Source organism: Haliotis asinina, chromosome 11 (genome assembly GCF_037392515.1).
Source record: "Haliotis asinina isolate JCU_RB_2024 chromosome 11, JCU_Hal_asi_v2, whole genome shotgun sequence".
Lineage (NCBI taxonomy): Eukaryota > Metazoa > Mollusca > Gastropoda > Lepetellida > Haliotidae > Haliotis > Haliotis asinina.
In genome coordinates, this window is record NC_090290.1 from 40,422,555 (window position 1) to 40,494,643 (window position 72,089).

Genomic DNA, 72,089 nt, shown 5'->3' on the forward strand with positions numbered 1-72,089 from the left:
AAATTGGTGTCTAAAATCGAAGACGAAGTTTCGTGTCGGCTGTTTTAATATTGATTAGCAGTTGTTGAAAATATCCATTGTGGGACGTTAAGGTTAAAATCGCCTGCATCTATTTGCAGTGGCTTAATGGTGTTCGATATGAGTAATCTAGCGTATTCTGTTTCATCAACCCTCCAGCTGTTTTGACACCTCTGGACATCTGGGTCCACAGACTGCGCTGAATCTTCGACAGCAACACATTGGGAAGAAGGTCTAGACTAGCGTCGAGTCCCTGTAAACATATTGTACAGAAACACGATGTCAAATTATCTTTACATGTTCTAATAAACAGGAGCTCTGTGAATCCCAATATTCGGAAAGTCCAGTCGTCTGCTGTGTATTTCGTTACAGTTGTTACAGACAGTTCCAAGGCTGTACTGAACGCTAAGCCCATGAGCAAAAGTTATTCCAGGCTCTATAGTACAAATCTACATCATCCTCGTAATCTCCAGGGTATACGTTATTCGCCACTATACCCTGGGTGCTCTGCCCGATGAATTTATTACCTACGTTCTCTGGCTTTTTATCCAGTCAGGTGTCTACGCTGGGACGTTGAGCGGAACAATCACTATTCACTTTCGCCTCTTGAATTACCAAACCGATTAAACTTGGCAACACATATGGTGCAGAGCAACTCTGAAAGAGGTGAAAGGAGTTCTTGGATATATTTTTTTTAAAGTTTTGGACCTATCAGTTTTTCTGAATGATTTCCCAACAATATCTGAGTCGCACTGCGAACAAACGTTCGCGGCTGCGACCGGTATCTTTGCAATTGGTGGCACTGGCAAGCTCGGTTGTAAAGGCGGCTTAACTGATTGGCTACTGTGAGAATGCGGAGCGAACAAAGGGAGGTAATGAAAAACATCATTGAGCCGAGTCCTCGATGCATACAGGTTATAGTGGAGAGTTATTGGAACGTGCACCCTGGAGATATCGAGAATGAATCTAGATAAGCTGATATTTAAACTAATACCTTGTACCTTTGACTGACTGAGTGTGTTTGGTTTCACGCCGTTTTACATCCAACATTACCAACATTCCGGGCAACATCACGGCGGGGAACACCAGAAATTGACTTCACACCCTGTACCCACTTGGGGATTTGAACCCGGGTCCACAGCGTGACGTACCAAAGCTTTAACCTCTAGGCTACGCTACCGCCCCATTTGCACCTTTGAGAATTGTTGAATTTGTTTGAGTCTAATTACAGGGCTGCAGTGGATGTATTTGTTATCTGTTATTTTTCCTTTGTGGTCATAATGATATTTCTCATCACCAGTCCTCACCAAATATTTGTTTTATGGTTTAATGTAACAAATCTTTATTTTTACATGTTTCGTCTACCTGATTCACACTAAGACTTACATCTAGTCTCTAAAATGAACATATTTTACAGCGAAAACGGTTTGTAAGTTGTGTTAATAAAATATACAAAGGCGCCCAGAGACTTTGTACATTTTCATAAACTAGACACACTGTAGAGTGAGTTTAGGTTTATACCACACTCAAAAATATTCCAGCTATATGGCGGCGATCTCATCCTATTCAATGTAGGAAAGATAGCCCGTCCCAACGTCCGAGATCATCTGGGAAAGTGGAATCATGACAAGTGTCCGCGAGCCTGACCACCCGATCCCGTTAGTCGCCTCTTACGACAAGCTAAGTCGCCTTTGTGGCAAACACGGGTTGCTGAAGACCTATTTTATCCCAGATATTCGCGGAAAACATTATAGACTTACGTGAGATGTATTGGGTATAGTACGTATGGATATATTTGCAAAATTTTGCAGCTAGGGAAATGAACACCCCACGACCTTCACCTTCATATTTCGAACGGCAGTGAACGTTTCAAAAGGAGAGACAAATAACGTTCAAGGAGGCATTGTATGTCGTATGCGTTGACAAAAGGCACTTAACACGAGACGTTATCGCGTCGCGTTATCACGAGAGAGATTCTATTTTCTACTGAATTCTGCCTCACACTAAGCCTGACAACGATAATCCGACGGAGGAATGACCCGCGGTAAGGGGACATGTTCAGTCGAGGAAGTTGCAGTACTTCACAAGATTTTACTTGTGCTTCATATAGTTTGATCGTCGTATACAGCCGGGTCAGCTCGGCTTTTACTGTTAGGTACTTGATGTCTTTATTCGTCACTACTCGCCCCTTTCCGTAACCTCTGGGCTTTTCCCTGATAACACGAGTTGGCCTAAATGAGCTGGCGCAAGTTAAGATTGATACTGGTTTATAGTGCTAGCTCTAAACTGCAGTAAATTCAAGGCACTATATGACACGACACTTCTCCATCAATAAATAGTGCATTTCTCTTAATAATACTATCAGCCCTCATACTAACTATGAGCTGCTATATACTTTATTAAACATAAGCTATGTGTATTTAGATCACAACATTAAATAAACAAATTCATAGAGTTATGTCTCCTTGAGCCTGAACAACAAACACCGACGACACCACGTGCAACAGTATTCGATGTACGGAGCAATGACGTAGATTCCATATATGGCAAGTTTTGTCTGTTTGGAAGCTGTTCGTCTCGAAGTTTCAATTTTCGATTACAAGCAGGTCGTAAGGGATAATAAGCATGGTATTACGTCAACAGGGAGCTAGAGTGAGTGCGTGTGTCCCGATATATATAATGCAGGCCAAAATATTGTCGAATATGTGTGACGTCGTGCCTTTGATGGATACCTCAGTCAGAACATACTTTGTTGATTCCGATACGGTTGTATCGGCCCCATGTAGATCCGAGTTCGTGGTTGGTCTTCATCACACCGTGCTTCGCAAAAGCGACTAACGAGAGCAAGTGGTCAAGCTCGTGCATGTCATCGTGCCGACCACTCGAGTATTTGATCCAGAGTTGATTTTTGTTCAGTTGCTGTCATACAGATGAAATATTGCTGACTGATAAATTCAACTACAAAGAAATCGGCGGCGGTGGGAGAGCGCAGTGGTTAAAGCGTTCGTTTGGCACGCCAACAGACCCGAGTTCGACGCCCCACATGGTTTATATGCATTAAGCCCATTTCTGGTATCCTCCGCCGTGACATAGCTGGAATATTGCTATAAGGGGCGTAAAATCACACTGTCTCACATGTGCAGTGACATTGTAGGCCCCACACATGAACAATACAACTGTGTATACCTACACGCGTTGATTGAGAATGTACATATATGCACGTGCATAGTGACACTGTATACATCCACACGTGCAAAATACGACTGTATACATCTACAAGTGTTGAGCGAGAATGTATACATAAACATGTGCAGAATACAAATGTATACACCTACACGTGTTGAATGAGAATGTATGTAAAACACGTGGATAGTAACGATGCAAATACCCACACGTGCAGAATTAAACTGTACACATATACACGTGTTGAGTGCATGAGAATGTATACACATGCGACGCCCACACGTGCACAGCATAACTATGTAGACCTATACGTGTTAACTGGGAATATATCTACACATCTATGTGCAGAGTGACATTGCATATCCCCGCGCGTGCAGAATATAACTGTATATACCTTCACGTGTTGAGTGAGAATATATGCACATGTATCGGGAAACAGATGTTATGCAAAGCCAGAATATTTCAACGATAAACATGTTTAGGAACATAGTGAGTGAATGAGTTTAGCTTTACGCCACACTCAGCAATATTCCAGCTGTATGGCGGCGGTCTGTAAATAATCGAGTCTGGACCAGAAAATCCAGTGATCAACAACATGAGCATCGATCTGCACAACTGGGAACCGATGACAAGTGTCAAGCAAGTCATCGAGTCTGGCCACCCGACCCCGTTAGTCTCTTCTTGCGACAAGCATAGTCGCCTTTTATGGCAAGCATGGGTTGCTGAAGGCCTATTCTACCCCGGGACCTTCACGGGTCTCAGGAACACAATGAAAAATAATAAATAGATAAATCTTAACGATAAGAGCTGTGTGCACGTGGATCCTGTGCTCAGCTAGGAGTATATCGAAATTTCGGGCATGTGTATAATCCACACATGTTATGCACATAGACAATGTGTACATCTTTGATCGAGATAATGGATGTGGACGTCACAAGTCTATACTTTAACGTGTGTTAACGATACCGTACCCACGCCTCTGTGTGTGTGAACATTTTTTAAACCTGCGCATGTGTGAGCGACATAATTTACACCTGCACACATGTGAGTGATTCAGTGTGCGCCCCACGCAGTCTACACTTCCACAAGTGTGAGCGACAAAGTCTTCATCTCCACGAGTATAAACTAGTAACTGCCGGATGATTGGTATGAAATCGTATACAACAAATTGGTTAAGCATTTGCAACCATAGGTCTCTTTGTTTCATGGTTCAGTTGTAACATGAAGGGGCGATGGGGTTGCATAGTTCAAAAATGTACTTTTCTCACGTTGAAAGGCCGTGTTCGATTCACATGGATACAATGTGTGAAGCCCATTTATGGTGTTGCCAGTCGTGATATTTCTGGAATATTGATAAAAGTGGCGTAAAACACACCTCACTCACAGTTGCATGAATATGCGGAAAACAAACAAACAAAAAAAACCCAAAAAAACCCCAACGTGCATTTATACATGCCTCACGAATGTCCTTACTTTCTAGTGCATCACTTGTGAAAAGGCGAGATCGACACAAACACAATCACTTGGAATTAGGTGAAGAGATTCCACGACCTTGGAACAAGTGAGTCAAGATGTAATCTATCAGATCTATCAAGATAATACGCTGATACAATAGCTAATAAATTACTGTGGACACTAGACTTTGCGCCATGGAATTTACGAAATCGAGGTCTGTGGACAGACTGGGCTCCTGTCTACCGGTAACAGCGCGCTGACGCATGGTAGCAAAATGTCCAACACTGATTGGCTGGGAGAGCTGTAATTCTTGAGTTTCCGGGATATGTTCCTATTACACGCCCCATAACATGTCTGTCACGTTTTGCAGCGTCAGGTTTTCCATAACTAAAGATGACGTACTATGAATCGCAAAAGCGTTTCGGGGACCAAGCACCTAGACAAGGAACCCGTTTAATTTATTCGGGCGGTATAAATACGACGTGTGAACGCCCAATACCACATCCCTGATCAGTGATCGACTCACATCGCCAACAGCATGAAATACGTTGCAGTCGTTCTTGCCTTGGCCATTTGCGTATGTGACGGTAAGATTGTCCTTAGTACACAGAATTAGTACTAGCTAAAATAGTTATATACTGGACAAAAATAATTAGGGATATTTGTAAAGTTTAATACAACAGATGTATTTATTCATTGACATACTGAATGAAATACCAGTCATAAAAATACCAATATCCCTAACTTATTTGGTCAAAATAGATTGTTTCAGAAAGAGGTGATTTGAGGTGAAAAGGGTTTACCGTCGCACTTAAGAATATATGGTTCATATGACGACGTGCATGCGTCTCTGTGTGTGGTTGCTTGTAATAGCCAAGACTTAAGCTTGTTTTATAGTGCAAGTTCACTATGATCAGGCAGTCACCAACAAGTACCAAATTGTAACGTCTTTGGGTAAGACGGGGATAGAACCCGCGATTTTCCGCGAACGCTGCAACCACTACACCACGGAGGCAGTGTCGTTGCAGAGAGAACCCACAATCGTGCTTACAGCTTTAGTAATTCCGATCATCTCATCCTAGCAGACTCGTGCAACATTGACGTGAAATCAATTGTCACATAGGGGATTTTGGTCACTCTGCCTTTAGAATGGAGAGGAAGATAAACCCCCCTCGACGGACATTCGTAGTGCGGCGTAAAACAAGAAAGTGAAAATACAGCTAGTAACTCTGAGTCAAGTCTGTTAACTCAGGTATTACAGTGGGTGAGTGAGTTGGGTTTTTAGCAATATACCAACAATTTCACGAAAGGGGGGCAATGGAAATGGGCTTCGCACATTGTGGAGAAGAAAACAACCAAGCTACAGAGCGAAAGGGTGCGGGTTCGAAACCAGTTATACCACAACATATTGGAAGTTTTCATTAATGTGTTATTATACGATCAGTGATGGGAAGACAAGGTCGTATCAAGTACATATAATGGTTATTTCAAAACCTCATATCAGGTTAAACAGCGACCATTTCAAAACGTGTTTTGAAATTATCGAAAATTACATGCTATGAAGTTTCGAAACGTGTCCTTCAAAACCTAGGTTTAGAAATGATCAGTGTAAAGTCACAACAGAGGTCTTCCTGATTCTAGAAGGAACCTAATTTTCTACTTTACTACGGGCAAACGCGGAGATAGGGAAAGGCGCGTCTTAGCGACATGATCGCTTTTTTGCCAGCGGGACCAGGTACAATCATGTACTCCTTTCTTAATGCACGGGAGTTAAGATCATCTCAGTGTTTAGAGTGCCTGCTGAAACAGGATCTTGACTCATCGAGATGTAAGGCAATAAGGCGATAGATGCACTGAACAGCAAAAGAAACGCAATTTTCGAAAAAAATGAAATCTCATGAAAGCGAGCGTTTTTGTTTTCTTTTAAATTAGTTCACAAACAACCACAATACAACGTTGTATGTAGTGTTTGTTCAACATGTACACATCGTCTGTGACTTGGAAGTCACACTCGAGCCTCTTAAAAGTATATATTGTGTTGTTTTGTTTTGTTTTTCAAAAAGTATTCCACAAACACAAAGCGTGTACTTTCTGTTCTGCGTGTACATATGGGCCTTTCCCATAAATGTGTAAAATATTTATTGTCTTGCAGAAAAAAATCAGGGGGGTTGTCAACCACGCACGTGTGCATGCGCGTTGTTGTATAAGATATCGCTTCCTCGTCTCGTGCTATCGGTTTCTCGTCTCGCGATATCGCTTTCTCGCTTTCTGGCCTCCAATATTTAAGGCATGAAAGTGATGGCCCTAATCAGCCACCATATACAAGAGCAATAATCGTAAGTTCGACAAAACAACCGTCTCGTACCCGTGAAAATAAGGGCTTGAATTGTCTTTTGCATCCAATGGCTGTATCCTCCGTTGGGATTTGGGAAGAGCAAACGAACAAACACGCAATTTTCACCTCACCACGATGAATCTACTTTTAACAGCGTGTCTTTTATTTCCTTGGACGCATTACAGCCACGTCCAACACCTGGGGCAGGTATGAGGCAGCCATACGTGTTTTGGCAAACAACACGTTGTTCCGGCCGACGATGGAGTCGCACATGAAGGCGTACAGAGAGGCGGAGAGAACAAGTCCGGTGAGTGAGTGAGTGAGTGGGTGAGTTAGTGAGGGGCTGAGTAAGTGAGTTGGTGAGTTAGCGAGGGTGGGTGAATGGATGGGTGAGTGGGTGTTTGGGTGGTTGAGTGAGTGAGTGAGCGAGAGTGGGTGGGTGAGTTAGTGAGTAAGTGGTGAGTGGGTTAGTGAGTGAGTGAGTGAGAGAGAGTAGGTGAGTGAGTGAGTAAGTGGTGAGTGAGTAAAATAAATGTCCCTAACAAAAATGCAGAATAAAAAACAAATCTTTCCTAGAGGAATCATCTTGTTTCAACGTTCGTCTTCAGACGAGTCATCATCGTCTCCATCAAGATCTGAAAAGTCAGATGTGTTCTTAAAGCAAATCTCATCGATTTCGTTTGCGATAATTTTATCTGTTTCATTGTTCCAGTATCCTTTGGCAATATTCAAAAAGGTTATAATCATTATGTATATGTCATTTATTTGTTAAAACTGACCCGACGTAAGGACGGACTAGATTTTTTTTAACCCGTCCTTCACAAAATTCACCCGTCTCGGACTTTGGGACGGACCATCTTTCCTACACTGAATAGGATGAGTAGTGTGGAGTTGATCCACTCAATAGGGAAATAAGGCCTCACCATCACATCATCTGCCGACCTGTAAGGATCTCCTTTGTGCTGCGAATAGGCCTTCATGCTTGCCATGAAAGGCGACTATGCTTGTCGTAAGAGGCGACTACTGGGATCGGGTGGTCAGGCCCTTCTGACTTGCTTGACACATGTCATCGGTTCCCAAATGGCGCAGATCGATGCTAATGTTGTTGATTTTCTGGACCACACTCGATTATTTACAGATCGCCGCCATATAGCTGGAATATTGCTGAGTGTGGCGTAAAACTAAACCCACTCACTCACTTCTGTGTGTTGCAGCTGCGAAGCTTGGATCAAGCAGGCAGGAACTTTGCATGCCCAGGCGGACCATCTCCAACTGTACCTACATCAGGTACAGTAGACAGGGCGGTAGGGGATGTTGGTGGGATGGGGTTTTGAGTGTGGGTACGGTGCGTGGGATGAGATTAAAATGCATGGCTGGGGTTGGGGTTGTGGGTGTGTGATGTGGTGGTGGTTACAGACAAACCACGTGCCGGACGGCTAGTTGTGGTCAAGGTTCAGAGTTGGGGTGGTAGAGAAGGGATGGGGAGGATGTGGGTTACGGACTTAGTGCCCTTGGAATATGATCGCAGTGCAGCGGTGAGCGACCTCAGTGTAAATGTGGTTGAAGAGGGTTGCGGTGCAGCGGTGGCTGATCAGAGTTACAATACATCGATGTAGGTGACGAGGGTCACAGTGAAGAGGTAGGTGACGAGGGTCACAGTGTAGCGGTGGGTGACGAGGGTTACAGTGTGGATGTCGGTGCCGAGCGTCACTGTGAGGAGCTGGGGTAACGAGGGTCACGGTACTTGTAGAAGTGGCTGACGAGAGGCACAGTGTAAAGGTGAGTGGCGAGGGCCGCATTGTAGAGGTGGTTGACGAGTGTCACAGTGTACATGTGGGTGACGACGGCCATATTGTTGAGGTATGACGACGAAGGTGGCTGATCAGATGGAGTAATGAGGATCAACGTACATGTAAAGGTGGATGACCAGGGTCATGTTATAGATGGGGTGATGGAGTGACGAAGGTCACAGTCTAGAAATAGGTGGCGAGGGTCACAGTGTAGAGGTAGGTGACGAGGGTCGCGGTGTTGTGGAGGGTGGCTGGGGTCGCGGTGTAGAGGTGGGAGACGAGGGTTACAGTATAGAAGTGGGAGACGAGGGTCGCGGTGTACAGGTGGGTGACGAGGGTCACAGTGTAGAGGTGGGTGACGAGGGTTATAGTGTAGAGGTGGGTGACGAGGGTGGCGGTGTGGTGGTAGGTGACGAGTGTCACAGTGTGGAGGTGGGTGACGAGGGGTACAGTGCACAGGTGGGTGACGAGGGTCATAGTATAGAGGCTAATAACGAGGGTCATAGTGTAGAGGTGGATGACGAGAGGCTTAGTGTGAAGGTGAGTGACGAGGGTCACTTTGTAGTGGTTTGGTGACGAGGATCACAGTGTAGAGTTAGATGACGAGGGTCACAATGTAGAGGTGGGTGACGAGGATCACAGTGTAGAGGTAGGGTGATGGGTGACGAGAATCACAGTGTAGATGTTGGTGACGAGGGTCACAGTATAGTGGTAGGGTGGCGACAGGCTTAGTGTAAAGGTAGGGTGACGAGAGGCTTAGTGTAAAGGTGTGTGACGAGGGACACGGTGTAAAAGTGGGTGACGAGGGTCGCGGTGCAGTGGTGGGTGAGGAGGATCACAGTGTAGGGGTAGGGTGACGAGGGTCACTGTTTAGATGGGGTAACGAGGGTCATGGTACATGTAGAGGTGGCTGACGAGGGGCACAGGGTAGAGGTGAGTGACGAGGGTCACAGTGTAGAGATAGGTGACGAGTGTCACAGTTTTGCGGTGGGTGACGAGGGTCAATGTGTAGAGGTGAGTGACGAGGTCATGGTACTTGTAGAGGTGGCTGACGACAGGCACAGTGTAGAGGGTGAGTGATGAGGGCCACAGTGTAGAGGTGGGAGGGTTACGGTGTGGAGGTGGGTAACGAGGGCCACAGTGTAAAGCTGAGGGGCGAGAGTCACAGTTTAAAGGTGAGTGAAGAGGGTCACAGTGTAGTGGTGGCTGACGAGGGTTACAGTGTGGATTTGGGAGATGAGGGTCATGTTGTGGATGAGGTGATGGAGTGACGAGGGTCACAGTGTAGAGATAGGTGGCAAATGTCGCCATGTAGATGGGGGTGACGACTGTGGCTGAGTAGAGGTGAGTGACGAGGATCACGGTGTAGAGTTGGTCGACGAGCGTCATAGTGTGGAGATGGGTGACAAGGTATACTCATGCCGTTGTAGATATGGTGTAGTTTTAAACACACACACACAGACACACACACACAGACAGACAGACAGACACACACACACACATATATACACACGCACACATACACACACACATATATATATACACACACACATACACACACGCACACACACATACAATTTCATTTTGGTGCGTCAGTTATACTCACCATGTCACCTTAGTTTAAATTATATTTTACTTTTTTTTTATTAGTGCACGAGCTGAGAGCAGGCGACATCAAGGTAGTTGCAGCCATGGGGGATTCTCTCACAGTAAGTACCCATCCCACCGGAAGAAGCCGACAGTTACTTCCCTTGTTGGGTCTTCGTTCTGGCGATTAACATGCGAACGCGGAATAACACAGTTCTAGAAATGATGTCCCTGGAATACATATTAACAGGACTAATCTAAACTGTTCATGAAAGTCACATTTGTAATTTCTAATATGATTTTTGTGGGTACAGCACCGAGCGTTTTCTCTGATCACATGACTAATCACGTGGCTGGTCACATGTTACAGGCAGCCAATGGCGCCGACGCTTGGACAATTCTGGGATGTCTCACGGAATACAGAGGGACGTCCTGGAGGTATGGATTGTTGCGACTAGTATAATTACAGCGATAATATATACTGAGTCAAAAAAGAAACTTCACATTCTTTCTTCAGGGCTCTATAAAAGAACAAGAGATGGTAAGATGGTTAAATTGTTATTATTTCATTGCTGATATCTGTGTGATGTACTCGATACACTGACAGTACCACAAACAGTTCCATTAGGCTACATCGCCGTTCCAAAACATGGGGATACAGAATGTCAAGTCACAAGAATAGAAATTCGAAATTTCTCAGTTCATTGTTGTGTATGGCCACCCCGAGCATTCACCACTGCCAAACACCGTGTCTTCATCGACTGCCTGATGCTTGTGAACACGTGGTTGGGGATTCTGCGCCATTGCTCTTGCAAGGCAGCGCCAAGTTCCTGCGAATGCTGAGTTTGGTTCCTACGACTACGAAGCCATTCTCCCAAGTGCAACCCAAACGTGCTCTATTGGATGATGGTCAGGGGACCATGGTGGCCAGTCCATCATGTTGATTCCAGCGTTTTGATGGAAATTTCGTGTCAACATCACGGTATGCATCGGAGCATTATCATACTGAAACTGTAGACCTGTGCCATGAGCCACCAAGAAAGGAGCGAGTTCAGGTGTGAGAATCTGGTCGCGGTTAGCAGCAACTGTGAGGTTTCCACGGATGACCAGAAGTCGGGAAAGTTTTTTTCCACAGAAAGCACCCCACATCATGCTACTTCCGCTCCCAAATCTGTCGACTTCCTGTACACAACATTGGGCATACCTTTCACGACGTCCTCTCCAGACTCTATGCCTGCCGTCCGCGAATCTGAGGGTAAACGTGGATTCATCGCTGAAGACGACTCGATTCCAGTCTCTCTGGGTCCATGGGAGGTGACATTGGTCCCACAGCAGACGTTGACGTTGACGTTGACGTTGATGAAACGGCGTGAACATTGGTCCACGATATGGACGTCGAGAATGGAGATTGGCAACCCGCAACCAATTTCGAATGGTCTGTGACGACAGTCGACCTCTAGACATCTCAGCCCTGGTTCGTTTAGCCGGCAGAACTCTGTCACGTAGGTGACATAGGACAATTAGACGGTGTTCTGATCATGACGTCACACGTAGACGACCCGACCTTGGTCGATCAGAAGTGGTGCCAGTTCGTTGTAGACGACCTCGCAAGTCATACTCAGTACGACGGCTGCATTGCTCTTGCGACGTCAGTAACTGATCTTCCCGCTTGCAACATGCCAACGGCACGTTCACGTTGCACATTTGACAATCGTGGCATTTAAAGTACCGTCAGAACTGTGGTAGTGTCTTTTCCATCCTTGAGGCCAATGTAAACACGTGCAAATGAAGAAAACTTCGATGCGAAGATCACGTGATCGACTGCACGTGCTAAACCTGATTTGACACTAACGTCATTTACACGACGAATGGATGGGTTTCAGTGGGTTTTGCTAACGTTTTTCTAGAGTTGAAAGATAGGGATCCCATTTCGGATACATAGATGCATCATCACAGAAAAATTATTCATTAGTTTCAAAAATTACATTTTGTGAAGTTTCTTTGTTGAAATGACAACAAATTAACATCAAACTACCATCAGTTATGAAACAATAAAAGTGTCGCTGGATGTTCTATTAGAGTGTGTTTTTGGTAAAAGCAAATAACTTCTCCCCTCTTCCACATGCCTTGGAACACTCCCCTGAAAACACCTGTCATTTCACAAATTCAAAGAAACTAATAAGTTCAATTTATAACCGAAGATCGATAAAAGCAGTTCGACTGAAAGTAAGGAATGTCAAGATAATGCTCGTTACATTCGTCAGTTCTTATAAGCCTGTTGAACGTTGAATGTCGAATAGTTGAACGTAACAAGGACGCTTTGTATTTTCAGTATCGGTGGAGACAGGAGCATTTCAAATGATGGTATTACTATTCCAAGTAAGTCACTCTGTTTGAACTTATTTAGTTTGTTAGAAGCTGTTGCTATAATTTCGGGAACCACGGGAATGGTTTTGAATGATCATGATTTGGTCAAATGCTGGATTCGAACCCACCGCTACAACTTAGACGAACACCTCCATGGGATGACTGATTGATTGACTTTAGTGTTACGCCGCTTTTAGCTACAGTCAATCAATACCATGACGGGAGACCATAAATGGGCTCCACACATTGTGCCCATGTGGGGAATCGAACTCGTGTCTTTGGCGTGACGAGCGAACATAATAATCACTGGGCTACCCAACCTCCCTCAATGGGATGAGTGATGTGTGCCTTTGAGGCAGCGTATTCTTCCACACCTGAATAAGTAAATGTTCCACCAATGGGTGCACACGTCTGACTTCCTGTGGAACGTGCGTGCATGAGGGAATATGCTTCTAAACTACACATCATTACCATTATGGGGGTACACCGGAACAGAAAGCTTCCTACGTTGTACCCATGTGGGGGATCAGTCCCGACCTTTTCCACACTCTAACCATCGCACTCACTGCGCCATAACCTAATCTGTATATCGATATATTCACACAAAAATAGTTAGAGTTATTGAGTGAATTTAGTTTTATGTCACACTGAGCGGTACCCCAGCTTTATGTCGGCGGTCTGTAAATGATCGAGATTGGACTAGACAATTCAGTGATCAACAGCATCTGCATCGATCTAAGCGATTGGGATACGATGACATGTGTTTTAAAGCAAGTCAACGAGCCTGACCACATGATCCTGTTAGTCGCCTCCAACGACAACCATGAGCTACTGAAGATCATTTCTAGCCCGGGCCAGTTAGAAATTATCCGTCCACACAATGGCCTGTGATTAGGGCTAGCTATCTGTTCAGATCAATACGGGGGCGGTGGGGTAGCCTAGTGGTTAAAACGTTCGCTCGTCACGCCGAAGACCCGGGTTCGATTCCTCACATGGGTACAATGTGTGAGGCCCATTTTCTGGTGTCCCCCGCCGTGATATCGCTGGAATATTGCTAAAAGCGGCATAAAACCAAACTCACTCACTCACTCAGTCACTCAGATCAATACGACCGATAGTCGTAAACTTAGCCAGCCTTTTAGCCAGCCCTTTTGTGAATGGTCAAATCTGGTCAAGGCAAACCGCACGCATGAATTTTATTGGCTATGCTGTTCTTTTGGAGATAGTATATTAGGAACCAAAGGATGTTTGCTCTTGTTAATAGTATTTTAAACAAATATCAAAACCATACTTGACATACTTCTTTAAGACTCTTGGACCTACGTTTACAAAGCACTAAGGTCATCGTAAGTCACTAAGGTAACCATAGTGCAATGTTAAAGGATGGGAGTTAAGGGTAAACGTTGCTTCGAGAAAGGAGCCCTTGCCCTCAATGTCTGTTATTTTGCTTTCGTCAGATATACTGCGCTATTTCAACCCTAACGTGTACGGCTTTTCCAACGGCCAAGGTGACCGAGACTCTGCCAACAAGCGCTTCAACGTAGCTAAGTCGGGCGACAAGAGCATGTACGTAGTAACTTTAAAGACAATCATCGAACGTTCTTTATGATTGCTGCTTAATCGAAAAAAAGAGTTATTTCAATGTCATGCTATCATACTCTTTATAACAATGCCTAGCAAATAACCAAAGGCGTCCCTGGTGAATTCATGGTGTCCAAGGTGCATGGACTCTGAAGACGCCATTGTGTACAACCAATTCCCTTATTAGTTATTAGGGGTGACTATTGAGGAGACAACAACTAAATTGCGATAGCAATAGTCTGTTGCAACACACTTTTGCGAAGGCGACAGCCTATTGCGACCAGCTATATGTTTCTCATTTGAAGTCATTTCCTAAAATAATGTATAGTTTATCTGAAATGAAAACAAGTCGAAAGAGTTGAGTTTTAAGTCTCATTTAAAAGCTGACCAGAAACCTGAAACTCAGATCAAGTAAACAGTTAAAACATAAGCTCTTTGAAACAGCAGTTCGTGCTCCTAATAAAACAAGTGCCCGAATATGTTTGTTTGAGAGGTAACACGGACGGATTACGCTAAATCAAACTGAACGAATCTGGTACACATAGTCCCTCATACTATCGATGAATCGAGAGGTTTTCATTACTTCTATCAATTAACTGATATCGGAGACCGAACAATCTCAAATCATCGATAGTTCGATGCTTCGTTACGTATCCCCGCAGGCACATGCCAGAGCAGGCGGACTTGTTGGTACAACGGCTCAGAAGCGACCCCAACATCAATTTCCACAACGACTGGAAACTCATCACCATCTTCATCGGGGGCAACGATTTGTGTCAGTTCTGTTCAAATGAGGTAAGACGTTGACAGACAAACTGATGACTGTCAGTTTGCCATTCTGGGTTCCGGGTTCCAGCCTATCGTTTCGCAACCTCTGTCGGAGGTCAACTGCTTGGTGGTCAGGCCCGATGTGTGTCAGGGCTCAGTGTGTGTAATTGGAGGCCGACGATGTCAGATATTGTTCATGATATCGACCATTGGTGTGTTTCAGCTATCAGTCCGAAATGTAATGATTACTCACAATCTACAGAAAAACAATGTCTGAGTCTGATACTTATTTATTTACCTGAGAAGGTGACGGTTAGAACTGAATTTGCTCAGCGCAACTCTTTTGCTTTACTCATAGGCAGCTAACGGGTCGAGTGGTCCACACTTCTCCGCAAAAAATTAAATTCAGTCACTCACCCACTCACTCCACAGACCGTACACACCGCTGTGAAGTACGCCAGCCGTATCGAGGAGGCATTACAGATCCTTTACGACAACGTACCCCGAGCCCTCGTGCAGGTCGTCAACATCTTCGACATCGGTCCTCTTACAGAAATGGGTGGACTCATTTGCTCCACTGTTCACGTGTAAGTCAATACTTGTTCAAGATTCTCTATTTACGGATGGGTCCACGCTAGAACATTGTGTTGCATGAGGCGACTAAACAATAACTACGGTTATTGCAACTCATCTTTCACAAATGTCTTTTAAAGATTTGATTATTGAAATTATACAGATGGTAGGTAGGTCATGACATTTCGAGAGACCTTTGTACTTCCGGTGACAAACAACGTTTCATATATTTAGAATGGTCTCATATATGGTTGGCAGCTGACAGTAAGGAACTGGTAATCCTTGCAGAAAATATGGAATTTATTTTCCCCCTAATTCACCAACTATTAGGACTGTCAACATCTGTGACAGCAAAGGATGTTTGTACACTTGGTCCGGTCTAGTAAAGTCATATTTGCGATCGCGAAATTTGGAACTAGAACTGGGTCTTGAACATACGCTTGTCACAGAAGATCTGGTACTAGAAGTAAGCTGGGTCCCGTCTCGCACATCGCCCATTGGTGCGCTCAAAGGGAGCCGGGGACCAGCTTAGTACCTCTTTAGTAGCGCCTCCAAGACGTAAAGGGCCTATAGGTTACTATGAACAGCATGTAGGACTGAACAACATACACTCATTGGAAATTTACTCAGGGAAATGGTTTGTCCCCGTCATACCAATGCTGATGCATGTCATCAAAGATTGGGTGTAAATGTGAAAGAAGCCGATTGATGGAGTTAGGAGAATATGAAAGAATTGGGATAGAAACGGACTGTTGCGCATATTTGCGGCCGTGGGCAAATCGGGAGCGTGTGATCGTTCTGCGTACTCTTCTTGGGGTAGTCAAAAGAATATAAGATGTTGTCATCAATACAAAAGTATATTCTCAATACCTGTCATTGATTTCCTTGTAGTGGTTAAAGCTGTGACCTGTGTCAGTCAAACTATTTAAATCGGAGTTTAACTCACTCACTCACTCACTCACACAGGATGGTGGTCAACTTAATCACTTCTAACGTTGCTTCGCCAACACGTGAGGGTGTTTTAGTGAATTTGGTTTAAAGATGTTACGAAAGTACAGCGAAAAAAAAACTTATCAAATACCTCATTTTAGAAAAGATAGGACGTTGCTTGTCCAAGCACCAAAAGGTGTAACTTACGCATGGAAACATTCGCCCATATGAAACTTTTCCATACATAACGATTATAAAAAATTTTTTAATACTTATCTAATACCTCATTTGAAAAATACAGGACATTGCTTGTCCATGCATCCGAGTGGAAGCAAACGCCCAAATGAATCAGAACGGGAACAGAATTTGGCATTCCAAAAATGTTTTAAAAATCTGGAATCAGACCGTAGTTTATGGTCAATGAGTAACGAGAGCGAGGAGTGATATATTTAATAGGACATTTACATGGCTCCGACCTCCACGCCACACATGGAATGCTCTATGTGCAAAATTAAAGATAAGCAATTGTTAGGAAACAAGTTGATCTTTAGGTTGGTCCATAGCACAGCAGCAGTGAGCTTGAAGGATCTGGCACCAAAGCACCAATTTGTAGGGAGGTACAAAAAGCAGAATTTGTCAGCTGAACGAATGTCAGTGAAGTTGACGTTGCTGTGAGAGTCTGAAGAAATGGAGTGGGGTGGGGTGGGGTGGGGGGTGGGTGGGGGGTGGGGGTCTTGTGGCCTGGTTGGTAGGCAAGACATGTTTTCTTTCATGGAACTGTAGCCAATAAAGTGATATGGGTAGAACCTTTACGGCAACCTTCTTGTTTCAAGCAAGGCCTTGCTATCGATATAGATAATAGATATCGATGATCGGTAACTGAATATCGATCGATTATTTATAAAATATCGGGGACGTTTATAAAAAATGTCTGAAAGAAGCGAATATGTGTCACTGGTGAGTCCTGAAACAGCGTCCTAAAATATGATTTAGAAACAGGACATGACGGAAGTCCTAAATATGTATATCATGAGAGAAGATAAAATTTTCTTTCTATCACAAACCTTCATATACGATATAATCAATAACACAATTTTCATATCGATAACCATCAATAACGACGATATTTCCGATATACAGCGGTATTAACTCGCATTCTTTCATATACATGTAGCCAATGAAATTATATGAGTACAGTCCTTAATGCGACCTTCATACAAGCTTTGTTCAAGCTACACGTTCACACATTGCCATACCCAGATTCGCCTGTGACTGCCTGCTAAACCAGGAGGGACTGGACAAGGCGAGTCAACTGACCCTTGACTACCAGCGAGAGACCGCGAGTGTGGTTAGCAGTTCAAAGTTCCACAACCACGAAGACTTCACTGTTGTGCTGCAGCCATTCCTTGAGGAGGCGGACCCACCCAGAAAGGTCAGGGTCACTTGGCGTGTCACGTGAGACAAAATGGCTGCCACGTTCATTGCGTTGCCTTCATCTATCGCCTTTGTTTAAATTTATATCATAATATTATCAAATAAGGAAACCTAGACTGTAGTAAAATACAAAAAGTTTCATGGTGAGTACATGGACAGGGTCAGTCGGCGTGTCACGTGAGACAAAATGGCAGCCAAGTTAGTTGCGTTGACTTCATCTGTTGACTTTGTTTGAATTTATATAATCATTTTATCAAAAAAATACACCTAGACTGATCAGTGTTAATAAATTACAAAAAGGTCGATAATGAACGTATGCCTTGCGCAAAGGAGCATGAGCAGGCTTGTTCGAGCTTTACAGAACGCAGCCGCATAGCTGGAATGCTACTGAATGGTAACGTTAAACAATAGCGATACATTGTACAGTGCTGATTTCACGCACCAGACCATGCTGAAGACGCTATAGATTTGTTACAATCTGAGTATTATTATTATTACCTGGACAACCCAAGCTGCTATGTTGTACTCACATGACATCCCACCGCGTACCCCTTATTCTGCTGGGTAAACTGAGGCAATTTTGAACAAACTCACTTGTCCAAGGTGAGACCTCATGTATCACATGTGTTTCGTTGTAGGGCAGGACTGATTTACTTAAAAACAACAAACACAGGCAAGATATAAGTAGAAGATATTCTTGATGTTTAATGACAGTTAACTGAATTCAAGAAAGTTGAAGTGGTATTCTGCAATTATGATACGTTATGATCTGTCACTACACTATTAAATGGTGTGATATCTATTATTTGTTGATATCAAAATGTATCACAATGGTATTTCTTCGAACCTGGTGAATTTAAATTTCATAAAAGGAAGAATATATTCCCCAAAATACAATTCAATGTTTCATATTCATCTTATTTACAATTCACAACATCAATGAAAAATGTCATAAATATTGAAGAGATTGTCCTCCAAACATCGAAGGGATTTGTGCCCTATCTGTGCAGAACATAAATTGTTCTTCAACAGCCAATCAGAAACGAGTATATTCGTGCTCGGATTTTCCCGTATTTGAGCCCACTCACAATGGTCTTAATAACGGGATATTTTGCCGTTATTGAGCTCGTGGGCCTAAGGTAAGATTTCAAATCTTAGCGTGTTAGAGTGACGTCCCTTTGTAACAGCACATGGCAAACTTTGGCGTATCTATAACAGTTTTGGTGCATGTGTGTAGTTCAGTTGATGTGCAGAGGTTTTCATGTTTACATGGAGTTCAGGACGTCAGGTACTCTCTACCCATACACAGACAATCCCAACCCACATCACTCAAACGCATTCACCATTCCCAAGAACAGTTAAGTGCATAAATGTAAAAGAAAGGGTGTCATTCAAGTTCATGTTTATGACAGTTCTTGAATGATTGTGTAAGGGTTTTAATTATTCAGTTTATCTTCAAGTTCATTCCGTGGTATCTTGTCTTAGAATAATTTTCTTCAGTTACAAGCATTTGCCGAAATCCGGGGCTTAATCATTGGTTGTTTTATCAGTGAACGAGAAGGGTCATTTTCTGTTATTAATTAGCCCGAGGCTTAGATACGGGAAATATCGTTAAGCTGACAGTTGTCTGACCATATCCATTGTTTTGCAGTCGGACGGCAAATTGGACACCGCGTTCTTCGCCCCAGACTGCTTTCACTTCAGCCGTTTGGGACACCAGATGGTGGCCAAGAACCTGTGGAACGCCATGGTAAGTGTCACAGCGGTTTGATAGCCTTGTGATTGAAGCGTTCGTTCGTCACGCCTATGACCCGGGTTTGATTCCCCACATCTTTACATTCTGTACTTCTCATTTGGTGGTCCAATTTGATATTGGGATATTAAGCACCTTAGTGATCCCATATACTCTAGTGGGGTACAGATGCATACATCATTTATTGACAGCGTTATAAATGAAACAACGCCATTAAAACTACTCATTTCGACAGTTACTTCCCTTAAATCGACCTTTTTGACAACAGTGTACAATTCTCACCCGCGAACGAAATTTCAACCAATCAGAGGGGCGCGCCTCCGTGACGTCATACCAGGTATACCTCCGTGGGTTGCTGTAGGATTCATGTATATTTCGGGGGTATATTATCTTGTTTATAAGCTTGACTAAACATGAATCATACCAACTTGTTTGGAAAATGAAAGCTCTATGTTTTCACAATCTACCACCATTTAATCTTGTTAACTACTTTGCTTATTTTCCGAGATACAACTTATTTTCATAGACAATTCTGTCAAAATCGCTTGTCGTAACGGTAATATTTTTTTTTTTTAGTTTTGTTACAATCAGTGTCATACTAAATCATTTTGATTCAAAAACACATTTAACTACCAGTAGGAAGTCGTTTTTATCTTTTAACTCGATGAAAACAAACCTTAGTCAAACTGATTCTCAAAATGACGCCCAGTCGCTAACATCAGGTTGTCTGAGAATAAATATTAATGCTATTTAGGATTGTTTTCACCGAGTTACAAAATCTAAACTACTGACTCGGTAGCAAAATATGTATTTGTTTAATGCACAACAGGATATTGCATAACAATGCTTATACCATAACAATTTCACACTTGGAAACGTGGGTGTCAGTATGATACTACCTTCTTGTCACTTCGACCACAACCTCGCTTCCGCGGAAGAAATCATTATATTACAAATGTTTCTTGTAAAATCTTTTTGGTCATGAATCATTTACTGCAACTAAAGTAAGTACATGCAGTTTTGATTGTTTTTAACAAGATGAAAACAAATGTAAATAGCATCTTCTATCTTGGAAGTGAGCTAGGTACCGAACCATCCTATTTAATACCAGGGAGTATTTATACAGTAGATTATCAGTGTTAATACGTTCAGGCTTCCACAACACTCACTTCGGACTCACAACAACATATTTAGCACGAACTGAGGGATCCGGTGGAAATCTGTCCATGGTGACACCAGTACCATCACCCGACACCTGGGAACATTTTACGGCAACACAACGATTCAGCATGTCTTTGTTGACGTCGGAAAATCCGCAAATTGACGAGCTTGTTACATATTTCATATACAACTAACTGGAAATCCTTCCTCACATGACGTCACTGTGCACAGGGATCTGGGTACAGAGTTACGTAACTTGTCTGCTGTTTCGTTGGCAGACGATTTTTTGGCAGCTTATATAAACCTAAAGTGTGCTTCTCACTATATATTAGGTCATTTCTTGTTTTTCCAGAAGAACCGCATTTGAAGTTTTTGTTTTGGAGGGACAGGTTTTACCTTTCGCTAGAAGAACCCTCTTCCCAGGTTTTACTTTTCGTTAGTAAGACCGCTTCCCAGGTTTTACTTTTCTTAGGTTTATATGAATATTAACATTCAAATGCTACATGAGTGTTTGTGTTATGTATTATGAGTGTTATGTAGCTTCATTAAATGATCATCCACACTGTAATTACCCATCACTGACGGTGTATATGTTAGAGAAAACACTTCTCGGTTTTTGGGATTTCTCACCCCTCCGGTTTGACATCGCTCGATATTAATTAACCACACGTTTTTGAAGAATGCATTTGGTGTTCCGCTTAAGACTAACCATAAGTCTTTCATATGTAATGGTTAAAAAGAGAACAAAAATGTGTGTTTATTACATCCTTATAAACATAATTACTCATAATTACTCAACGCTTTTACAAATAAGCGACCCATGAAGATCCGGATTAGAACTAGTCTTCAGCGGCGTCTTCATCGTAGCCCGGTTGCAGATATCGATGCTCATGCTGTTGATCACTGGATTTTTTTGTCTGCACTCGATTATCATGTACATACCGCTGTCAAGTAACTGGAATATTGCGTTTAACGACAAACATGCAACAAGTGATGTCCTTTTGCAGTTTCAGCCGGTGGGTTTGAAAGATCGAGACTGGGACATGAATGCCGGCATATACTGCCCCGGTCAGGTGAGAACACGTTGGCTTACACATGGATAGTAGTGACGGCCGGAAATAAGGGAACCTATCAAGGTTTTCAATAGATAAAAATATATTAAAACCTGAAAATCTGTCCTGAAAACGTTAAGGTCATCAATATTATATATGGAACTTTATTATGTCCACTTTTGACTGTCATCGGTTCCCATTTGTGCAGATCGATGCTCATGTTGTTGATCACTGGATTGTCTGGTCCTGATGCCATTATATATACAGACCGCCGCCATATATGTAGCTGGAATATCGCTGAGTGTGGTTTGATTTTCTCCTCTGTTTACTGTCATCGGTTCCCTATTGCATAGATCGATGCTCATGTTGTTGATCACTGGAGTCGCTGGTCCAGGCTCGGTTATATACAGGCCGCCGCCATATAGCTTGAATATTGCTGAGTGCGGCGTGAACCCACATTCACTCACTGTTGACAATATATATATATTCATTTGAAATTTAAAACAATTTATTAGAGACATTTTTAAAGATCTTCATTTCACATTATTTAACTGTTATACGAAACATTTGTATAGCGGCGATATCCATTTCAACTGTTTTGTTTCCCCCCAACCATTGGATGTCCATCACAATGGATCATCGTATTTCAATTTCAACTCCCTGGGGATTACACAACCTTTGCAGACAGAAGTTAAGGTGGCTTGTCCATTCTTGCGAGGTACCCATTGACAGCTTTGAGGACTGCATGTGTCTGTACCCGCAGTAAGGTGTTTGCATGTATTCATGTGGCCATCTGGTCACATATAAAGGATTCAGTGAATCCGTGGGTTCTTTTACGTGCACGGGATGGTGTACTGTACACTAGGATTTGTAACAACTGAAGAAGAGTCTGCACATAATGTTGAACCCAAGTTTTACAACCTGACACGGGTGGGCTCGATCCCGTCATGTCCAAGTTCGCTGGATTACCAACCTGGCACCTAAGGCAGCTCGTCCCCCACGCTCACAGCCCAGTCCCAGTCACATATGTGTCTATGTTGGTCAAATGTGAAAATGAGGAAGCTCATATTTGTTTTCAGAATGAGTTTATAGCAACGGAAAAGAACAACAGGCAGTGATGGAGAAACATGGAGTCATGTCAGCAATAAATACCAACAATAAATCCATATAAGACTTAAATACTGTTTGTGATTTGTCGCTTCGTTTTCCAGATTGTTTACCTTGTTCACCTATATAACTGTGTAGAGGACTTGAAGATCCTTTTCACACTTTGGGTCTTAAATCAGGTGAAGGAATGTTGGTGGATTTTCTAATCCCATCCCAACTGCGTCATCAGTACACTTGATGTCAATCCGACCCATGATGGTTCGGGGTAGAATAGGCCTTCGGGAACCCACGCTTGCCAAAAGGACGACTATACGCAAGACTAACGGGATTGGGAAGTCAGGCTTGCTGACTTGGTTGACACATGTCATCGGTTCCCAATGTCTCGGATCGATGTTCATGCTGTTGATCACTGCTATGCCAGGTTCATATGCGATTATTTACAGACTGCTGCCATATAGCTGGAATATTGCTGAGTACGGCGTAAAGCTCAACTCACTCAATAACTTGATGTCAATCCCTGCATCGTCGCCATTATTCATTAATGTTGTTGAAGTATGGCATTAAACTACAAACACTGAATATGGCACAGGTAGGAAACTCGGGAATCCATGACAGCTTTTGTATATAGCCTTGTCCGTTATTGCCACTTGAATGGATTTATCCTCTGGTGATGTTCATTGCGCAGGGGTAGGGACACGGATGCGTCTTAGTAAAAACTCTCTGATGACTTGGGGTTCAAAATTTCTTTTCAAGAATGACCATGCATTTTGAGTGAGGTTTTACGATAGTATATTGTAGTTATATCGCTCGTGGTGATCCAGGAATGGAACTTAAACATTATACCCATGTAGGGACCCAAACCCGGACTTATGGATTGGCTAGCGAACGTCTTCCCACAAGACGACCTCACTGCCCAGTATGTACATTGTGAGCTTGATATGTCCTTGTATTAAATACTAGTAATTAAGTCAAACGCTCTTACTAAACGTCAATAATTTTAAATGTGTACTTCGTTAAAATTAGGAAGGACAGTGGGGTAGCCAGATGGTTAAAGCGTTCGGGCGAAGACCCGGGTTCGATTCCCCACTAGCTTACAGTGTGTGAAATCCCGTGCTAAGATATGCTGGAATATTGCTAAAAGCAGCGCAAAACTCACTCACTCACTCACTCGGATTCGAATTGAGGGTTCGAACTGGTTCCCAGTAAACATCGCTTGTCATAAGAGGCCAGTAGATTTGATCTAAGGCTACCTGACTGAGTTTTGTACGAATAAATGATCGATAATGCATGGTCATACGGTCAGTTATTTCACAATCAAACACGAGATTCAATAACATGTATTTGCTAACATAATAATACATTACGATGTTCAATATACAATATACCAGTACACAATGGAGTTGACCTTATGTAAAGACAAAGTAAACAGAACAAATGGTGTAAACAGCCCCTTGTGGCAACAGGAAGACGTGTGGAAAAGCTCGACACGAGTAATACTGAATAACAGCTCAGATGATTCCGTTCTCCCCGTAAAAGCCCCCCCCCCCCCCCCCCCCCCCCCCCCACACACACACACACACACGTCTCCTACTTCCCTTGCCTCGTCTTAAGAGGAGTTTAATGGATTATTTTGTCGTGTGTTCGTCGTATAATATGCTTAATGGATCAGTTAGGCTCATGGTCGTCTGAAAAGGTGCTTAAATAATCAGTTGGTCCAATGCTCATCTTAAGAGTCGCTTCATGGATCAGCTGGTCCTATTCTTGTTTTAAGAGGTGCCTCATGCATCAGTTGGTTCCATGTTCGTCGTAAGAGGTGCGTCATGTGCCAGTGGTTCTCGTCTTAAGAGATGGTTAGTGAATCAGGGATCAGGCTCCCTGACTTCGTTGGACGATGTCATCGTACTTCAACTGGTCATGGTGTCCGTCACTGGGCGGTGGCCATTATTCACAGCCTGTACCCATACGCCTGGTATTTTGCTGATTGTGACAATAAATTACAAACACATAAATTTACGAACAACCATGGCATGAAACGAGGAAGACGATTGTTATAATGCATGGAAGAAGTAGAACAGATTGTGCCATATCTGAAACAGAAAAGGAAATTGAAAATTTACAGCAACTATATAAGTATTTAGCGTGAACAATAACTGTTTATAAAGCCGATATTAATATAAATAAGTAACATATATTACAACTTGGTATTCATGTAATGACTAATTCTATATACGTGTGTATGACGCTTAAAACTGAAACTGAATTATTAATTCGATATTCATGTAGTGACGGCGTTTATTCATAATTACACGCTGTCATTTAAAATGATTCCTTCTATTTAGTACTTACTACGGCCATCGACCATAATACAGTGAAGCAGTTTATAGAGAAACAACAGGTAATAATATGCATGATTGCAAAGCTGACTAAAACTCGCATATATACCACCTGAGGCGTTATATGTTACTAGTGACGAAGAAACAGATATGCTATGCTTTGCAGTGTCTAGATCTCAGGCATGTGGCAATCTCCATAAATACTGACGTGCAAAAGAAAGTATACACCCTTGTTTGATGATGACAAAAAAATGATTTTAATGCAAGTAAAATGTCCCGGAAACTTTTTCCGTCTAATTTATGTAATTTATTTATTTTCTCTGCTTAATTTTCTAAATGTTCAAATCTTAATTTATTTTCTCACATATACTTTGATTTGCCCGACAGTTAAGGTGCGTATATTCTGTCCTTACCGTGGAGTTATACAGGGAAATATTGGCTGAAGCCAACATTTCCGGAATGAATATGGTTATTGTGATATGATGTTCGGATCATCAACACGAGGATGAGGATAGGGACATGGAATGTCAAATGTCAAGGCGAAATGGTCATTGTTATGAAGACAAAATGTGAATGCTGAAAAATGCTGAAAATGAAACATGTCAAATAAGTACAAATAGCAAAAGGTAAATTAAATGCAGTATTACAGTATATGTATAACAGAAAAACCGTGGGTTGATAGAATGAGCAACAATCTTTGACGTACGGTCAGATCAACAATCATGACCATTAAACATATTCTAACTACAGACTCTCGTTTATCTCGTTTCAAGGCCAAATAGTTTATTATGGCATTTTCGTGACACTTGGGTGGCCGGAATTAACTCAGATGCGTTTTCCATATTCAAGTTTGATGACTTGTGACTTGTGACGAACACAAGCGGCATGTTACTTACATTGTTAAACCTATTAACGCTTGTTGGTATACTGTAAAACTGCTTAAGTGTTCTTCCGTTCATAACTCTGGGTGCATTACATATTTGGTGCTCACTATGTCAACCACCGGGTTATCTGGTCCAACAGGATTATTTACAGACCACCGTCATACATCTGGTATGGTGGCGAATTTGTTGTTAAAGAATACACAAACAAATAAATACATTGAGAGCCGGCCTTAGATAAATTTATGCTTCGTACCGGCTGTATGGAGCCTCATAGAACATAGAGAAAGTCCTACCTGTGACTCTGGGCCCTTGCGATGAGCACGGGGGAGTGGACGGATGCCCCAAGCACGCGGCCACAGGATCATCTGGAATGACGTCCCGTGTCAATACCTTTAACTTCGACAGTGGACAAGACGAACCGCATCCTGAAACGAAAGAGGGGACATGGTAAATTTACTCTTTCGTTGAACTACATTTCTGATATACAAGTATTTCGGCTGGTCTAAAATGTGTACCACCTTTGTTGAAACGCACGCATACTATGTGGACGAAAATAGAAACGAGCATAAAATGTTTCATTACAACACGGCCTTGATTTTCGTCTATAACATTTCAGTTTGATGTGTGAGGGTGACCAAACTTCTTAGTGTGCAATAAGACCCCTGATCCTGTTTGTTTGTTCTTGATTAACGCCGAAGTCAGCAGTAATCCAGCAGTCTGTAAATGTGGACTGGACACCATAGGGATCAAAAGCATGAACATCGATCTACACAGTTGTGGCACGAAGATATGAGTAAATCAAGTCACAGTGAATGAGGGAGGGAAGGTTAACCCGGCTTGAACATTGTTTGATGTATGTTGACACGTTGTAACCAGAGGTCTTGAGTCTGAACGTCGGCCACTTTTGAGACGTCGTCAACACCTTGCAAATAGACTCAAATAATAGGTACGACCAACAGATAAACCTTGACAAACAATAGGTTTGTTCATTAATAAGATGCATGTAACTTCGCTCAAACCAGTGATCATGACGCTGATAAACCGTGAAAAATAATTCGCGCTAACACCATCATGGGTGTCTGGCGGGACTAAGGGACGCAACTCTACAGCGCCTTTCTCGTTCCAATCATATATAATATCAGTATACAAACCTGGTACTGTTAGTAAGTACGGTTGCACGGTCGTGTCATTTCTGTAGTAGAACTCCACAGTGTAACCCTCCGTGTCGTAGTGATGGAGCTCCACAAGCACCGCTCCAGCATACATGATGTGGATTTGGTTGAACATTCCCATCACTGACAATAGAGCGTTGATGTTTGTGTCGTGCTGGCAGACAGAACGTGTGGCCATGGTTACAGTAAAACGCACTTACAGTATTACTTATCAGAGACAACAAGGTTGATAGCGTTCTCTGAAAATAATTGAACATTTACTCAGTTCGTGTTCAAGTGAATGACAAGGAGACTTCGCTCAGTTCAGTTATTGCAGTTTGAGCTGTCATTTTGTTTATTTGCTCGTTGTTTATCGTTTCTCTCAAAACAGTTTCTTTTTCAAAGATTATTGCTTACGTAACTACTTGATTGCGGGATTTGATTGAGCCTTTTTACCCACAATGTCAGGATAATCATAAGGGAACATCTACAAAAAAGGCGTTTTCACACGAATGATAAGAATTTGTCCTTGTGAATTATTGCGACACATTACTTTATCAGTGAAAACAACTCTCTTTGGTTGGATTTTATCCTGAACCTTGTTACTGAAATATTCTCCAAAGAAAAAAACAGTCAGCGATTTGATAAAAACGGATACTAGCATCATGTGGCTAGTAACAATCCCGACGGACCAGTTAATCTCCACAGACACTGGCCTGACTGGCTTGTGGATTTTCATTTGGCATTTGTGTACATATATCAATCTCCGACTTGTTAAGTTATAAGATATATATATACTATATAAATATAATACACTTATAAATCATGCAATAGTTTTGCCATATAAATATGTTATCCTATTGCCAGCTTAAAGGTCACATGCAACGAAAAACACAACATTGCAGATTCTGGTACTTTTCGGTATGCACTTACCGAAACAAATCATAAAAAAACGCCAATTCAACCTATAAAGTTGGAAAAAAAACGGCGGTGACACAAAAGGCCGCGAAATCGTGGTTCCAAAGTGGTTTCAACAGCTGTGGTGCGCTGCGCCCATAACGCATGCCCAGTGAATAAGTTCGTGGAGCTTGAAACAGTATGCATGCCCGGAGTATGAGGTCGTAAGCAGTAGTCTAATCTTGGTTGTGTACACGAACAAGTAAATAATATACTCGTTACATAAAAAGAAACCATGTTGATTGTGATAAGCAGACTCTGTCACAGAGAAAACCCAATGTCTGTTTTTTTTGACACCTATATGTCTGCCTGCCTGTCTGCTGAAGACAGTCCTGTCCCTGCTACATTACGTAATTAGGCAGGTGTGATACTTGTACACATGACAAGTTTTTAAGTCTGTGGGTTGCAAACAAAGTACATCCATTTTTCTCGGATGACTGAATCTGACTGAAACTGGGGCAAACTCTTGTCAGTTTCAAGTCTTGCTTTGTATATACTTGGACCAATGACAGTTTCCAGCCACGCAGTAGTTCACCATCTCTGCTGAGGCGAATGTTGATTGGATCGGACGCAAATTCAGAGACCATGTATTTACAAAACCCAACATCTCTATATTCATTCTTTATGGATAACAACATCTTCTAGTGTATATGATTTTCGTCGACAAAGGTATATGAACCCATGCTGAAAAGACGCATCAAGTACAATAAAAGAAGTATTTATCCATAAAGAATGTTTCTTTATTGTGACTCGAAATACTTCTAAAATGAACATCAAACAGATCATCTTTCTGTGCACACAATGAGCCCTCAGCAAATAAGCAAAGGAACCGGCCAGTCGAAAGCCGTCGTTACACTTGAGTGCACACCCACCCGCTATGACTGGGTTCGGTCTCCCGAGGGCTTCGTTTAGAGGGAAGTAAACCCAAGTACAAAATATTGCACTTTAGAATCGCGATTGTACGCTTATAGTTTTGTTTATTTGGGTTTTTAACAAGCAGCAATGTATATTATATGTCATGAATAAGTGATAAGTGTGTTTCAATTATGTTTGATTTTTTAGTTGCATGTAACCTTTAACGATGACACCCGTGTCATGCCAACAATTCCTTATTTCTTCCATTTTTGTAACCTTTTGCTTAGTTTCTACATTCATAAAATAAATAAATAAATAAATAAATAAATAAATAAATAAATAAATAAATAAATAAATTGCACATTCCTGACCAACTCTGGAAGGATTTCATGTTAGCGTTCGTCACCACTCGCCCCTTTCAGTAACCTCCGCTATTCTGCTTGTATCGGAATAACACGAGTTGGTCACGCATGACTCTTGTCTACTTTTTGCATCTTTCTGCTTAGTTTGTGCACTCACATTTCGGGTTAATGAATTATTTTGTTGCCTAGTAACCTTCGGGCATTTCAGGCACGTAGATAGCTCGACTGGATGGCAAAATGTGGAAACTATTTCGCACATTGGGTTTTGATCATCATTTCAAAACAGGATAATATACCGACCATCAAAAGCATGTTTTTCGTGTTTATTTTAATGTAATTAAAAACTGAGACTAACGTTCTTAAATGTGCTTATTTATGTCTTTGCAAAACGTCATTCATTCCCGGACGATTTCTGTAAACAGTAATATGTGACTGTTAATTATTATGAAACGAACCCATTGGTTCAACGATTGGAAAACATGGGTCATCAGCCATATTTGAAATATTGTACATAGGTGCAGTTATAATGTAAGAGTAAGTTTTAGATACCTACCACGAGCTTTGTATTAAGTCTTCATTTCGAATATAAACGTTAAACAAAAAACAACAAAAAACAACATATGACATAACAATACCATATCCCCAGACTCTTCGCTCACGTAAACCACTATTTAAAGTAAGTAAACACATGGTGAAATACACTCAATGTAAATAATAATCATTAATTGACTATATAATTAAAAATCAATTTCATCTGTTTACTCTGTAGTGTATTGTAAATGCGCCACCTTTCATGCAGACCCGTAAACATTCGGGATAAAACTGATCATCAGTAACCCAATGTCGAAAGAGGCCACAAACGAGATCGTGTGGTCAGGCTTGCTGACTTGGATGACACATGTCATTGGTTCCCAACTGTGCAGATCGATGCTCAAGTTGCTGATCACTGGATTGTCTGGTCCAGACTCGATTATTTACAAACCGCAGCCATATAGCTGGAATACTGCTGAGTGCGGCGTAAAACTCAACTCACGCACTCTTGAGTCACATGATTCAGTCTTCTCAACATACTTACGCCTGAAAAGAAGTCTATCTTTTGTGTGATGTTGTTAAAGTTGACAACGTCATCCATGTTCTTTATGAATGTCCCGAGCAGGGGACCTGGAAAATGAGAGTGAGTATGTGTAGTGTTTGAGGTTTGGTAAGTCAGTGCCAGAGATACTAGCATTATAATATTCTGGCTCTACCGCATGATGCAAATACAGTGAAAAATATCATTTTGAAAGCTAGTGTCAGAGAAGTTTTTGAGCCCATGCTCAGCAGCGGACCCTGCTGCATGTAATGGGGGTAATCCAACAACAAATATATTACAGTACGAGACATAATCTACATTGTACAGCATCTTGGTTAAGTCTACCCCCTCGTATCTTGGCCATGGCTTTATCGTGGAACTTCAGCTGTGCCTTGACGTCTTTGAGCGCCAGGAACCTCTTGTAGACGTCGTTCTGTCTGAGCCACAGCGGGAAGGTTAGATTGTGGGCGTTCTGTAGCAGTACAAAGGAGTAAAATCCTTCAGTTGACTTTGTTATAAGAAAACCAGATTTACAATTGGGAAGCAGTGTAATGGTTCTAATGGATTTCTGTGCAACTCTGTGCAGCGTAATCCTATTCACTTTCTGTCTCTCCTCATCTCACTGATCACTAACTAGTGAAGTGTTGTATGGGGGCTCGAATAGTCCAAAATTCCGCCATGTTGGTTCTGACGTCATCAAACACGTGCGTCACCTCGCGAAATGAGGTCACGCAGGTGTTTGATGATGTCAGAACCAACATGGCGGAATTTTGGACTATTCGAGCCCCATACAACCGTGAAGTTTCGTGTGAGAATTGATCTCCAGCAAACCATGGTAGGAGTACTACTCCTCTCCTTTCTCGTTCAAGCTCCCTTACACTGAACACTTACTTCCACATCATACTGGAAAGTCCTCGCGTTCGAAAAAGTCTACTCACCTCAACAAATATGGGGTCAACCATGTCCATCAAACTATCAAAGGAGGCCGGATATCCCGAATAGTTTGCCAGAAGGTCCACCAGATCCTGACACAACGACAAAGCATTGCGAAAATAACCATATTTTTGCTCTGGTCATGAGTGAAGTGAAACAAAGCCGATGGCGGAGTGTAGGTGGATGGGTAACTGTGGTTGGCCTGACAGATTGTACTTTCTGAAGCATCTGTCCTCCCAGGTATAACACAAATCATGAATGAATGCGTGTAACCGAGTGAGGAAGTGAAATTGATTGCAGTACTTCTATCAACCTCATTCGAAATTAAAGCAGCGAGTAATGCGAGTCTCAGGCGACTGTAAACCATTTTTCTCAGTGAGCATTTGTACACTGGGTTATGAGTGTTAACAAAACTTCATTACGTCCCGACGATTGATCATTTTGTACTTACATTTTGCATTTCATTCTCTGCTCTCTCGATAATGCATACGACAACAGCTCCACAATGTCTGTTCAGAACTCAAAATTACTTAAAAATGAAAGAAAAAGCAACAATTACCAGATATTGTGCCCCAAGATTTTTCGCATAATCCGATTTTGCGAGTTTATGCTTCAATGCATCATATGTCGGACAATCCATTTCCAAAATCTGAAGGGAAAATATATTTACATTAAAATCGATTATTAAAGGTTCTGCTGATAAGTCAGAGGGGGTTTCAAACGTGGTCGAATGGCACAGAATCAAACAGGCCTTTTAGGTTTGAGAACCCAACGCTTTAGCTACTCGGCTACTTCATCTGTATTATGTCCAGGTATGTGGTTTTCAAAGGAGTTTGATACAACGGGTAAGTGCAATTTAACCACAGAGCTTAATTATTTAGTTGCGTGATTGACCTCAGCGCCAATTGAGCGGTGAGTGAGTTTGATTGTACAGCGCCAGCTACTAGTATATCATGAGGCGGGAAACAAGCACTATCACAACTGAAGTGGGCTGAGTGAATACATTTGTCGTCAAGAAACATTTCAAATAATCAAAAACGCAAGGTTCGAAAAAAATCAGGCGTGCGTTCATGTTTATGTCTTCTATTTAAAAACGTCACAAAAAGTGTTGCGTTTCTTTCGCTTCTCAGTATATGAAATTGCACGGATCCTTGATCTCGACACCTGAGTCTTCGGCATAGTGAAGAAACTTCGCAGCAAAATAAACATGACGATACACACAAACTCTTACAAAATCATCCTCTTTCGGCAGCGTGTGTACAGGGATCGGCTGCCACGGTATAGCGGGGTTCCAAATCTGATCACCTGCCGGGGGAAACAGGCCAGCCAGCATACTGTAAGCGCTCATTATAGCGCGGTCCTTATAAGTGGCAAGAACATGAATCTGTAATGATAAAGATATATAATCAGTCAAGAAAAGTTTTCGATTATTTTAGATATAATGAAATTGATCAAATCACGATTAAAAAACTGAAATATATATGCGAGTGAACGTTTATAATAATTAGTTTCTACACTACTGTAACACTGTACAAAAACGGGCGTCGAATATGGGGAATCGAACCCAATCTTTTGGCGTAACAAACAACGCATTTGATATACTAAAAAACGCAAGCAAAACATCAGAAAAGCTCGAAACGGGAATTATTACGACTTAAAACTATTGCCACAAATGAAAAAAAGTAATAATAAGAACATAAACCGGATTTATCTATTACGCCTTTTCGGTGAATTAAATGAATTAACTAAAATTAAAAGTTTACCTCATCTGCCGTGTAGTTTCCGTGTATGAAGCCGCTGTCGACATAGCGTTGTCGTAAGTACTGGCCAAGTTCATACTCCTGCCTCATTCCCTCCTGTGATAAACATGGCGATTGAATTCAAAATACTGCTTAAAGGTAGGTATCGATCGATAATATAATGCTATACGACGTAACGTAAAACGTCACAATTGAATGTTTGGTGAAATCAAAGCCAACGATATAATTAGAACCCTTGAAGGGAACAACCCTAATACGTGGTACAGGGCCCCGTTTCACAAAACTCTCGTGAGCCTAAGATCTCGTAAGTTTGTGCCTCCATTGTACCTCCTATACTGAAACACAGGAGCTATGGATGCTACGAGAAAAGTTACGAGATCTTAGGCTTACGAGAGTTTTGTGAAACGGGGCCCTGGGGCCCGTTTCACAAAACTCTCGTAAGCCTAAGATCTCGGAACTTTTCTCGTAGCATTTGCACCTCCTATGTTACAGTATGCCAGGTACAAGAGCTACGAGAAAAGTTACGAGATCTTAGGCTTGCGAGAGTTTTGTGAAACTGGCCCCTGATCAGTATATCGGCCCTGGAAGTATCGTTGTGGGAAAAGCAGCGAAAGGACTGAACGGTCGATGGTAGCCGAAGATAGCTTAGGAAGAAATCAATATGAAGTGTTAAGGTGGATGGGAATTTATGAAATTTGTAATAACAACACCGCAAACTTGAGTGAGTGAGTTTAGTTTTACCCCGCTTTCAGCAATATTCCAACAATATCACGCGGAGAACAGCAGAAATGGGCTTCACAGATTGTACCCTTGACGGGAATCGAACCCGGGTCCTCGGCGAGACAAGTGAACGCTTTAACAACTAGGCTACCCCACCGACCCGTGTAAGGCACCAAACAAAAAGAAACCAAACAACAACAACAACAACAACAACAAAAGAAATAAAAACTCCAGCCCCCCCCCCCCCCCCCCCACACACACACACACCAGAAAGAAAAGAAAAAGAAAAAAGAAGAAAAAAAAACAATAAATAAAAAATAAAATAAAATAAAAACAAAAACAAACGAAAAACAAAAAAAACCCCTAAACAGTTTCTTCTTTGCTTCATTATCAGCCCGATCAGACATGCATACACATGGAGAAAGGTATAGCAATACTCAGCTGTTTTAATAGTAACAATATTTTTACCATTGTATCCTTCCAGAGGATCGTGTTAAACCAACAGTGTAACTTACCGTCTGGTTAAACTGGTCGTCAATGAATAATTAAAATGGACATCTAAGCGCAGTAAGATGTGAACATGGTACATTCTTTAGGGAAGTCAAGATGGCTAAAATGGACTTACTTTTTAGTAATGACAAGACAGGTCGTACCACAAAGATATCAATAACCTAACACAATGTCAAGATCTGAATTAACCTTCTGCAAATGCATCTACCATACCAGAACGGTCTCCTCAGTGTCTGTCTATGGCGTTGAATGTGACTTTGAAGGATGTCTCTGATGTATTTTCCGACCATCATATGACGTGAGAAATCACCAACGTCACGTGCACGAGACGGCCTTGTGTACAGAGGATGGTCGCTGAAACCACTTCAATGCCCTCATCGATTTCGTTCAAATTTGAAATACATGTTAATCATAGCATGCAAAGCAATCTAAGATTGCAAAATTCTAGAATTTTATTTTTAAAAATTGCTGCCGAAACTGATTCGAACCCATATGATCGGAATAATGTATTACAACCATGTCCTTAATGTCAATGGTGTCCATTCATAGTTTTGTCGTCACAAGGTCAAGCACACCACACAAACAATGGACTTCCACCAAACGGTACGTGCTCCAAAACTTGTTCCCCTGTGCATATGCATGTTTCTGTGTCGCCAAATAAGGCCTCTGCCATCAGTCGTGAACAATAGAATTCGACATTCGTCAAACTAGTAGACCCTTCGCCATGACGTCAAATTAGCGTGACGTCATTCGTGACCCGAAGCTAGTGCTGCTTTGCGCTCTGGGGAAAACAACGACCATCTGATAGCCTGGCTGTATATCTGACCACTCTGTTTCTAAAACCTCACTTGATACGTACAGATAAAGTTTTGTGATTTGAAAGGGACGTATCTTCTCTAGGAGACCTGGACGCCGAGTGACGTTAACGTCATTAGTTTCCAGATGTTTTCGAGCCAATCGGCTGAAGTTCGATGGATGACAGCCAACATCTCTTGCAAGAGACTTCAATGACGTACCAGCACACCACGAGATTGCTCACTTTGAGGCTACGTCAGCAGTTGTGGAAGCCCCATATTTGCTTATTAACATCGAAAACATTTGATTATCCCAGTCACAGAAAGTAAGAACTTAAGGGAACTCACATACGTAACATGATGTTCGCTCTTGAACAAACCATTTAATTTATGGTGTTGCAAAAGGTTCAACACATTCATACAACAAACATTATTATGGTATGAATAAAAATGTCTATACGTCAGTTAAACAAACATATGTTGCGATACTTTTCTCTATGTGTTTATATCAGTTAATGTACAACTTAGCTTTACTTGGACATATATCTCTCTTGTTTAGTTTTACGCTGCTTTTAGTTATATTCCAGCGATAACACGGCGGTGGACACCAGAAATGGGCATCACACTTTATCTTAACTCACCTCTTACCTTACCTTACCTCACATGAATGTCGCTTTCCGATTAGCTAAGCACGCTGTTCTATTACTTTCAATGTACCCCGCGATATATTATCAATGTACACCGCTGGGAATTGCTAAGTCTTCTGGTGCTTCATGGTAGTAATTTTGTTATCTCGAATAACATTGAATCACGCATCAAGCACGGAAATTACCGATGTTTTGCGATTGAAAATCGATGGAAGGGCGATAACTCTAAATCGGTTTACCTTGTGTCGTCTGCAAAATGGCGATTTGCCTCGCATTCAACAGAAGTGCTTCCAACAGTTCAAAATTAAAATTCAGGTGTTCGGTAAGATAAATACGTTATTCACTGGTCCCTCGGGGCCCATGGGCTCATGTCCCTATCGTGACTAGTGAACAACATATATCGCACCCATTCGACGTTTCTCTTTGGTGGTAGCGCATTCAGCATCCCCTCCCCTCAGGTTCTTACCTGTGTGAGCTGACCCCACCCCTGTGGCCACGTGTCTTTTTGATAGGGATCATTGGGATAGGCGTGTGTGGGTGTCCGATCTCCGTGGCGAAACAGCTATAAGAGAAATTGAGTGAGTACAGTTTTACGCCGTTTCGTTCAGTCCAGTAACATCATGTTGGTAGGGGACATTATTAACATAAAGATGAAATCAAAATTGTGAATGAAACTGAAACGGACAGAGTCTTTTAAAATGTACTGGATAAGCTAAGGATATAAGTTTAGTTAAAACAGCAGTTGAAAAAGTGTAAATGATTTAACTTCAGGTTCAAATTATATGAAATGAAAAAAAATCCCTTCAATCAAATATACGTACATTGTCAGAGTTTCACGATAGCCGTAAATAGATCTATAGCATAAGGATATATGGATGACAATATGTTGATGCATGCAAGATGCATGATACAAACTGGGTTTCATAAAATAATTATCTTCATTGATATTGTGTTAAAAACAATTAAAAAAACAGGCGTGCCACTCAAGATATAGACACGACCTCGAATTGCACATATGTGCACATACACGATCGTGTGCACTAACGCTAGCATCAGTGAACATCCTAACGTGGTCATGTGTGAATCACATGTCGTGTATACTGTGACATCTTATCTCTCTGAGTCCTTAGTGAGGTCACAGTGAAATTAGACCCATACTGTAGATAGCCGAGGATACTGAACATACTTAGCCTTGTAACCACACAACGCAGCCCCTTCTGTGCTGGGCGTAGTCTGTCTCACAGTCCCTGAACCACAATATTTTCCCTACATCCTAGCTCTCCCTGGAATGCTGAAACCCTAAATGATGCACATCTAGATTCCGCCAGGTTTTGGGAATTTCTGGTCTTCCTGGCGCTCCGTATCAATTTAAATGAGTTCATATGTTGCAGTTTGATTATATATACAAAGATTAAGCGCTAGTCTATGTTGGTAGGTATATGATCTTTTACATTCAAGACATTTGACCCACGATGCGTTAAGTAAGACTTCTAACGTAGACAGGGACGTTTGACAGAATAAATGGACAATATATTTTCCTGCCGTAATTCACGATAGATATTGAACTAGTTTGCATAAATGATTTTAACTTTTGAATCGTTCAATTTTGCCTTATGATGTGTCGAATAAGATTTGTACTGAAGTGAAAGATGACATTAACATAATATATGACTGATTCATGCATATTCGTAATATGCATGCTGGAATGTATTTTACATGTGATAAATGTTACTCTATATTGTAACTCACCACTTGTACGTATCTCAAACTTCCATCCAAGGATGGGACAGCGCTCAGGAGAATACATAGAAGAAAGCAACGTACCGCCATGATGCCAGGATGTGTGCTGTCGGCTGTTTTCGGTAATTTCCGTGACGGTAAGGGCCCGAGATCGCGGCGTTGCTGATTGTTTTCATTTTGGTCTTGATTGCTTAATACTGAGGTCGCCACGTAGAATAAGACGATTAACATGCGATACAGTGCAAACGTGGTCCACAGCAGTGCTGTTGGTAGGTAGGGAATCAAACGATAGCTCACGGCTTGAATAAGACACGGCGTATAGTATTGCAAGGGCCATAAGCGAAAACGGAAATAATCTAGCAGTGGCATACATAATATGAACTTTGTAAATTTAGCGACAGCAGCTGCGTTTCGCTAAAATTCGAATGACTTCCTAATACTATAATATATGACATTTGTATTTATGTTTAAGTTTATTGAACGGATATGTATATCGCAACATGTCTCCTTCATTTCACAAATAGAGATTTAGACAAAGAGATTTCAGGATAGTGGTGGCCTCTTGCTTAAAGTGTCCAGTTCGACTCCGCTCACGAGTGGCCATGCTTGTCGTAAGAGGTGACTAAAGGGATCGGGTCAGGCTCGCTGACTTAGTCGATACATGACATCGGTTCCCAGTTTCGCAGACCGATATTCATGCTGGTGATCACTGGATCGCCTGGTCCAGACTCGATTATTTACAGATCGCTGTCATATAGCTGGAATATTACTGTGGCGTGGTGTAAAACTAAACTCACTCACTCATGTGTGAAAACAATATTTGGTGTTCCCGCCGTGATGTTGCTTGAATACTGAAGCTTAATACCACTCACTCAATCACTCACGCACTCACCCACTCACTCACTCACACATCGCGAACAAACCACGTACTTCCTCGCCTCTATTGTGGAGAATAATTAACTCTTCCATGGACTGGTTCACGAGAGAGTTCGTCATGCTGAAGACCGGGGTCTTCTCCCTACAAAGGTAAAATGTGTGAGGCATATTGTTAAAGTGGTGTAAAACTAAACTCATTCACCCACTGTTTCACGGTCTGACTACATAATTGGCGTCATTACCGTAGAACTTTTAGATCCTATTCAGTCTCTAGTCTTTAATCAAGTGAAGGTGATCGACGTCAGCTGTTGAATGGACAACCGTTTTCAGCAAGTCTCTTGCAGTTTCTATAGTTTCTGTCCTCCCTGACAGTACAAGTTATTTATTGTGTGTTGTCGCCCAGGAAACCCGACATTTTCTAACTGTCGTATGTTTACTCAGCTGGGAATTGGTACCTGGTCGGACAGACTCGAACTGTCTGTTTCAGATGCCGAACTGAAATATGATACATAAACAACAGTTTTGTATGGAAGCCTATTGGTGACGCAATCCAAGAAAACCATCTGTGTAGGGGATAAGTTCATTTACGCAAATCATGTTTACGTCTGGGTAGAAGATACTTTCATTGGCGTAGATCATGGTTATGTTCTGACAAAAAATACTTTTACTTACGTAGATCATGCTTATGGTCTGGGTAGACGTACTTTCATTGGCGTAGATCATGCTTACGGTGCTGGTAGAAGATACTTTAACTTACGTAGATCATGCTTACAGTGTGGGTATACGATACTGTCACTAGCATAGATCATAGACGTTTGGTGGTGCTGAAGTTGTAACTCGTGGTAACTCATCTTTGGCGTTGAGAACTGTCCAACATCGAGTCATCTCTGGATCTGATGCTGCTGTATCGTAGTCCCCTCTGTTGTGGATGTGAGAGTTGCTGAAGTGACTGGGGCTGTGGGTTACGCTGTGAACCCGTCTGCCAGGGCATCCCACAGGTGTCGGGTTTAAGTGGTCTGGAACAACAGGACAACAAATTGATGTTTCGTTTCTGGAGAAAGTCTCTCGTGACATGCGCTGTATGTGGTTTGGCATTGTCCTGAAGGAACAGCTTCTCCATCTAACGGTTGAGAAGAGAAAAAATGTGTGGACGAGGTTTGATCACAGTAGCGTTATGCTTTCAGGTTACCGTGGATCAACACCAAGTCAATTCTTCCAGCGAAAGCAATGACTCCCCACATCGTCACGCAATCTTCGTACCGTCTGTCCATCTGCGGAACGCAGACGTCGGCAAAACCTTCATTACGGCGGCTGTATACCCACCCTCCTCCATCGCCTCATTCCAACAGAACACTCATCGCTGAATTCGACGACAAATTACCAGGGTCCAGGCCTGAACACAGGCGCACCAATAATCATGACGTTGTCGATGTTGCGGACGCAGCATGTGGTCTTCTAGCTCTTGAACCTGACGGTCTGCACAGATACTCTTCTCAATCCGGGTATCTGCCTGTAGCTGTTAGATGACGCTGATGGTGCACTCGGATGTACCGATCTTGTGGTAACTCGATGTCGTCCAGTTCTAGGTCCATCTTCCATCGAGTTCTGGTGAGATGAGAAATCGTGCTCTGGTGGACATTCACACGAAGAGCAGCTATATGATGAGGCTGTCCTACTTCCGGGAAACCTTGTACAAAAATGTCGACTGAGGTGCTCAGACGTGGCATTTTGCATTCCCTTAAAACTTCCAAATGCAGTGAATAAACCAAAGACAGTGATCGATGTGATGCTTTAAGACGAAAACACCACAGGAATGAAAAAAAAAATGTTTTTGAAAGAAACTGTCCGTACCAAATAAGCAACTGCATTGAAATGCCATTTTCGTTATGCCTTTCTTTTTTTCAGAGACTGTTGATACCAGAATCAACTACCAAGATGAGGAACTGTGCTAGACTAGTATTAACAAGCGTTCATAATTTTGGAATGCCACCAAGAGAGTTCAAACCAGTGGATACATCCTTGGCGATGACAGTCACTGTGTAGGGAGAGGAATGAGCCTTACATGTTGCACCAAAGTGGAGAATCAAACCCAGACATAAGGTGTGACGAACAAACACTTGACCATTAACCTACGTCTCAGCATACATGACGATGCACGAAAGAAAGTACACCCATGGCACTTTAGGGTTGTGTTTTTCTTTAAAAAATAACCGTAAACATTTGGAAAAGGTCTTAAAATGTGACTTGAGGCAAACACTGAGTACTTGATGCTAAATCACCATAGTTATCGTACTCAAATGAGACGTTTCAGCACCTCACGTTCCTTACCCGATGTAAGACTGAAAAACACAAGGGTTCGAATCACTCTTTGGACAATAATTTAAAAACATAATCTAGACTTTGGCAATTAAAACTTACATATGCTTCAAATTTGAAGGAACTCGTTGAAGAAAAACAGATTTCAGAAAATACTATCCCATTTTATGTATTGAGTGTAGTGGCAAAATTTTCTAAAATCTTTTTGTTTCTACCGATTTCGTTCAAAGTTGAAAATATTTTTAATCGTAAGATATAAGACCTCTCTATATGATTGCAAAAATCTAGATTTGTCTTTCGAAAACTTATTGTCTAAACAGTTATTCGAACGTCTGTGCCATAAAGCCAGATGTTTCATTTGTCCGATGATCGGCTTGCTTGAACGGCTAAACGTTCTAAAACGGCTGCTCGAAACCACAGACTGCGTCATTCCAATGGCTCGCTCTGACAGTCTTGGTATTATGACGTGTGCCTTTAAAAGGTAACGTTACCTCTGAGTTTCGTTCTGTTCGTTCCTGTAATATTCGTGCAGTTCAACAAAATCACGATAACCATTTCATATCATCACACATGATTGGCAAGGATATCTGGGGTGCATAGAAACACGTAAACAATGTTTACGGCTTGTATCCCAAAATCAAAAGACTTAGACTAACATCTAGTCTCTGAAATGAACATATTTTACTGAAAAAAAAAAACGTTCATAGTGAAAAAAATAATGTAATGAAATGGAGCCCTGAGACTTTCTTAAATCTAGACTTGCCACATTTTTAGACTTGCGTGGGCTTTTTTTGGATATATATACTTTAGGGTCTGTAGGACAGATTACAAAAGACTTTAAAAATACATTTATATGTTTGTGTTTCTAAACATAATTCCAGAAAACGCTCTCTTTTTATGCCTTTTACATTGTCTGTTTGATTAATAAAATATGCTCTTGTCACTGCCAGTGACCCAAATTATTATCTTAAAGTGATCTATGCACTGAAATCATGAGTGTTTCCTGGGTGGAATTGTGACGAATGCTTGTTATAAGATGCAACAAGGTTTCATATTTTGGTAAGGCTGAACGACTTTTTTGTTACTAATGTTGCACGATCGTGTTTACACACGATGCACCAAGTTCAATCCATATATCCGTAGGCGTGTGGACATTATATTTTTGGTTAACACCGCTCTCAGCAATATCGAATGATCCAGTGATCAAAAGCATGAACATCGATCTACACAACTGGGATACGATGACGTCTGTCAACCAAGTCAGCGAGCATGACCACCCGATCCTGTTAGTCGACAAGCTTAGCTTCCTGAAACATGTGTACAAACGACAAACACAACGTATGATTCTTTTTGCCTTAGAACATGTTGAGTCGCAAAATAATACATTACTAACTTTTAATCCAATATTACACTATACTGCAAGTTAAACATCGCTGTGTCGAAGCTGACTAGACACACGTAAGTACTTCGAGTTGTTCGAGGTTGGACATGGCCAAAAATATCACTAAAGATATAATACGCTTGACAAAATGTTTGTGAAGGGACAACCGAAAATTCGGCATATCCAAAGTCGACATAACGAGTTTGATCTCAGTCACATAAACACTGAGGTGATTCCAGGTTGCAGTTGGTCCCATGCTTGTTGTAAGAAGGTACTTAATGGAGGGTAGACTGTGTCACATCTGAAATAGTAAAGAAATTGGATTTTAACAGAATGGTACTGATTTCAACCATAGGTATATGCCGTGATAAGTAACTAATTTAAAAGCTGATATCGATATTAAAAGGTGACACATCGTAGTAATTACATGTATATAACAGTCAGTTCATTAGACGTGTGTGGATTAAGAGTAACAACGATGTTTGACACAGTTCAATAACACGCTTCTTAATTTGATATTGACGTGCATTAGACAAAAATATTCACAAACACGCGCAGTCATTACAAAATATTTCAACAAGTTAGTTCGTGGTGCGACCGTCGAAAATTACAATGCTGTGCGTAGTGATATCGAAAGAGGTAAACAAATATATAAAAAGCTCTCGATATATGTTCCTGGGCAAGCCAAACTAAAACAACGATCAGAAGTTCGGACGATCAGAAGATAAACAAACAAACAAACAAACAAACAATATAACAAAGAAACAGTTACTCGATAGCTATGTATTTGATGCTAAAGACGATTTTGTTTTCGACTTGAACAATGTAGGGTTTTCAGCCTGGTAACGCTTTCGGTCAGTAAAGTGCATACTTGTACTTTATTTTACTTCATTTGCAAATATTTTCATTGCTACACGATGTTCATTTTACCAGCAACAGGATTCAGACGATGATGTGCGTCAGGGTTAAACGTTAATGTTTATAAGTGTGGCGGTCGGGTAGCCTAGTGGTTAAAGCGTCCGCTTGTCACGACGAAGACCCGGGTTCGATTCCCCACATGGGTACAACATGTGAAGCCAATGTCTGGTTTTCCCCGCCGTGATATTGGTGGAATATAGTTAAAAGCGCCGTAAAACTAATAACTCACTCACTCAGTCATGCTTATTTGAAATATCACAAAATATTGAGCAGTGCTGAAATTTCAAACACACATGCATGTTTCACATTTCAAATGAACAGTAGAAAAACTACAGGTATATTATGATTCAAAGTTACAGCTACATTATTGCGTCTTTAAACAACATGGAACAGATAAACCAGAGGCTGATAGTATGAATGAACATCTTTGCCGTCAAATCAACCACTGTGATCACCCAGTACAGACAATGTTTGAACTGTCGACTGTAATATACTGAAATATACTGAAAGGCAAAAGAAACACAAATCTGGCTTTTGTCAAGTTTTTAAAACTGAAGACATAAACATGAACGCATACTTTGTGGGAGTTCATTTTTCCGAAACGTTTCTTTTGTTGTTCAGTATAGATTGATCACCATAGACTTAACAGTTTGGACCTTGTGTAAATCTGTTTTCTAAAACAGTAAACATAGAAGGCCAAATCTCATTTGCAATAACAATGCGATGTTACCTTTCAATACACTGTATACAGTAGTGAAGCTCGAAGATCAGAGTCCTTAAGATTTGCACGGACACCTCGATTGTGGATGCACGAGTAAGGTGTCGTTTGAGGGACATGCTTACAATACCCACGAACATCTCGCCGTGCTCTGATACCGGTAGTGAGTGATGAGTATGTGTTGACACCACTTTTAGCAACATTCCAGAATTCACGGCGGCGGTCACCGGAAATGAACTTCATAGAGTGAACCCATGCGAGGAACCGAGCCCGGGTCTTCGGCGTGACGAGCCAACGGTTCAACCACTAGGCTACCCTACAGCCTCCTGAGCATGCCCCGAACGGGTCTTACCTGTGACGCTGGGCCCTTGTGATGAGCACGGAGATGTGGACGGATGCCCCAAGCATGTGGTCACAGGGTCATCTGGAATGACGTCACGTGTCAGTATCTTTAACTTCGACAGTGGACAAGACGGACCGCATCCTGAAACAAAAAGGAGGAAATAACAAGTTTACTTTATCGACGCTTTGAGTCTCCTTTCTGGTAAATCACAGTGTGTGAGCATGTCATGTGAGTCTCAGATGTGTTCGACTTTGTTGAAATCCATGCACAGTAGTACGGCGGAGACAAGGAGTGTAACGATGCATCGATCGAATTAACAATGGATTGCAACTGTTGAATCTCCGATAGCAATTAATCGATAGCAGACACGAAAAACTGTTCACGCACACAGTATGTGTGACTATCGATAATTTAGCAAATTGCTTCCGTCGATAAATGCGCCAGCGCAAAATAGAGCAAGCGCCAGATTTGGTCACTTTGATTCAGAGTTATCCGCCTCTGCTATGTTTTAGTTGTTTATCTGGGTTTTAAGTTTTTGTCATTTATTAAAAGAGACTGAAGCTACATCTGCTTGTTTTTAATTCATATGACCTATGGATTTATTCGGGAGATTCAAGGGACAAAATCCCTATTGCAATAGCTTTTCAATAGTTGTTCGCAATAGACTATAGCTATCGCAATAGATTTTTCCAGTCAGTTGTATCCCTCCGCGCACACACACCTAGAAGCATGACTTATGTACAAAGTGAATGAGGCTTCGGTATAGCAGTGCCGTGAGCAACTTTCCCTTTATATGTCATGTCTGCTTAATATGGAAAGAGGACCAAAGCCAAACAGATTGTTAACAAGATTTTATAAAGAATATCCAGAACGGGCGTGGTGCTAGCAAACCACTGAAACACAGTCAAGGCCAACCGATTTCGAGCTCACAATCACGGGTTTCTGGTTGACCCAAGGGACGCAACTCTGCATGGCTGACTATCTAAAACTGTAAAACCAACCTTACCCTCGATTCGCTCACCCATCAACCATACTGACGGTGCTGGTGTTTCGGCCGTGATATTACAGGGATATTGCTAAAAGTGGCGTAAAACCAAACTCACTAACTCACTGACGGTGACATACCTGGTACTGTTAGTAAGTACGGCTGCACGGTAGTGTCATTTCTGTAGTGGAACTCAACTGTGTATCCCTCCGTGTCATAGTGATGGAGCTCCACAAGCACCGCGGTAGCATACGGGATGTGGACTTGGTTGAACATTCCCATTGCCGACAAAAGAGCGTTGATGTTTGTTTCGTGCTGACAGACAGAATGTGTTGCCATGGTTACAGGAAACGTTGACTAATACCTTATCACAGACAAGGTCTGATGGCGTTCTTTGAAAATAAACACTTACAGGAAATGTGTTAAGGTAAATGAAGAGGAGTCTTCGCTCATTTCTCTAATTGAAATTAGTTCTGTTATTTTATGTTTTTGTTCGTCTTACGTTTCACCCAACAAAAGCGCCAGTACAGGTCCTTAACGAAAGAGTGCCGCTAACGTAACCGAAACATGATGGTAAATTCAACAGAATGTTAATATAACCCCCGCTTTTATCCCTTGACTCGATACTGTCCTTTGCATACGCCTCTCTTGCGACCAATGCTTGTCGTTCAGAGGCGATTCAAGGGATCGAGTGGTCTGGCTCGATGACGTGTCATCGTATCCCAACTACATATATGTATGCTCATGCAGTTCATAAGGATTGTCTGGTCCAGGCTCGATTATTTATTTCATATAGCCTGGGTAGAGCGGAGTGCGTCGTTAAGCAGCAAACAAAACCTCACATGTGTCACATGATTCAGCCGTCTACTTACACCGGAGAAGAAGTTAATCTTTTGTGTGATGTTGTTAAAGTTGACAACGTCATCAATGTTCTTTATGAACTTCCCTAGAAGAGGGCCTGGAATATCAGAGAGCGAGTGAGTGAATGGATGGATGACCGGGGTTAATGTTTGACGGAGTCCGGGAGAGTGTCACTTAATAATTTCATTATGCCATGGCCTGTTAACTCGAAGACAAGAAACCTTTTGAAACCTACGAGTCCAATAGTTGTGATCAGCGGATCCTGGTACATTTGATGGAAGTAACTCTATATACAGGGAAATATGCGTCAGATAATTGTGTGTACATCGTTTGCTTAAGTCTACCTCCTCGTATCCTGGCCATTGCTTTAGTGTGGAACTTGAGATCAGCTACCATGTTCTTTAGTGCCCGGAATCTTTTGTACACGTCATTTTGTCGGAGCCACAGGGGAAACGTCATGTTGTTGTCGCTCTGTGTGAATATGAGGGAGTTATAACACGACATGTCATTGTATTTGCTATATCAGGGCAGCTTAATGTGGCTGGAGAGACCAAGTACAGGCAAACTGTAGCGCAAGTGCTGTTGCGCAGCGTAGAGAATATGACTAGTCTTCATATGTGCGAACGAAGCGAGCAAAGGTTGGCAACATACTTCCCTCGCTTCGGTTCAAAAAGTATTTTTCGCGTCAAAATAAACTGTTGTTTCCTCTCATTTGCCCCTCTTGTCCCTTTCAGGGTCCTCTCCCTATTGGACGTTACCTCTGTCTCACTCTACCTTGTTCTCCCTCATTTGTCCCTCTAACTTCCCTCAGCCTAATCTCCCTACTGCTTGTTACCTCTGTCTCGCTCTGCCTTGTTCTCCCTCATTTGCCCCTCGTATTCCTATCAGCTTCCTCTCCCTATTGCTTGTTACCTCTGCCTCTCTCTACCTCGTTCTTCTTTGCTCCTTCTCCAATTCTTTGTCTTCCTAGCCTTCTCTCAAGCCTTAACTATACTGCACGTTCTACTCACCTCAACATATATGGGGTCAAACATGTCCACCAAACTTTCAAAGGTAGGTGGATATCCCGAATGCTTCCCGAGGAGGTCGATCAGATCCTGAAACAAAGACAAAGTCGGGAGGCGTACTCACAGCACTGTGGGTGACTGATTGAGTGCCTCAACGATGACAGTAATTCAGTCACCTCACTACTCACTATATGCATGCATGCACACACACACACACACACAGAGAGAGAGAGAGAGAGAGAGAGAGAGAGAGAGAGAGAGAAAGGGGGGCTATTTCTCTGTCCCCGTCGTACTATTGCTGGAATATTACTAAAATCACCACAAGAATTAAACTCACTCACCCACTCATACATAAAAACCGTCTTTGCTCTCCCTTGATGACGGATCACGGCGCAGATGAATTTCATTCTCAGCTTCTTTGGGAGTATACGACAACAAAAACAGAATGCTGAGTTGGATACTCGCACCACATTTACTCATGCATTATAATAACGTGACAGATGAAAAAATACCTGATTCTGATTTTCAAGATTTTTCACATAATTCGTTTTCCACAGATTATTTTTCAAGGCATCATAGGTCGGACAATCCATTTCCAATATCTGAAAAAAACGACACATCAAAGTACATATTATAATCAAAACTTCCGTTGCTACGTTACTGCGAGCTTGAGACATGGTACATCGCATTGAACAGGACATTTCGGGTTGAAAAGCCAACACGTTAACCACTTGGCCACTTATCACTTGTCAGGAGGTTGTTATGACGGGCGAGTTTAAATATATCAAGGCGACTACACCAACTTACAATTGTATGCTGCGTTTCTGTTACTGATCCTAGCACCTGTTATCTGGCAAAACTGTAGCGCAAATAGGGTTGCGAAACAGAGAGAAAATGATCAGTCTACCTTTAGTCGCGCGGAAGGCGCAATGGTTGACGACGTGCTTCCCTCACTTCAGTTCGAAAAATGTTTTAGTATCAACATAAAATATCGCCACTATCAAAGATAGACAAATCAGACAAACAACAGTGTCGTTCAAGTACCATCGAACACTATCAAGTAATACTATCTTCACAAAGATCAAACAGGATATACTGGATTTGTTAGTTCTTTAACGCCGCAGTTGGCAAAACATTCCAGTTATGTGGACCAGACAATCTAGTGACCAACAGAATGATCGTCGATCTAAACAGGATCTTCATGGGTGGGTTACAGTGCTGGTGGCGTCTGACGGTCTTCCTAATCTATACTGGACAAAAATAGTGAGGGATATATCTAAATTTTGAAATTAGGAATAATGATGTATTATTCATTGACATACTGATAAAATATCAGTGCTAAAAATAACAATATCGCTAACTTATTTTGTCCAGTATACCAATCAGCGTTGACATCCCAATGAGATTTATTCTGACAGAATATATATGATTTCCCCTGAAAGCGAACTCAAATGACCAGGTCCGAATGTAAATTGTTAATACCGAACAATTATATTGTTGGTATCTTAAACTCGATGTCGCTTCGGATCGCCATTGTTTACATCTCACGGTTATAAACGTGTTTCACGATCACTTAACGACGTTTAGTCTTGAACCCAGGCCTTTGACACTTTGAGCGAACGCTATGACAACGGCGCTATCCAACTATAACCAGATATATAAACTCTTACAAAATCATCCTTTTTTGGCAACGTGTGTACAGGGATCGGCTGCCACGGTATAGCGGGGTTCCAAATCTGATCACCTGCCGGAGGGAACAGGCCAGACAGCATACTGTAAGCGCTCATTATAGCGCGGTCCTTATAAGTTGCAAGAACGTGAATCTGTAACAAAAATACGTAATCAGCCAGGAATAGCGTTCGAGATTTTTAAAGAACCATTCAAATTAAATGTTATAACGTTATAACGCGGATTATCGTTATGTTTTTTTTATTTCTTTACAAAAGAAGCGATAAAACCTTTTCCACATCCATAAGAGATGTCCGCTTTTTGAGTCGATTGTACAACTGCTAATTTATTATGAGTACAGTAGGAGCTCCCGAAACCGGCATCTGTCCAATCCGGCAAGCTGTCAACAGCAGCGTAAAATCTCAGTCCTGTCTGTGGCTTGTACATTTATCATCAACGCTACAATCTGGTGCGTTCTCTAAACTGGACTATTTCTTCAGTCCCGACGAGTTCCGGTTTAGACAGCTTCCACTGTATATATCATTTCAGTAGTATTAGAGCCACACAATGTTGTTTTTAAACAAATCGGATTTGGAGCAGACAGTTCCGTGATTGTCACCGTGCGATACGATGACTAGGAATTGTTTGATTAAAATTCGTTTGATTTCTTTCACTTTTAGCTTACTTCATCTGCCGTGTAGTTTCCGTGTATGAAGCCGCTGTCCACGTAGCGTTGTCGTAAATACCGGCCCAGCTCATACTCCTGCCTCATACCCTCCTGTGATAAACGTGGCGATTGAATTGACTTGATTGTTTAAAGGTAGACATCGAGCGATATTCTAAGGCTGGAGCAACAACGTAGTATGTTACCATGCGATTAGAACTTATGGCCATAAATCACGTGGCAGTAATCTTGTAGTGGGAAAAGCAGCGTTTGTATTGGGCGATCGATGATAACCTCTACCGAAAGAGCACATCTAATGAAAGTAGTAGAGAGTAAATGTTGTTTTAAGCCGCATCATCCATTTTGCGGCCATTCGCGACAAGGTTAGAGTACATGTTGCATGTTCCCTTACTCCACAAATCCCTACCTGTGTGAGTTCTCCCCACCCCTGGGGCCACGTGTCTTTTTGATAGGGGTCATTCGGATAAGTGTGTTCGGGTGATCGATCTCCATGGCGAAACAGCTGCAACAGAAAATGAGTAAATACTGTTTTATGCCGCTCCAACGTCAACCGTGATCAAGGTGTATAATGACGGCAAGGAACCCAGATTACACAATACATTTTAGAAAGTGGTTAAATGCAACGTATAGCATATTTGGGATTACGCTTTCAAAGTAAACTGGTTAATCCAGGATTGTCGTAAGAGGCGACTAACCGGAGGGGTTGGTCAGGCTGGCTGATTTGGTTGGCACCAAATTGTCATTGTATCCCAACTGCGTAGATCGATGCTCATGATGTTGATCACTGCACTGTCTGATCCAGACCAGATCATTTACAGACCACCCCACATAGATGGAATATTGCTGAATGTGCCGTAAAACTAAAGTCAGTCGCATACTTTACTGAGAAAGCGCAATCTCCAAAAATAAAATATCTTGAACACAGAACATAGGTCAAATAGATCACAGGACGGTTAAAACACACAACACATATGTTGCTCAAAGAACATAAGTAAAACAGACCATATGACGAAACCCCTAAAATATATATATCGCTCAAAGAACTTAGGCCAAATAGAGCATGGGACCCAGATCTTCAAGACATAAGTCACTCAAAGAACATAGGCCAAATAGAGCACAGGACGTGAATCTTCAAAACATATGTCATTCAAAGAACACAGGACAAATAGAGGATAGGACGCAAATCTTCAAAACATATGTCATTCAAAGAACACGGGACATAGAGAGCACAGGACGTGAATCTTCAAAAGATATGTCGTTCAAAGAACACAGGACAAATAGAGCACAGAACGCAAATCTTCAAAAGATAAGTTTGGCTCGAAGAACATTGGTCAAACACAGACAAATAGAGCACAGAACGCAAATCTTCAAAAGATAAGTTTGACTCGAAGAACATAGGTCAAATAGAGCACAGGACGCAAATAGAGCATAGGACGCAATTTTTAAAAATATATGTCGCTCAAAGAACATAGGACAAATAGAGCACAGGACGAAACCCTTTAAACTGAAAGGGTAACTGAAAGATAAGTATCCGTTTACTTCGGGCCATCTTAAAATCTTCGGCATTGTGTTTAACTGGACTACTTTTGAAACGTACCCTCAGATGATTTGTGTTTCAGGTTCAATGCTGTTTGAAAAAGAAGCAGAAAGTTTTAATCGTGTGTACATATGTTGCCAGCTCCCCGTAGCAGACAAATGCATTAAATGATAAAAATACATATTTATGTGTTCTGCAGGATTCATGAAACAAAACTCTAGTTTAAAAACGACTCATTATCAAATCAAAACCGATTTGAAACATAGATGACTATCAAGAAAAATCTAGACCAACGTCCTCTCAGCTATGTGCCGGTGTCACATGGTATGTGATGCAAGATAAAACAAGGAAACGCAAAGTCAGCCCATACGTAGATCGCATGCCACGATTACACTGAATCTTATCTGTCACTAGGTCACTGTCTAGTCACACAGAACGTCACAGAACATGCGCTTAAGTTTCCATGTTTCTCTTCTTCCGTTTATGTCATGGGACGCATTTAATTGTAAACTGTTTGTTTGTTGCTTACATCGCACTTAGTTGCTTACATTGCACTCCATTTATGCAGCGTCTGTGTAACGATCGAATATGATCCAGAAATTCATGTGATCAACGGCATGAGCATCGATCTATTCACAGTTTTGTTTGTTATGTTATATCACTCCACACTCAGCAAACATTCCAGTTATATGGTAGCCTTGTGTAAATCATCAAGTCTGAGCCCGACAATCCAGTGATCAACAACATGAGCATCGATCAACGCAATTGCGATATGATGACATGATACTGTGGCAACCAAAACCTTTGTGCAAAATGGCTTCCATGTTTGCTAACCAGCTAGCTATGCCTGAAAGTTACTTGCCCACAAAATAATTCACAGAAATAAAAATAAATAAATAAATAAATAAATAAATAAATAAATAAATAAATAAATAAATAAATAAATAAATAAATAAATAAATAAATAAATAAATAAATAGAAGAAAGAAGATATTTTCGGTTTCATCATTAAACAACTAATATGATGACTATTTTAATCATGCCATAATCTTGCATCATTGGAATTAGTGATATATTTACAGAATGAATCAATGAAAATTCACTAGCCAGGAGATTTACTGGCCCGACTGGAATTTTGCTAGCCACTGGCTGGCGGACAAGTAGATTTTTCGAACATTGAATCGTAATATTACAAGCGTACAATTTGTTTCTCCATGGTTCATTCTCATTATGACTACTCCCAGTTTGACTACCCGTCCAATACACAACCTAGTGTTCTAGTCAAGTGGTTTAAAGTATCAGTTACCCCCTTCAACAGGTAGATTGTTTCATCAACACTATACCAGGTTCATACGATATTTATCCAGTTACTTACATTGGTCAAGGTTGTGTAAATGTTCTAGTATACACTTATACTGAGTTTAACGATGTATCATATACACAACCTAGTAAGTGAAATAAAAACATATTGTGCTGTGTGATAGTTTCTTTTGAACTATGGGCAGCACAAGCGGCATGGGCATTGTACAGACTGAGTACTCCACTGAGAGCTCACCGAAACGCATACTTTTGTTCCGTCAAAGCAGAAGCCTGTATAGCCAAACAAGCCTAGTGACTTATATAAACGGCGCTGCAGTACATTGTTCCAATAGCTGGATACATAATTGGAATAATTTGACGTCAAAAGAATAAGATAAGACAGATTATTATAGAAAGATCGTTTCCATATTACGATAAATGAAGCACAATATTAGAAGATTATATTCATTTTTGACTACACCCATCTTTAGATCTACCCCTATTTCGATATCTTTACCTGATTGCTACCACACTGAGATATTGACGTATTTGAGACGCAAGGCAACAATGCTGTAGCGTATATACTGTTAGCAAACATACTTAGCCGTACAACCGCACAACCCGACCCGTCTTTGGCGTCTCGGTATATTTACTCGAAATTTTGAATTCAGGAATTTGAATTACAATGCCTCAGCCTAGATAAAACTTATACTATAGAGACAATTCAAGACAAAAACATCGACACTCATCTACTTTCCTTATTCCAATAATTAAGCGGTATCTACATATGTATTAAAATGCTCACATTAGTTTAACTTTTGATTCATGTATCAAACATCTATGGCGATGAAGAGTGAGTGAGTTCACACTCAGCAATATTCCAGTTATATGACGGTGGTATGTAAATAATCGAGTTTGGGCCTGACAATCCAGAGATCAACAGCATGAGCATCAAAGAAGAAAATGGTGACGAAATTTGACGAGTATGAAATTTACTTTATTAAAACGGTACCGAAAAAAATATTTTGTCATTTTGACTTTAGGCTTCAACTCACAACTTGTACGTATCTCAAACTCCCGTCCAATGATGCAATGACATTAAAGAGAATGCATAGAAGCAAACAGCGCTGGGCCATGACGACGAGATGTATGGTCGACTGTCCTCGGTAAGTTCCACGACTGAAAGAGCGAGATCGCGAAGCTAATGGGTTTTTTTTATTTTGAACTGATTACTTTACTCTCTTATCGTCGGCTGGTGATTACTTTGTACAATTCTACCAGAGAGTACGTTAAACGAGATTTTAAGTTGTGCCAAAGTCTGTCAGTATATTTAGACGCAAGGTGTCGCAGTCCGTGGACGTGCGGTGTAGGGGAAACAGGATTCGAACCTCGGACGCCACTGTTCAGAATGGAATGTGTATTTAGACGCAAGGTGTCGCAGTCCGTGGACGTGCGGTGTAGGGAAACAGGATTCGAACCTCGGACGCCACTGTTCAGAATGGAATGTGTATTTAGACGCAAGGTGTCGCAGTCCGTGGACGTGCGGTGTAGGGGAAACAGGATTCGAACCTCGGACGCCACTGTTCAGAATGGAATGTGTATTTAGACGCAAGGTGTCGCAGTCCGTGGACGTGCGGAGTATAGGAAACAGGATTCGAACCTCGGACGCCACTGTTCAGAATGGAATGTGTATTTAGACGCAAGGTGTCGCAGTCCGTGGACGTGCGGTGTAGGGGAAACAGGATTCGAACCTCGGACGCCACTGTTCAGAATGGAATGTGTATTTAGATGCAAGGTGTCGCAGTCCATGGACGTGCGGTGTATAGGAAACAGGATTCGAACCTCGGACGCCACTGTTCAGAATGGAATGTGTATTTAGACGCAAGGTGTCGCAGTCCATGGATGTACGGTGTATAGGAAACAGGATTCGAACCTCGGACGCCACTGTTCAGAATGGAATGTGTATTTAGACGCAAGGTGTCGCAGTCCGTGGACGTGCGGTGTAGGGGAAACAGGATTCGAACCTCGGACGCCACTGTTCAGAATGGAATGTGTATTTAGACGCAAGGTGTCGCAGTCCATGGATGTGCGGTGTAGGGGAAACAGGATTCGAACCTCGGACGCCACTGTTCAGAATGGAATGTGTATTTAGACGCAAGGTGTCGCAGTCCGTGGAAGTGCGGTGTAGGGAAACAGGATTCGAATCTCGGACGCCACTGTTCAGAATGGAATGTGTATTTAGACGCAAGGTGTCGCAGTCCGTGGAAGTGCGGTGTAGGGAAACAGGATTCGAACCTCGGACGCCACTGTTCAGAATGGAATGTGTATTTAGACGCAAGGTGTCGCAGTCCGTGGACGTGCGGTGTAGGGAAACAGGATTCGAACCTCGGACGCCACTGTTCAGAATGGAATGTGTGTACATGTGGATTTTTGGGAGACTGGAGTAGATGGGTGAATGAGTTCATAAGTGGAATTATACACGTTTGTTTGTGAAGTGTGTGTGTGCGTGCTTGGGTATGTGTGTTTGTGTGCGTGTGTGTGTTTGTGTGGGTGTTGGAGTGAGTTTGGGTGTTGTGTAATTCTTTCATATGTGGAATTGTACGCGTTTGTTTGTGAAGTTTGTTTATGAAGTGTGTGTGTGTGCGTGCGTGCGTGCGTGCGTGCGTGTGTGTGTGTATACAATGACAGATTAACGACATTGTTCATTATGCACATACACATTTTACTGTCCCCATCGGCGTCATGTGTTATAAGGGGAGATAAACACGGATGGCCTGTTATGGTTCTTCTGCACAAATCAGTACCCCACAAGCGAGTATCGTACGTTTTAGTATTCCGTTCTGGTGGAGGCAGCTGTGATTGTATCATATTGTGTGAGATAATTACATTTATTAAATGTACATGAATCCAGTAATTGAACTGACCACATTTTAATATCTAGCGCTGAACGATAACTTATGATGAATTTGTGCACAGATGTTTTCATGTATTTCGCGGAACTGGGGTTGATGTATTTAGGTTCCTTTGCTCGGAAAGAGTAGGCTAAGCTTGCCGGGTTTTGTGTTTTTATTGTAGTTCAAAGGCCATGTTTATTTTACGATCGAATGAATAAATATTAACCCCGCAATACAACAACAACAATCTATCTATCTATATGTGTGTGTATATATGTAATATATGGTATGACGTTGTCCACCCTTGTATAAGATGACATAAACATAAGTACATGTGGTTAAATAATTCGAAAAAGAAAATCCAGCAGATTCTTAAAACATCCAGCATATTCTTTATATGAATGTCCTCCTTTAAATGTTTTGTATTAATGTGCATTTTTCTAATATTTGCCTTAAATTCAGATAAGGGCATAGCGTGAATCTTGAAGCAGATTCGAGTGCTATTACTGTCACCCCAATAATAAACACTTCTATGGCCCGTTTCTGGTATCCTCCGCCGTGATACTGCTGGAATGTCGCTGAAAGCTTCTTAAAACTAAACTCCCTCACTTACCCTGTTATGGTATATACAGAAAACTATTAAAATATCCTCTTCAGCATACTGACTTTAAAAACATGCATTGCTATTATTTGATTTTGACATCGATTTAGGTCACCATGAAACATTGAATCAACATACTTTGAGTAATAAATAAATAAATAAATAATCCTTGTTTGTTGTTTACGCCGCACTGAGCAATATTGCAGCTATAACGCGGCGGCGGTCTGTAAATAATCCAGTCTGGTCCAGACGCACCCGTGATCAACAGCTTGAACATCGACCTACACAACTTGGCTACGATGAAGTGTCAACCACGTCAGCCAGCTAGACCACCTGCCAGATTACATCGGCCGTTATCGTAAATGGAATTATTCAAGATGTCACCCTAATATTCACCTTTCCGTCACTCTCTGTGTGCTAAAAACGACCTCTTAGTCTTCTGGGTAGAGTGCTCGCTCGCCAGTTGGCATGGGTTCTATTTCCCACAATGCTTCACCTTTGTAGAAATTGTGTTCCCAGCTGTGATATTGAAGATATGTTGCCATACGATTGCGGCTCAATACTCATTTCACCTTTCATATGTGTTTACTTAATGGTGTTCCCCACAGCGATAGTGAAACTATATTTTCATACACGGCTTAAAACTCTTCTCACCCTTCATGTTTTCACTAAAAGTCTGGATAAAATTATGTTCACCGTCGTGATATTGACTGAATATTTTCATACGAAAGCGGCTCAAAAATCTTTTCACCCTTCATAAGTGTTTCCTCTGTACAAACGGTTGTTCATTGCAGTGATATTGACGGAATATTGTCATACGTAAGCGGCTTAAAACTTTTTTCACTCTTCATATGCGTTTACTTGGTAAAATGGTGTTCCTTGCAGTGATATTGACAAAACATTGTCACACTAAAGCCGCTTAAAACTCTTTTCACCCTTCGTATATCTTAGTTGGAAAAGATGGTGCTCCCGTCGTGATATTGACGGAATATTGTCATACGTAAGCGGCTTAAAACTCTTTTCACCCTTCGTTTGCTTGTGAACCAACACAAACCTCACATTTAATATGCCCGCGTCTGAACGATACCATTCACTTACAGAGAAACCAGGTCACTGACTTCTACCAGCATTTAGCCACATTTTGTGAACTTACAAAACGACAATAAATACAGTGACAAGAATATATGAGTTTATAGCCTTCGCCGAGAATATAATGAGGCACACAGACCCTTTTATCACCCTGCATATCCGTCAACAAAGCAATCTTCAATCGACGCTTTTTGCCTCGTTGGCTTCTCACATTCAAAGTTACGTGACGTTTGACTTCGACCTCAACTAGAGGTGTGAGTTCAATACACACTGTTCTATATATTAAAAGTTAACTTCAAATTAATCTTGTATATAAGAACACGGGTCCTGCGTGGTGTTGCTATTCTTTGTATCGTCAATGCAAAATGTAAATGGTTGTATTCATTCCATACAAATGGCTTCCCTTTCACTGTATCTCCTTTGAGGGTATTCTGTCGATGGTTACCGATTATTGTGAGGGTGACTCTTTAACGGGACATGGTGTGAGGTACGGGTCGCCAAGATGTACAACTGCAACGCAAAGAGATTTGGATTACTTATTTGTTGAACTCACGGTCACAGGTAATTTTAACGCTTTTTGAATCGACCTGTTGATTACTGCAGACAGGCTCTTCGCGTTTTTTCTATAAATGGGTGTTTCTTCGTTCTTAATTGCCAGGTAATATAACGTATACGTGCGTGGGCTGATAGAGCGTAATGTTGTGCTGAACGAAGGGTTAGTTGTGTGGATGGACAACCTCTTTATTATTAACGTAAGCGGCGTTTCTGCAGCTGCTAACATTGTTATCATGCAGGTTGTAGATCCATTGAACTCTCCCTGTTGTTTATCACAGCAAGTTCTAACTGCCACTTAAAGCAGGTAGCATGTAGTTACTGCCCCGAGTGATTTCAAAGGTCCAAACACAACACACGTTAGCCGTAGTAACGTTTTATTTGTTGGGGTAAAATCAAACATATATATTTTTTGCCTGTAAATATATGCTAAATGAATCTGTTTTCAGATGAACCTTTTAATATTTTAAAGTTTGATGTTTCTTAATTGACATAATTTACAGAAAACAACGGTCACGTAAAGAGTGTGATTGGGTTTGTTTTAACGTCACATTTAGCAACATTCCAGCAATATCACGACAGGGATACCAGAAATGAGCTTCGAACATCGTTCCCATGTGGCGTGACGAGCGAATGCTTTCACTTCATGGCTACCCCACCTGCACGTGGACAAAATTAATGTGTGTGTGTGTGTGTGCGAGCGCGAGCGAGAGGGAGAGAGAGAGGGAGAGGAGGAGGAGGAGGAGGAGAGAGAGAGAGCCGTTTGTCACTCGTGCTACCCTCTGATAAGGGCTTTGACATAATAAAAATGCACTTGTTATGAATATATGCTAATGACTTAAAATGATACAAAGAAGATGTGAAAACTCAAAATTTAGAATTGCTCGTCCTTGGGCCTGCCCGTGATTGAGAATATTTCTATTACTTAATATATATGTTTTTTTCCTATCTTTTAGTGGTTGTGAACGAATGGAAGTACCGTGACACAAGTTTCAACTCATTTTGACTGAATTCGGCTACTTTAGAGCGATTTAAAAATTCTCGCCCTTAGGCGAAATACATCATGGCCCATGTGCGAGAATATTTAGTTTTTCTCAAAATACATTCCCCCCAAGTTTTGGAGGTAGTAAATGAATGAAAGTGTGTTTATAATCATCTTGACACACAATTCAACTCACTTTGGTTTAATTCGGTTCATTTAGAACGATATTAATAAATATCGCCGATGGACAATTTTGGTCCATGGGCCCGAATATTTACTTTTACTCAACATATATGTTTTTCCATGTTTTGGAGGTTGTGAATGAATCGAAATATGTTTAAACGTATCATGACACAAATTTCAACTCATTTGGATTGAATTTGCTAACTCTATGTAACTGCAATTTGCTAATTCTATGTAACTACAGCACCTCCAATCACCATGACAACTGCTGCTGTCTGGGATTACAACCGTTTCTGCCTGGATCTAATACCTCAACCAAAGAAAGTGTACAACATCAAATACGTAAACATAGAGTTACCTCCCCCTCCATCACACGCAAACCTCGAAAGACGTTACGATGACGACCAGTATGAAGACACGGACGAAGAAGATTTGTCGTTTTCTAATGACGAGGAAGAAACAAGTCATGTCCCTGAGCCGTCGGGACATGCATCAAGGGCACAAACCACTCAAACACAGAGCCGAGGCCTTGTACCAGGTATTGGAGACTGCCTCCTATTATCGTCCTCGGAATATCTCAGGAACACCTGTAGTCCGGACACCGGTAGATGGACCACCAGCGCCAAGGGTAGACGATCCAAATCATGTGATTCAAAACTACGGTCTTTCTGTTCCTCCTCTGCAAAATCACCCCGTTTTAAATTGTCATATCTTTCAAAAGACGGGCGGGTCCACGACATTAACCCATCACAAGCATGTGTGAAGTTGCCAGCATATGAGACGTCAAAAACGCCGGTTAATCTTCATCGCCGCTCAATGGACGATGTCATTATGGCTACTGACAGAGCTTGGGGGATTGCAGACAACCGACCTCATACCACACGAGTTAGACGGACACTGCCCAGGCGAAGGTCGTCTAACGGTAGAAGGCCACATACCGTGGCCCCGGATATACCCACCTGCAAGGGCAGTCTCGCAACATCCGCATACGTGTCTCGCAGGATGAGGTATCTTTTGGACTCCAGAGCATCCATCTGCCCAAATGTTCTGACCAATGAGATCCTGCCGCTGTATCAGGGCGATGGTGACGTTGCTCCTATAGATCTACTGGACGGCGACATCGAGGAAGCCGATGGCTTGCTGACCGGCAGAAAGTGTAGAAGGTTTAGAAAGAAAGTTCTCAACTATATAAGACAACGAAGAGTTTTACAGTCGTTTGAGAGGAAACCCAAAACTGACGTGAGTGCATTATAGTTTTTGAGCTGAGACATTGGTGTTCTTTTCAGAGCACACACATTAGGGGGTGGTATGTAGTGTTATGGTTAAAACGTCCGGTCGTCACACTGAGACACTAAATCTGTAAATGGGTACAATGTGTGAAGCCCATTTCAGGTGCCATGATACTGGCGTGTCCTGACTAACATAGTCTCCTGAATAGCCAAGTTTGGTGTTTATCGACTTCAATGTTTAATGTCGATTCGGGTTTTCAACATGATAAAACTAAACATGTTCGCCTTGGTAATTGTAAGCTTATTCAAATTACTACCTCCGTATCATCCGTAACGATTTGCCATTTTTCAGATCCCAGGCAGGGTTGACACAGCTACATGAAATTTAAAAAAAACCACCCCAAAACACGAAAATTCGAAACCGTGCAATTGCCGCTAATGTTTGCGAGAAGATAAACCTCAAACTGAATTTTATCATAACGGCTTCAGAGTCAGGTCTCATGTTAAAAGATAAATTAATTTATCAGGACTATTCAGTCAAAGGAATCGTAAGCAAAGCGATATGCCCTGATATATGCTTGAAGCAGGGTATGAAAGTCCCAAAATTTCCGCCAGATAACAGGGCTGGTTGAATTCAAAACTTGCCAGCCCTAAACAAAACTTACCTGACCACTAAAATACCAATGGTACAATTATAATTTGGAAATACTAAAAAACCCAAACCACACAAAACAATACCAATGCCAAAAAAGTTAACTGTTGTCTTTTGCTTTGATTTGTGAGTGAATTAAAAACGCTTTTTATTATCCTTAAATATGATGAATATCTTCAATATACATGTCTAAATTGTAACCAGACCGTTGGGAGGGTGGATTTGAGAATCCATGTCCGTTTTGAAAAAATAACCCGCCCCGGGCCGTCGGGCAGGCAGGTGTTTCGAACCTTGCAATTACATATGGAACGATTTGCCTTACGCAAATTACTACAATGATCTAGAATAATTTCTGATTGTAATCATGATACAGTAACAGCTACAATTCAGACATCCAGTACAGTTGGTTGTTTTCTTCTTGACATAGGCTTACCGGAAGTTCAGAATGGTTGGAAGGATCGTGACGACCCTAGTGCGCATGCTCAAAGCTATCTCGGCCAACACCGACAGCCTCACCACGAAGTCAGCAGCTGAAATACAATGGCAGGCTCTATACAGCGACAAGGATCCACATAAACTGGCCTTCAACGTATCGGTCTTTACCAGAGAGCGGGTAAACACCATGTTGTGGAGTAGTGTGCAATCGGGTGTTACAGAGAGGAGCGGTTACAAATAATGAATAAGTATCGTAAGATCGGTCCTAAATGGACTTCACTCATTGCAGTCGTGAAGTTCCAGGTTAGAATTTGTCGTCAGCAAACCAAGTTTGTCGTAAGAGGCGATCGGGTGGTCAGGCTCGTAGGTGTGTTTGACGCCAGCGTATCTCATTTGCGTAGATCGATGCTCATGCTGTTGATAACTGGATTGTCTGGTCCAGACTCGATTATTTACAGACCACCGTCATAACAAGGTTGGAATATTGTAGAGTGTGATGTTAAACAACAGCAACAAAAACAACAACAACAACAACAACAACAACAACAAAGAAAACCCAAACAAACAAAAAACAAATAATATGCTATAATGGAACAAAAATATTGTTCATACTGTTTCAATGATAGACTTAAGTCAGTACGTGCTAAGGTGTCTCAGTTGTCAGTCGGTTTTCTCAACATATTCAGGCCATCGAGAAACTACCCATGTGGTCGATAGACATCCTACAGAAGGACCCGGAAGTGAGGGATGACATCGACTGTCGCAAGCTCCACACACTGTTGAAGGGAATGAGGAGCTTTGACAAGTTTACGGAGAAAATCCAAAATTCGCTGTGCAAGACATTTTCTTACATGTGGTAAGTGTCACTAGTAAGCATTAACATGTTCAAAGATATTAACACCTGGCCGCGAGGTGGATGTCATGAAAATAATAAAAAGACAATATCTTGTTTTGCGTGTTATTTGCATATACAGTCTAGATTTGGTCTAACTAAAGATGTCTAATATACACGGCTTTGATCTGACCAGCCAGTGCTTGAGACATGATTTATTAAGAAGTATGCTCCGCATCGTATGTCATTCGCGACCGTACCTGACCACTGATCTGTTTGGGTTTTTTTTGTATACAAAAGGTTATACGTGAGGTCCGTCCGAACGTGGAAATGTTCTATTGTATTACGTTTGACACACACAGACACACACAGACACACACACAGACACACACACAGACACACACACACACGCGCGCGCGCAGTGGTCAGGTACATCAGTATCGAGACAGAGCTGTCTCTTCGAATGAAGACATACATATTACTGTGATAAGATCTCTATAATTGATATTCTGTCTACGGATTTACATCTCGCAAGATTAGTTAAATTTCGCAAGTGTGAAAGTATACTAAACAATATTTAAAATGTATTTTTTATTTTATTTTATGTTTTTGCGTTTGCTTTGTTTTAACGTGGGTAAAGATTAAGGTATTGTTTGAACTGATATGAAATGGAGAGTGCGTAAACTGAAATAAAAAAAAATCCAAATTAGGTTTCTCTGATTTGCGCGTAGATCATATAACAGTCATATTTTTAATATTACATGTTTACATGTATATTATTCATTTAGTTTCCAGGAGGGCCGTGTGATAATCAGACAAGGTCACGTGGGACAGAACTTCTACCTCATCTATTCCGGGTCTGTGTTTGTCAACGTAATCGAAACGGGCACTAATGGAAAATTGTTCGTCAAGAACGAGGCCGTGTTGACCAAAGGCGATTCATTTGGGGTCAGTAGTCAAAGTTTGGAAGTGTATTCCTAATGGCAAACTCGATATTGCATTCAACAGATATAATTTCACAGATATTCAAGTTTGGTTTTACTCTCTCGTTTAGAAATATTCCACCAATATGTAGAAGGAAGACGCAGAAATGGACTTCGCACATTGTACTCATGTCGGGTATCGAACGTAAACCTTTGGTGTGACTATACCGAACGCTTTTACCACTTGGCTACCCCATCACCTTCCAAAAAGCTGTGGTAATCCATTCAGATCAGATAATACATTAACACTGTGTATTATTCAGTTGAAACATGTCTAAATAGACTGTTTAAAAATGAACTTTATCATTAGAAGTTACTGCAAGCGCTAGGACTGGCTTTGAACTGTCAACTGCACTCAAAGGGAGATCACTCTATTACAAGAACTGCACTGAACATGTTGTATTGTATGAGCGCTTTTATCAATTGCTGTATCTCATCAATCAGCACTGCTGTCATTAAACAATAATACGGTCACAGGACAGAGCGTCTGCTTGGGGAACGATAGGTATGGGGTTCGAACTTAAGCCGCATCATAAAATAACTTGGCCCCTGTCATTAATGGAGTAATGAAGGAGGATTAAGAGAAGGACTTGGAGACCAAATGCTGTGTCAGAGTTGGTTATCTATGTCAAACAGCTACAGCTACAGCTACAGCTACAGCTATTGTCTCATGAGCCTAGCACTATTAACAAACATGTAGTATGGAAGTACGCGAAGTATGGAAGCCAAGCGTTGTTCAGATGAATTACCAGACACATCTATAGCAGTTTAGTAAGGTAATGTGAATTCGCTTTAGTTGAATGCAGATATCATTTCCTTTAGCCGAAGTAGCACAGACACATCTCTAAGCATTATGTATGTTTAATTCACACGTCATATCTCAATTGTCTTAAAAATAAAGGACACGTGAAGATCCTGGGTATAATTGATCTTCAGTAACCCATGCTATTCAAAAGAGACGACTAACGGGATCGGGTGGTGACATGGTTGACACATGTCATCGGTTCCCAATTGACAAGATCGATGCTCATGCTGATGTGTCTGGTCCAGACTCCAGACACCTGCCACATAGCCGGAGTATTGCTTAGTGCGGCGTGAAACTACACTCACTCACTCCTAATGATACGGCACTGCATTTCATGATGGTCATTCAGTATGTTACATATTTGAATAAACCTGAATCAACAATCTTCAGGATTTCCACATCGACATTAATCATGAATATGTCTTGAGGCGTTGACCATCAAAGCCAGAGGATGAAACACCGACCGGGAAATATTACCGCTGCCATATCACAAATTCTAGTCTTCCGATTCTCACAAATATGATCTTACAGGTGGCACAAATATAAGTACCTGTTCATGGCGCTATCCTGTATTGAAACTGTTCGAGTATTTAAGTGCCATTTGCGTATTTCTTCCAGGAACTGGCTCTCCTCCAAGACATCCGACGCACTGCCACCATCGTTGTCAGGGAAACTTGTGAGCTGCTGGTGGTCGAGAAAAATGTCTTCTCTCACGTGTGTCCGAGAATCTTCGAGATTGAGCTAGAAGAGAAAGAAGAGATTATGAAGTAGGTGAGATCGAAACATGGCATTTGGCTTCCCACGGACATGATTTTATAACTGCAATGTGTTTGGCGCGAATTTCATAACATGTTCGTGTCTATTTGTCACGTGTGACAAATTGACACCGTCCATTTGGATGGAATTATTTGCTCCAAATGTCAAAGTCATCCGTGATGAGAGATCTTAATATTACAGAATATTGATCGTAATACTGAAACAATATTGATGGAGAATATAATTATATCGAATGATATATTCACCGTGATAGTTCAGAAATATCGATCGTGGTAAAGATGGAATATTGACCAGGATACAGACAGAAAACTGATTATAATGTTGCTAGAGCGTTGATGTTGATATTGTAGGTCTACCGATATTGGTATTGATCAAATCTTGATCATGATATCGACAGACTATTAATCTTGATGTTGATAGATTATTCATCAATTACATGATATATTGATAGAAGGGTGCTCAAAGCGGCAATGCATCATCTGCACTTACCCTTTTGCTATTTGTTTGATATCTAGTGGCAGACTCACCTTCGTTTACATCCCTGTTTTCAGAAAGCTTCATCTGTTCAGCCCCAAGTGGTGGAGCGAAAGCGCCAAAAGAAACCTCGCCCTAACTGCCCAAATCCAAGACGTGAGTTTGGACGTATCATTGTTATGTCTGTGATTACGTATGGAGGTAGCAAACGTGGGTGAGGGGTGCTTGGATGTCGAACGATGGGGTAGTCTAGTGGTTAGAGCGTTCGCTAATCACGCCGAAGTCCCAGGTTCGAATGCCACATGGGTACATTCCGCAATGCCATTTCTGGTGTCTGCGAGATATTGCTGGGGTACTGCCGAAAGCGGCAAAAAACTAAACTCACTCATTAACACTTCTTTGATTCCTTCGTAGCTTCAAGACGTACATCTACACTGAATTGGAGTTTGGGGTGGGTGGTGAAGCACCAGCTCTCTACTTTCAACATACCATGAAACAGAAACATAGTATTCAATTTAAATATTAATATTTGATTTTTGTATGTATGTAAATTTTTACAAAAAAAGTTTCTGAAATGATACATAAAGTAATACACACACACACACGCTCGAGCGCGTGCGCGCGCGTGTGTGTACGAGAAATGTTTAGCGGTGCATAACATTTTCTACGTGTATGTAAACTATAAAAGTCAATCAGCTCAATATTCCCTTTCAATGGTCGGAAGTGGGGTCGCATCATCATTTACTATGTGTCTGTGCACTAAATTAACTCCTTTTCCAATAATGTTTTCAGTACAAGATCAATAAAGTCATTGTTCCTGACAGTGTGAAAGAAGAGTGGATCTATGTGTGCATTGAGGTAAGTACAGTCCTCAACAAAATGTATGTTTTTTGTTTGTTGCTAAACGTCGCATACATAAACACTTCGGCTATATAGATCCAAGCGGTGGTCTGTAAGTAATAGACCAGACAATCCAGTGATCATCAGCGTCAACTTTTCCCATTTTAACCCGTTATTGTAACCCGTTTTAAACAATTATAATGATCAAGATTGTTTGAAAAGCCAAACGATGACTATCAGTTGTATTGTGAGCCAAATAATGAAATGTTATTGTTGATGGGACATCGAAGTATGCTCTGCTCAAAGTGAACAAATATGTCCTATCATGTAAGTAACTGAAGCACACATAAAATATTCACAATTTCGTCCCAGGTCAAACATATTTGTGACAAACACGTGGGACTCTCTGCGACTTGCTTTCGGACATGGCTATGCGTAAAGGACTACTTTCAACATTGCCTTGACCGCAGTACTTGAAGTCATACACATCACTGATAATGTAAATTTCGCACATACCTATGAAGTCAGTCGAGTCCTGTTGTTGGTTTCGGAAAGGACCGAGTGGTAACAGAAAGGACCATTCGTGATAAACCGGTACATGCCTCGGGGTTACAGAAAGGGGCGAGTGGTGACGAATGGGAGGAGACATGTCGGTGTTCGTCTCTGCATTTTTTCCCTTAAGGAACTTGAGGAATTATTTCAAATGACAAAATATCTTCTCTAGAGCTTCCAGCCTCAAGGTATTGTCTACCACCTTTGTGGGAAGAGAATGGCCTGAAGGTTGCGATGCCAGATTCCAAGAGCTGCACGCCTCGTCCTGGCCGATAATGGAACCTGTTCGTGGGTTTTGCCCGCGAAACCGAACGAAGTCACTGAAATCGATGTATTCGGAATATTTGTTTGATTTTAAGTGGTGAAAATCGGCATGCAAAAGTTTGGCCGGACAATTTGTAGTACCATTGCTATAAGCGTGTGTCCCACACAAGCCAAAGGCTCTAGACCTTCTCAAGGTAATGAAATGGCGATATACTAATGTATTCCATCTTTGTACCCTTAGGGTTTAAACAACCCTGATTAGATTACAGTACCATGCTTTATTTTAAACATGCCCAGGGGAATTGTCAAGTAATCCGATGTCTAGAGATGGATAAGAAAGAAGAGTTATCTGCCCTTGCCATCAGACGTCGATCGACTGTTTTGCTGTCTGACGAAATTTTGGATCTTCTCGGGAGTTTCTCGGAAACGAAATCAGGTAAATTTGTGACTGTCCTGCTCTGTATGTGGTTAACTAATGTTAAAGGAACTCTATTTACCTCTAAATTTAGTGAGGCCGTGGGTAGACTGGTGGTTAAAGCACCTGATCGTCCCGGGTTCGATTGGTTCTGGTGTCCACCGCCGTAATATTGCTGGATTATAGCTAAAAGCAGTGTAGAATTAAATTCACTCACTCACTAAATTTAATTAGTTACAAACGTAGTTACATGCGTGTGTTATCGGGATAGCCATAATTTACAAATTCAGGAATCTTAATTGTAAAAATACGTTCCCGTTACTCACAGAAAAGTTCTGGCGGGAATGGGGTGGGGGTGTACCGAAATTTCGAGTTTTCGTATTAACTGTTCGGACAAAAGATGTCAACACTTTGATGTCTGTTTGACAAGGAAATTACAAATGTTCTCAAATCATTGCAAAGCTTGAAGAAATTTAAGAAACAATAACACAATGAATTATTGTACAACCTGGGTTCCAGACTTAATATCATAAACTTACAGAATTTTGGCCAAGTAATTCTTTGATATCGTGTCGATTTGGGGGATCAAATCAAATTTTCGAATTTATACATCTTTCTGTTTAACAATGTGTTATGTACGTCTTGATACAGCTTGAATATTGTCAGTGCGACATCTGTATTTTTTCCGTCAGTTCAAGAAAAGACAAGGCGCCAGTCCAAGCTGCAAGGACCAAACTCGACGAAGGAGAAACTCCTGGGCTCGCTCGGTCTAGACTATGTCGACACAGGGAGGGTAAATATTCTGCTTCCATAAGAAACATATAATTTCTTCATGGAACTTTATTTCTGTTTCCTGCGTCGAAACAGTAAACATTATTACATCAGTACCTGCATTTGGACATTTAGGAGAAAATTGGACACTTTTTTGCCATTTATATCAAAGATGTAAAATATGTTAAAAACGAAACGAACGTACAGTCAAGGAGAAACTATTTATTTTCCGTCCATATAACAATTTCTTCGATTTTCGCATTCATATCATTTTAGTGGATAAGAATAGACATTTGTGTTTCAACAAAATAAACAAATAAATCTGTTTCAAAAGCTCTGGAGAGGCAGTGGGGGTAACCTAGTGGTTAAAGCGTTCGCTCGTCAGGCCGAGGACCCGGGTTCGATTCCCCACGAGTACCATGTGTTAAGCCCATTTCTGGTGTCTCCCGCCGTGATATTGCTGAAATTTTGCTAAAAGAAACTGAAGTCACTCCCTCAAAAATTCTTGCAAAAGGAAAAGCCAAACTGATGGGAATGGGGTCGTCCAGTCACAAGTAACAGCGTGAGAAGTGTAAGAAGCGACGCATAAATATCTGTGTTTAGGTTCATTCACGGACGTCGCTCTTGAACCAGGTATGTTATTATATCGGTATTGGTCTAAATTTAAGTTTCTTCAGCCATCTACGCAATGGGGATACGATGACATGTTTCAACCAAGTTAGCGAGCCTGACCATCCGATGTAATTCGTTGCCTCTTACGACAAGCATTGGTTGCTGAAGATCAATTCTAAGCCCGATCTTCACGCATGAGAAAGAGTGTAATGGCACCACAAACTAAAATGCCAGGAGATTACAACAGCTGTACATGTCACCAACCGTCTCGCGGAGAGCCCCTTTACCTTTAGATTAAAAAAAAATAGTCGATATGATAGTCTAGTGGTTAAAGCGTCTGTTCATCCCACCGCAGTCCCAGGTCTACTCCCAATATTTAAACAATGCATGGAGCTAATTTCTGTCCCCATCATTCATACTGCTGAAGGGTTGTTAACGGTGGCTTAAAACCCTAACTGCTTACTCACAAATAGATAAAAACCTCAGCGGCAATTTCGGCCTGTGCTCTAAATGGTCAGTACCAGAAACAAGCTGCGCTCTGTCGCCGAAAACTCCAGCCGCCTCTAGAAGACCGTAGTTACTGCTATTATTTCAAATGTGTCCAAACCATATATTAATTTGTCTATTATGTATGGTCATTGCGTGACGTCGTATTCAGCAATACTCCAGCTATATGGCGGTGAAATAATCCAAACAGTGATCAACAGCATGAGCACCGACGGTATACGATGACATGTATGAACAAAATCATAGAGCCCCCGCACTGTTAGTTACCTCTTACATTAAACATTGGTTGCTGAAGACTGATTCTAACCCCGATTTTCGAAAGTCTTATTCAGAATGTAGATGTATTACTCTGGTTGACAGAGGTGCAACCGGTTTTACTTCTGTCTTGTCCCTTTTCAATATTTTTTATGGGTCGTTGGAGTAGCCTCGTGAAGACAGAAAACCCGGGTTCGATTCCCGAAATTAGTACAATGTGTGAAACCTGGTGTCCGCTGCCGTGACACGTGTCCGCTGCTTGAATATGGCCTTATTAATCCAAACCCACTCACTCAGTCGACATTGCTGATGATCATACAAAGGAATGACGCTCCACTTCCAGAGACAAAAGGCCTTCATCGAGGCCATGGAACAGGTGGAGAAGAAGAAGGCCTTATCTGCTGTGAGAGGCCACATGACCTTGACCTCATTCATGAAGGACAAACTGGAGAAGACGACATCGGACCTTGTATTCCTGCATGTTGCTGTGCTGGATCCTCACGACATATTTGTAAGTACATTACAGGTATCTAATAAGTAGCAACCCCCGTCTCAGAAAAAAAACCCCAAAACATTCTTTCGCCACGTCAGTCTGTGTTACAGTACAGTGTGCTTAACGTTCTCCTGTTTGAAGTCAGTGCTATACTATGACAAATTTCACCGTAAGACATTGTTAAAGTTAGAGCTACGACATGGCGTAGGTGATTGTTATGACGGCCGTAGGATTCAAAGTCGTAAGAATATATCTGACTTAAGACAGTCAATGAGATGGGATAAATGTCACGACAGCCTCAAGGCAGTATTATGGTGAAAATGTTACGACAGCCCTAGTCGGAGTCCAGAATTATACGTTACGACATTCTCAGGTCAGTGTTATAGACTACAAACAATTATGACGAAATATGAAGGTAATTTTGTTATGATAGTTACGACAATCGTCGAAGAAGGATAAAAAATGGAGCTGCGCTATTCGGAGTTAATTACTGTTACGGGGACTATTATAGTGGTCGCAAAGATTTTGGACCGGTGGATGCAACGCTTCCGCTTCCTAAATATGATTAAACGAATGCAGCTCAGTTGATATACACCAGTCTCTCGGAGAACCTCACTTCAGAAATGAGTCATAAACAAACTGACCTCAGTTTGATCAGAAATCGTTCTGTTTCCTCCCTTCATACCAGTATACTCGTTCCCATCTCAACCAATCAAATATATGTCATTCTGTTCCGACTCTTGACTTAACACTGGTCAAGAGGGCACGCCGAACGTCTGCTTTGCTTGTAAATTGTTGTCAGCGGTGACCCCACTGGTTTTAGATATTTGTTGTGTACATGACAGATCATAATTAAATCTCCGTAAACGAAATTGGCATATACTCACACTTACACTCAAGGCTCCGAGCATTATATTTCTTTGCTAGTGTGTCTGGAAGTTTTCGAATGGTAGACAGACACATCTTATCCATGCAGGTGTCCTTCTCTATAACATCGTACTTACTTGCGGTACTATCTTGGTCTTCAGTAGTATATTGTCTAAGTAAGTAATACCACAAACAGTTATACAACCTCCTGTAAATAATCCAGTACGGTTGTAACGATGCATCGAACTATCGCTTGATTGTAGTTGTTGAATTTCCAAAAGCATTTAATCGACGGAAGGAACGAAAAAGCTGTCGATGCATCAACAATGTATGTGACTAGAGATAGTTTAGTAATTGACTTCCGTTGATAAATTCGCAGCGCAAAAGACAGGAAGTTACCATAAAGGTATCCGCCCCTGTTGTCTCTGAAACAAACTCTCTCTGGGCGTCAAGTTTCTTGTCAGTTATTGAAAGAGACTGGAAATACATGGACTTGTTTTTAATTTCACATAATCTATACATCCATTTGCATGATTTAAAAAAAATCATATAGTTTGTCGCAACAGGCTGTCGCTGTCGCAGAAGTGTGTTGCAATAGACTACTGCCAGGGAAATATTTGTTTCCCCTCAATAATCAGCCCTACAATCCAGTGATTGATATTATGAGCAACGATCCATGAAGTTAGTCAATGATGGTAGCGGTCCACCCTATTTGGTTAAGGGGTTTATAGCCGCCACTGTTTCTAACCCGGATCCCCTCAGTCCTCGTGCATGTACTACAAAGGAAGTCGTGAATACACTGTTGCTTGCTAGTCCACTGGTCACGTATTGAAACTGATCGTCATGATATCCTGTCGCCGTGCTCATAATATTAACCTCAAGGTCCTATCTCAGCCGCTAGCGATTGTAGGAAAATTTGGCCAAATTTTAAAAGAACAAATATACTACGTTTGAAATGGAGTAAAAAAAATTAAACTGTGAAAGTTTTGGGACTTACGTACCCTCTCAGGATGACAATACAGATTCGAGCTTATAGGGCGAGCTATGATGAACCATGTACATATCAATTTGAAAAAGAACGGAAGTTATCGAAAATGAAAATGACAGTCATTCCCCCTCATTTCATTTTGTCCTTTGTATTTTAACAAAAGATTGTACTGTTGTGCAGTAGATTAATACCCTTTCCATTTACACGCTAACGTTAAACAAGCAACGATTGAATAATTATTCTTTTTATCAAAGCCTGTCACACTTTAAGATAAAACATATCATCGCATTGTCTCGCTGGCTAAAGCTCGTAAAACATGATAAATCTCCTGCTGGGATTCCATACTTTGGGGATAATCAATCTGATTATGTTCCCATCTCATGATGTTCTGATATGCTATTTCATATAATGCAACTCCTCGTTAGGAGTAGAGATCCACGCCTATGGCCTTGATATTTGAATAACTTGATAAAACCATAGGCGAGATAGTCGCTCCTTGCGTCACACACAATTACCACAGGTCTGCAACATGATGGCCTCAGAGAATTTGTCTGTAAATACTTGCAGATTGTGTAAACATTATCGTGCATATTTCCTGATGTCGTGTACCTTGGGGACATATCAGTTTACA

The 72,089-nt window shown here is 41.5% G+C and overlaps 3 protein-coding genes across 3 annotated transcripts; 1 reads left to right on the plus strand and 2 right to left on the minus strand.

The window, feature by feature from the left end:
- The first annotated feature begins 5,194 nt into the window (after positions 1-5,194).
- Positions 5,195-23,105, plus strand: LOC137256612 (phospholipase B1, membrane-associated-like). Its single transcript, XM_067794493.1, has 13 exons — positions 5,195-5,243; positions 7,177-7,298; positions 8,206-8,278; positions 10,432-10,490; positions 10,739-10,806; positions 12,701-12,747; positions 14,193-14,301; positions 14,979-15,111; positions 15,517-15,671; positions 17,848-18,019; positions 19,673-19,771; positions 21,943-22,008; positions 23,067-23,105. Exons 1-13 carry the CDS (start codon positions 5,195-5,197, stop codon positions 23,103-23,105), a joined length of 1,191 nt encoding a protein of 396 aa, XP_067650594.1.
- Positions 23,106-24,418: 1,313 nt separating this feature from the next.
- Positions 24,419-37,925, minus strand: LOC137255897 (prostatic acid phosphatase-like). Its single transcript, XM_067793481.1, has 11 exons — positions 37,822-37,925; positions 36,539-36,634; positions 33,405-33,497; positions 32,873-33,025; positions 32,201-32,290; positions 31,647-31,733; positions 31,054-31,180; positions 30,712-30,797; positions 27,463-27,637; positions 26,605-26,736; positions 24,419-25,181 (listed from the first exon to the last, which is right to left on the minus strand). The coding sequence occupies exons 1-11, from the start codon at positions 37,900-37,902 to the stop codon at positions 25,105-25,107; spliced, it is 1,197 nt and encodes a 398-aa protein (XP_067649582.1). The 5' UTR covers positions 37,903-37,925; the 3' UTR covers positions 24,419-25,104.
- Positions 37,926-39,535: 1,610 nt separating this feature from the next.
- On the minus strand, positions 39,536-53,557 carry LOC137255428 (prostatic acid phosphatase-like). Its single transcript, XM_067792871.1, has 12 exons — positions 53,462-53,557; positions 49,977-50,072; positions 49,571-49,663; positions 48,888-49,040; positions 47,730-47,819; positions 47,221-47,307; positions 46,555-46,681; positions 46,222-46,307; positions 45,490-45,664; positions 44,374-44,505; positions 40,240-40,375; positions 39,536-39,704 (listed from the first exon to the last, which is right to left on the minus strand). Exons 1-12 carry the CDS (start codon positions 53,540-53,542, stop codon positions 39,536-39,538), a joined length of 1,425 nt encoding a protein of 474 aa, XP_067648972.1. The 5' UTR covers positions 53,543-53,557.
- Positions 53,558-72,089: the final 18,532 nt, after the last annotated feature.

Bases quoted from the DNA above. Each gene is read 5' to 3' on its own strand.
- LOC137256612 (XM_067794493.1), top strand. From the start codon at position 5,195: ATGAAATACGTTGCAGTCGTTCTTGCCTTGGCCATTTGCGTATGTGAC. The intron at 10,491-10,738 runs GTAAGTACCCAT...CACATGTTACAG, and splicing joins CCATGGGGGATTCTCTCACA to GCAGCCAATGGCGCCGACGC. The intron at 18,020-19,672 runs GTCAGGGTCACT...ATTGTTTTGCAG, and splicing joins AGGCGGACCCACCCAGAAAG to TCGGACGGCAAATTGGACAC.
- LOC137255897 (XM_067793481.1), bottom strand. From the start codon at position 37,902: ATGGCGGTACGTTGCTTTCTTCTATGTATTCTCCTGAGCGCTGTCCCA. The intron at 33,498-36,538 runs GTAAGAACCTGA...TGTTTATCACAG, and splicing joins GGTGGGGTCAGCTCACACAG to GAGGGAATGAGGCAGGAGTA. The intron at 33,026-33,404 runs GTAAACTTTTAA...TTATCATTACAG, and splicing joins GAAACTACACGGCAGATGAG to ATTCATGTTCTTGCCACTTA.
- LOC137255428 (XM_067792871.1), bottom strand. From the start codon at position 53,542: ATGGCCCAGCGCTGTTTGCTTCTATGCATTCTCTTTAATGTCATTGCA. The intron at 47,820-48,887 runs GTAAGAGTTTAT...CGTTTTTTTCAG, and splicing joins TGCCAAAAAAGGATGATTTT to ATATTGGAAATGGATTGTCC. The intron at 40,376-44,373 runs GTAAGACCCGTT...TTTTTGTACAAG, and splicing joins ACAAGGGCCCAGCGTCACAG to GTTTCCCGGAAGTAGGACAG.